General features: G+C 40.8%; 2 protein-coding genes across 2 annotated transcripts; one reads left to right on the top strand and one right to left on the bottom strand.

The window, feature by feature from the left end:
• Nucleotides 1–20342: 20342 nt before the first annotated feature.
• LORICRIN (loricrin cornified envelope precursor protein) lies at nt 20343–21695 on the top strand (the record flags this gene model as incomplete). Its single annotated transcript, XM_080915296.1, has 1 exon — nt 20343–21695. One exon carries the CDS (start codon nt 20343–20345, stop codon nt 21693–21695), a length of 1353 nt encoding a protein of 450 aa, XP_080771422.1.
• A 38288-nt stretch (nt 21696–59983) lies between these two features.
• On the bottom strand, nt 59984–69238 carry PGLYRP3 (peptidoglycan recognition protein 3; the record flags this gene model as incomplete). The annotated part of the gene is made up of 7 exons (XM_080916246.1): nt 59984–60162; nt 60822–60940; nt 63113–63311; nt 64528–64680; nt 65317–65435; nt 67224–67425; nt 69163–69238. The coding sequence occupies 7 exons, from the start codon at nt 69236–69238 to the stop codon at nt 59984–59986; spliced, it is 1047 nt and encodes a 348-aa protein (XP_080772372.1).
• Nucleotides 69239–72089: the final 2851 nt, after the last annotated feature.

Raw genomic sequence — 72089 nt, 5'->3', positions numbered from 1 at the left:
TGGATCTACAGGAAAGCCAAATATTATTCTTCTTCTAAAGGAACAAAGCAATAAAAGGACTCCTCACCACATTCTATTACAGCCATAGATCAGTGCCTTTCTCAGACATCACCAGAGAAGCTTTTTCCTGCAGCAGCCAGAACTAACAGAGAAACCCACAAGTGGGCAATGTGTAGAGAGAAAAAGACTTTGGAATCCTCAGTTCTAAATGGGATGTCTTAATCAAAACTTTCCACCCATGGTTCAGAGATCCATAGGCAAGAGAATGTGGAAAGATTATGCAGTTTTTTCCTTACTGATCTTTTGCTTTGTAGTTTCTTGTTTGGTTTATTGGCTTTTGGTTGCATGGTTGTGTGTGTGTGTGTGTGTGTGTGTGTGTGTGTGTGTGTGTGTGTGTGCGCGCGTGCGCGCAAGTAAGCACACACACTTCTTTTTAGTCTTATTTTCATTTTTAATATTCTGGTTTGTCTGTTTGCCTGTATGTTTTCTAAAGAGAGAGACAAAGAAAGGGTGTAAAATTGGGTCCTGGGCTAAGAGGGAAGGAGCTAAGAGGAGCTGTTGGGAAACCCATGATTAGAATATACCGTATATAAAAATTCAGCAAAAAAAAGTCTTAACTTTGAGATTCCTCTGTGATGTGACCCACTTCATGAGACATCCTTCCACACGCCTGCATTGGTTTGTAAAAGCGCCTCACTGCTAACACATCCTCCATAGAATTTTTCCTCTGCCTGCCTTTACCTGTTTCATTCTCTAACACGTTTCTGAGCAAAGCTGACCTGAGCATTTTTTCTTTATAATACAAACAGGCCAGTGAGACCAGTCAAATTCAATCATCATTACCAAGATCAGAATGTATGCTCATCTTCATTTCTTAACTTGGTAACAACCCTTGGATGTGTGCATATATATTATACAGTCCCATGATCTTTGGTCACTTAGTATATGTTCCATACTAAAAAGATGAGGCACTTGAAGACAGAAATTATGCTATTCTCAGCTTTGTTGCTGCATCTTCTTGTCCATAAAGCAACGAATGAATAGGATGATTTCTTTCTTACTCTAGCATAAGTTTCTGGACCATACCTTTCATTATATTTACCTACCATATACCACCACCCCACAGCAACTGATTTTTACTCCAGTCCCTATTTACAAGGATTCCACATTAGCTTCTTGGACATTCAGCACAATGGCCTCATTCATCACTTTCAACCCAATCATAAATGGGTTCTTATGAATCTCCATTGACAATTATATTTATATTTATGACATATGTGAGCAAACACCAAGAATGCCAGATATGTCAATTTGTCAGCAGATAGTCCCAATATTTAAGAATATGTCCTGGAAACAAATCTCGGTCTTATAAAGATATTGCACAGTAGCATATAGATCTTCACCTATTTCTTTAATTATTTCTCATATGTACAAATGTTTCTACTTCAGCTAGTATCATCCCTGTTAGGAAATGGGAGCCTCTTGTTTTCCTGGTGTCTAGGACCCTCTGGTGGCAACCCCCTAGTTCCCTATCCCTCATTGTTACACAACTCTGATCAATTTTCTGACTCACATCTCCTCCCACAACTTATCTGGCATCAGTGAGAGCAGAGGCTCTTGGCCCTGTGAAGGCTCGATGCCCCAGCATAGGGAATGCTAAGGCAGTGAGACAGAAGTAGGGGTGTGGAGGGAGCACCATCATAGAAGTAGGGGCATGGGCTCATGGGATAGAGGGGTTGTGGAGGGAAAACCCAAAAGGTGGATAACATTTGAAATGTAAATAAATAAAATCACCAATAAAAACAAAACAAAACAACAAAAAAAAAAAAAAAACTCAAGCATTTCTACTTTGCCTAACATATCATTTTAAACAACCATAACAAAAAGTAAAAGATGGTGTTTTGGGGGAAAAAATAGTAAGAAGCAAAATTGGGGAAGGGTATTTACTAGAAACAAAGAAAGAATATGTTCTTTAACCATAAAATAATAAAATAGATCATTGAACCAACTGAAATGAGTCTCACTCTCACTTTTAATGAGACGAACCCAATGAATTCTCCAGAGTGTAAACACCTCATAAAACAAAGAAAATGAGAATAGTAACCATTATAGCCCTATGGCCATAAGTCAGCCCCAGAATAACACTGACTTGTTGTGAGCATTCTAGACTTCGGGTTGATACTAAGAGTGATGTGAGCACTGATGACATCTACAGCAGCATATGGGATCTACTGTTTAGATCCTACTATCCTTTCTTGTCTCCATTTTTCTGTGAGTAAATCTGGATAGTCAATTATATGGATGCACTTAGAAAAAAGTCCAGCATGTGCTAAGTCTCTCCAGATATGGCCTTCCAATGCACTCCCAAGCTGGTGACTGGTCCTAAGGTTCATTTGCCTATAAGATTGTTCCGTGGCTCAGACTACTGAAGTATCAAAATTAAAAGCAACAGGAAGCAGATACTTATAAAACATCATTTTATTTTCAATTTAATTAATCTGTGTAGTGGCTTATGAGAGACTGTGCATATATATGAGTGTTTGCTTGTCTCTGTATACTCTGAAGCCAGTCTTCCTATTCCTTTGAGGCAGGATCTCTTAATGAATTGGTGGGATGCCTTCAGTTTTTTTCTTACCAAGACTGGAATCCAGCAAGCCCCAGTGATCTTCCTGTGCTATTCCCCTCAGAGGTGGAATTGCTGACGTACATGGGACACCCGTCTTGTTTTCTGAACCTAGGATCTAAACTTTAATCCTAATTATGCAGTGAGTGCTCTTAACCACTGAAGCATCTTCTCTCCAGCCACACCCAACTATTTTATTTTTTTAAATAAGACCTTCATAGTAACATAACAGTAACAGCATATATTGTTTGCTTCTTCTTCTTTTTTTTAAAGACATAGTCTTACAGTATAGCCCTGGATGCCTAGAACTCATTATGTAGATCAAGCTGTCCTCAGACTCAAGAGAGCCAACTACCTCTGATTCTTGGGCACTGACATTCAACGTACGTCCAGCACACCTGACTAGCTATATTTCTTGTCCACTTTTGTGAAACTACATCATTCACATAAATAAGGATTTAAAAATAGGCTTGAGCCTTCTCTGCAGTCATTGAAATCAGAGTAAACTATATGCGTATCAACTGAGAAATGGCTGTGTAACTCGGTCAGATGCAACTTACATTATGAAGGAACAGTGGTCAGTAGTAATATGGTATTATACCTGCCAGCACTGTGCACCCCAGCATGGTTCCAGATACACAAGTTAGCTGCCAAACCCAAGGATATACATACTCTGCAATCCTGATTTCCAAAGGGGGAAACTGGGTCTAAGCATATCCAGTACTTTGGATCACATGTCTAAGGTGTAACAAGTTTATCATCTGCATCCGGTCATTCCAGCCCCGGGATCATCTTCTTAACTGCTATGCTAGTTTATTACTGAATGGCAAAATAAAAACAAACAAGGAAAATAAAGACAAAATAAACTATTCAGGTAACATAAGATATAAAACCATGTCATTTATAAATGCATACATAGAGGTAATGAAATCAGAAACAAAAAACATCAAATTATAACTTTGGTGGCCTGTGTGCAGGTGCTATAGGATCAGAACTTGAGAATGATGGTCTGGAAGAATCTCATGCTTACCTGAAATAGATTAATGATTAAAAAGACTATCATAAAGTAGTGTAAATTTCATAAAATAAAAATAATTCAAAAATAAAAATGTACTTTTGCAGTAATTATGTTGTGTAATTTTTTTAATGTCTTATTTTACTTTTCTTAAGGCATTCCTGTTCTTAAGGTACCCTGTAGGGGATTCACTCAATAGGGGAAAAGTAGCCATAAGTTCCACAATAAATTTGTCATAATTTCCTCATAGACTTTCCTCTTACTGTCTTTCCCTAATGCCATGGAAGACTTTTATTCGATGTTAATGATAATTTCTTGCAACTTCTGTCTATTTTCCTACCTTTCAGTTCTTTACCGGTACCAAGTAATTTCAACTTCTCTTACAAAGACTTTGAATCATGTGGAAATGGCTGTATATCATTCAAGTTCATCCTCCAGCTGTTTGTGACTGCAGTGGTGGAAATAGTGGTAGCACTACCAATGTGATCAGATCAGAGTAACAATGGTGAAGGTGACTGTGATAGTTCTGGTGTTTGAGATGGTGATTATATAGGTAGAAGGGCTGGTGGTAGAGATGGTGGCATTTGAGATGCTGATGGTTGATGGCAACTGTGCTAAGGAGTGATGGTGCTGACATTCGTGGTGATGACAATGGAGGGAAGCAACACAACAGTGACAATGGCACTGGGGATGGTGACAATGGAGGTGATAATGGGACAACAGAGGATACTGCAGTGGGGGTGACAGTAATAATTATGAGAATGAGTGGCACTGATATTCCTAGGGGTCACAGCCGTAAGGATGAGTGTTGAAAGGGATGCTGAGCAGAGGAAGTAGCAGGAATCAGGTAATGATGATAATGATAGAGTGGACAGATGATAACCATTCTGTGCCTAACACTTGTCATAAAACTGCAAGAAATGGCAGTATAGACAGAGTGCTGGTGATTGTGAAAATAAAAGCATTCCATTCGAAAGGCGTACAAAGCAAAAAGTAATAGTAACAACTCTGTTCTCAGGTCTACCAAAGTTCGTACAAAATATATGAGGATATTGGTGACCTCAAATATAATGCTCAACAAGTTGGGTCCATTACTGGGCTTCACTTCTGTGTCCACTACTTGGGGTTTATCTAGGAGATTAACTTCATACACACACACACACACACACACACACACACACACACACACACACACACACATAATTTAAAGAAAGGAAAATTGAAGACAGTAAAAAGGCTATATCAATATATCCTGTCCATAGCCAACTTGTAATAATAATGATGATAATGATAGCGATGGTGTTTCTCTTAGCTCACCCTGCATAATCTGTGGCCATACCTGCTAGAGCATGGCCACATTAATTGCCACTTCCTATGTGGGAAGGTTACCATGTAGGAGGTGAGGCTACATTCCAAGAGTGGTAGCAATACTCTACTGGGCACACCTGTCTCAACAATCCCACAGACACTGAGTCCAGCTAAGGACAGTTGTTCTATAACAAACATCAAAGTAAGTAAATACACTCAGGAATTAGAAAGAAATTTATTTAAGAGAAAAAAATGGAAGAAGGGTAAAGAAGAAAGAGAAAAGGGACAGAAGGATGTAAGAAGGAAGGGGAAAAGGATGGAAGAAGAAAGGGAGAGAGAGGCAAATCACCATGCCTACAACAGCCTGTTCAGGCATAGAGTAATCGCACCAGCCATGGCATCTCTGGAACTCAGAAGACTTTCTGAAACTCGTTTTAGCAAAAGCAAGAAGTAATTTGGACTAAAACCAGGCTAGTTCCATCTTTGTCAGCCAAAGGTTCAGTTGAATCACATCCATTGTCTTGCACTTGAATCACTGGGATTAGGTAGCATAGAAACAACAGCTAATGTCACTATGTTCCTACACGCCCTTGGTTCCTTCCTCTGGAATTTATCTAACATTGTGCTCAGCAAAAATGTGGATTAAGTGTGACACCAACATGCTCTGTCCATAGCCAACTAGTAATGGCAATGATAATAATAGTAGGGATGGTAATATGTCACCATGGGCTGGCTCTCAAGTACACCTGGGTAATCTGGTCACCAGGGCAAGTTCATTCTCCAATCAAATCACATCCATGTGGGGCCAAAAATACAAAGCTCCTCCTAAAGTCATCACTCATTCTTTAATGTCCTCCTGTTTTCAAAAATCTGGTCAGCAAGCTCCCGTTGAGTTCTTTGTAGTTTATGCAAAGGACAACATTGTATGGCCCACAATTCTTTTCTTTATTTTCTTATGAAAGATTAAGAAGTCAGGTAGAATTTCAGTCTCTATGGGTCCTCAAATCCCTCAGAGAATTCAGCCTGGAATAGCCTCAAGACCAAAAGACCGACAAAATGACCCTCTAACTCAGAGACTTTGAGGTCTAATCTGTAGACATACCCAGCAGATAAACTTGAGCATCTCCAACCCACTGTGATTATCCATCAAACAAGAAGATGAGCTGGCAATAAATTTCTGAGGAATTTTAAGACTTGAATTTTCTAGGCTTTCTGACAGGAAAGTTTTGATCAAAGCTATAGGAAACTTTAGATGAACTATCTCTATTTACTCCTTGATTCAAATAAGAAAAGTAAGACACTGATGCACAGCATAAAGCCCAGTCTTCCTAAGATGAAAGCAAAGGTGTTTGTATCTACCTAGAACAATGTATAGCAACTACATAGTTCTCAGAACCCATCTATTGACATTGATTTCCAAAGAATGCCATCATAAAATTTACATTAAAGTTGCATTATTAAAACAAAGCAAAACAACAACAAAACAAACAAACTTGAGAGACCTGGATCCAGGAAGATCTGGCTGCCAACGTTATTAGCCAAGACTCAGTTAATTCTAAATTTGTGGCCTTAACAAGTATTTTACATCCCATGTTTCACTCCTATCCAAAATCCGTAAACAGCAGTGACATAGATGGTGATGAGGGTGGAATAAAACATGGGATATATGAGATCACTGCACATAGGATGAAGCACAGAGTTTGAACACTCGGTGAATGGCCATTATTATCACTGGCAATAATAGTACCAAATAACTGAAAGGGGGGAAAGAGAGCTAAGAACAGAAAGGAAACAGTTAAGAACTTTGGTCCAAGATGAACCACACAGAACACAGACCACCAGAGACAGCCTCTGACCACACTCCATACCCCATAATTGACACCTGACAATTTTACAGATCCATGTGCTTCTTTTTTTCTTTTGTACTATGGCCCTGATCCTTATTCACAGTAGGCTGAGTAGGTAGAAAGATACTCTGAGCCATCAGATAGCCACCCCCTAATTTAAATGGATTATCAATCTTCATTTGGAGCTTTAGTCATCCCCAAGTCTTTTCGAGTAGCTTTACCAAACTTTATACCTCACAGCTTCAAGTCATCAGCAAAACAAATTCATTTTTCATGTAAAGGGAAGGTTCAGAAAAGTTAAGGAGTACAATGTAGTCCTGCAGCAGGAAAGGCACTAAATCAGGTTTACACCCCGGTTTCCATGATTCAGGGATCATTTTTAGGAATGAACTGTAAGCAGAATGGACATGTCTGGGGCACTCTAGGCTACACCAGAAGCTGCTCAGATACCCTGCCTAAGCATGCCTCTGTAATTGTCCAAAGAGGTCTTGTCAATGTCAGCTCTTGGGGCCACTCTGGGTTTAACAATCTGCTCCTGATGGAGGTGGGTCTGTGAACTCCAAGAGAAGGGAGCCTGCTCTACAGCTATGCTTGAACACGGCAGGAATCCTGTATTACACCAGACTTCCCAGGGGAACTTTGAATCCTCGATGGAAATCAGTAGAGGAAAGTAAAGGAAACATGCACTTGTCTCCACTGTGGTTTCTCCAAGATCTATGTACCACCACAGTTGCTGTTTATTTATTATGCTTCTCTAGGTCAGGTCACTATATCACTTGCTAAAATTAGTTTAAAAGACATTTTCCTGCAGTGTTACCTTTCTTTATCTCACCCCTAAGCAATCATAGCCATAAAATTGTAGACCTGCAGTACTTATTCTAGTGCATATCAAAAGAGATGTACAACTATTAGAAGAAGGAGAGCTCATGATTCACAAGTAGCAAGCATGGTCTGGTTCATGCAACTCCTCAGCAATATATGAGGAGAAAAAATGTGCTAATTAGTGTGAGGTGCAATCAAGTGCCAAGAATAATTTAATCCAGAAGTTACTCACATCACATTTGTGTTGAAAATGAAAGAACAATAATCCAGAAGTCAACGATGACAAATACTCTAAAACTTGCAAAGCAATATGATCTCACTTTACCTCTTAGGGGGTCAACTGGTCTTATGGCTAGACTGAAACTAGAGAACCCTAATCTTCTAGAGAACAGGAGCTTATTATTTTCTCTAGACTGAAACCAACTTTGTAACAAACCTGGGTAAGACTTTTCTGACCTCTTCATTCCTCTTCTCTTTCTTTCCATATGTTTCTTTATTTCTTAGCTTTTTATACGCTCTGTATCCACAGACTCTGGACTAATTAAAAGGTGCGATTACATCCCTGAATACCAGAAACAGTCTTATTGGAAAGGTAAAAATGAAAAATAGGAAAAAAAAAAAACCTTAATAATATCTCATCAAGGCTGAACACCTGATATCCAACCCAGGACACTAACAATCTAAAAGTTTCACTCATCAATGTTTTTCCCACTCGAATTCATTTAGACCATCCCAGAAATTGTTCCAGATACTTGAGATGTAAGATATTGAACAAGCCCTACCTTGGCTTCCTAGGGAAACCTTAGTCTAATGGGAAACAGGAATAACGGGCTGCAAAAGAAGGTATTTTCTCAATTGGGTTGTTACACCATGTAGTGGGAGCCGTCTTGGATGAGGTGCTTGATAAGAGTATTGAAAGGTAAATAGAAATTACAATAATTAAAGTATAGCAATTGATATGAAGGCATAAAAACCCTGACTCAGCTGGAAGGGCAGAGTTGTACTTAGACAGTGAGTGGTAGACATAAATCTTTACTTGATTATGAAATGAGGACACAGAAGAATTTTAGTAAAAGAATGATCATAATTTTGGCAAGTCTGCTGCCTTGCTAGAGCAGAGTTAATGAAGGACCATGTGGGATGTGAGTCAGTTCTACCCCAGCGCTGTTAACAGTAACAATGCCTTTACTAAACACACCAAGAGCTAATAAATGAGAATCAGAGAGAAGCCCCTGGGCCAGGGAGGAGACCAGCAGCCTATCTGCTGTTCAGGGAAAGGGAATTCATTTTTAAGACAGAGTGGGATAAGAGGAGGAAAGCCAACACCTAAAGAGGACAAACGGTATGTACATACAACACACACGTATCATCCAGATATATATATATATACATATATATATATATATATATATATATATATATATATATTCACATCTCACACATACAAACATGTCTATTCATACCTCAAACACATATGGAAATGCATAGATACATTTATACACATCACATATGCAAATACTTGTACCCATGTATGAACATATATATGCTTATATATCATTCATATACACAAACATCTGTATACATCTGCACACAAAGACAGTGTTAGTGCCAGACTCAAGACATAAGAGGTTGGCTTTTCATTCTGCAATCTTAACAAAAATATAACCTATTTCATGGAGATCTCTTCCCTTCTCTGTACTGCCCAAGCCTCAGCATTTAGGTATGAAGCATTTCTTTCCCAAATGTAGCTCTAGACTGTCTTTTCCCTCTTCTGACCTTCATTGTGTCCTATTACCTACACACCAAAAGAAGTGTCTTCTAACCTCACATTCTAAAGGAAATTTTGGCCTAAGAGCTTGTGAAGAAAATATGACATTTAAGGAAATAAGATTATGTCTAAAAATGTCAGTGCCACAAAGAGGAAGTTTTGAGAGGAAAGAAGGCGTGCTATACACAATCAGTCTTCCTCACTGGCCTTATAACTTTACTGTGCATACAAGGGAAGGTGTGCTCATAGTCTATAGTAGGGCAGGGACACAACCCAGGCCCAAAAAAATCCAAGAGAGTTCCCAAGGCCCAGGCACTGCAGGGAAGCTGAAAGTCTTAAGTGTTAAGATGGGGAATGAGTAATAGAACTCAGCAATAAAGTTTTATTGAGACCACAGAGTGTTACACAGACCAAAGAATTGGGCTGGGTGATCTGCCTAACAGTGTCACATGAAAGTCAGCTTCCAAAGTTAAAGGCTATACAAAAAGGAAGTATAACTTAAAAGAAAGAGAGAGAGAGAGAGAGAGAGAGAGAGAGAGAGAGAGAGAGAGAGAGAGAGAGAGAGAAACAAACAAAGGAAGGAAGGAAAGAAGGAAGGACAGAAGGAAGAAAGAAATGAAGAAATGAAGAAAGGAAGGAAGGAAGGAAAAGAAAGGAAGAAAGAAAGAAAAAGAGAGAGAGAGAGAAGAAACAAAATAAAAATACCGAATTTTGATGCAGATTGTATTTGGATAACAGAATCTTAGGTCACTGTTTTGCTTTGCTATGGATTGTTGCTGTTGTTAATGGAAGTTTGTTTGCTTGTTCATCTAATTTCCATCAAAGTAAGTTACTAGTAACTGAGATGCCATAACCAGAGGATTCACTCCCCAGAGCACATACACAAGCAAGTTATTCTTGGTCCAAAGCACCATAAGCCAGTTTAAGAACCTGGGAGCAATGCAGACTACCTACGTGCCTTTCTTAATCCCATCCGATGGTCCCCACCCTTGCTAATAACACTATTTAAAGGTTATTCATAGCATAGGTCACCTTCACTCACCCATCCTTCCTGCTGCACCTCCCAGTCCCCTCACTCTCAACCTAATTGAAAAAAATGCTTTCAGGGAGAAAATATTGCCAGGATTTTTAAAATTCCTGATTTCAGGTCAGGGCTGGCTAGCACCGAGGGCTGAGGCCCTATGTGTTCTTCTCAGAAGTTTGTAGTTCTCTCCATCACGACCAGTTTCTTCTTTACCTCTGCCACTTCCCATGTCTCCCTTCTTTCTGTCCAGAGAGGGTGCCATAAGAAGGGCTTAAAGGGACTGGATCATAATCGCGGTAGATTAACTTTATGGATGACCAAACTGGAGGCTAGTATCTTACTGAGTTTACAAACTGTTGGTGGTGAGGCCAGGTTTACAGCACACACACACATACACACACACACACACACACACACACACGTGTTACCAAGACCCAAGCAGAGGACAGATGATGATGATGATGACCTTCAGACTAGGCCAAGAGTAACTAGGCTCCTGTCTCTACTTCAGCCTTGATCCAAAAAGCTGACAGTGCACTGAATATAAGTAGCCAGAGTCTGATGCAAGCAATATTCTGAAAATATACAGGAAATAAAAGGCAAGAAGAAATTAGGTATTTTGCATGGAAGGTGGTAGATAATAGGAGAAATAGATGTGGCCAATTTATTTAAGATGGTTTAGTAAAATCTTGAATCAGATTTTTATTTTACAGGGCCATGTCTTTAGTTGATGAAAAGATGTTTATCGAGAATTTACTCAGATCCCGCTCTGAGTTGGATGAGACTATGTGAAAGTTTAAGCAATCACGTCTCATCTGAGTGACATGACACCCGCAAATTTCTGACTCCACGGACCAAGGCATTGGAACTCTCTTTACTAGAGACCTGCCAACTACACTGTAATGGCTCTTATGTTTAAGAACAGGGGCCACATTTGATCTGAGGTCGTTCTGAATTCAGCAGGTTCAGCTATTCAAATAAGGTCTACAACTTGAAGAATGCTCAAACATTAACACTAATCAACAAGTTTGAAGAGCAGCATGAAGACAGAGACTGGATCCACACCCCAGTTGTGAACTTTTTATAAGTTGTGGGAATAAACAAAAGTGACAACCAAAGCCCAATGCAATAACAGGGAAGACTTAAGAACCCCATGTCACCCAACTTGACTTCAAACTCCTGAGGGTGACACACACGGAACAGGAGTCTGCGACTAGCCTGGGCATCAGCAGAGACCATGTCTCAAAGGGAAATAATCAAATCAAGATGAAAAGAGCCCTCACCTGCTTTATTTCTCAGTGATCTTGAGTAAAGAAGAAGCAGGGGTATATAGGTTACCTCCTGAAACTAAAAGGCATGGATTAAGGCTTTCAGGACAAATAGAATAGAGGCCATGGGATTGAAATGCTTCTGTTCTTTTTTTCTCTTCTGTTTATACCCAGATTCTCTTTGACTTTAGGCTCCATCAAAATAACATAAGTTATTCAAAGAAATAAAAGGATAGGTTAGTTAAGGATACAACATTCTCCAACCATTAACAGCCATCACACAACCGAGAAGCCTCCACCTTTGCTCCTTATCTCAGAACCAAGCTGGACCACAATGCAGATGCCACTCAAAGTTCCTCCCTTCTTGTAAACTTTATATATGAGCTCAAGATGTGGGCCCTGCATCCTCAGGCTACTAACAGCTGCTTTCTTGTAAAAGCAGGGCCTTGCTCTTATGGGATGTTCTTCCAGGATAGAAGCTAACATGCCCAAGCTTGCAGCTCCCTTCAGATTGTCAGAATAAGCTATGAATAGTTTTCTATCTTTTTAACTACACAAACTCTATAACGGGAGAAGTGCTAAGTGCTACAACCAAGAAGCCAGAGTCTATCTTTGGCCTTTCTTTATGGCCTGGAAGAGTGGTTTAGCTTGTTTCTGCTGTGGGATCTTCATCTACTTCTGTAAAGAAAAGATGAGTGGAATGTAACTACATGAACTTTCAGCACTATGAGCGGATAAAACTGTCCCAGAAGCGATGGAGAAGAGATGGAAGCACTTATGAGTACATCTTGGCCTCCCAGAGATACTTATTCAAAAGCCTGAAACTGGCTTAGTTTTTACATTTATCTATTCACTTCACACATACACACACACAGAGACACACACACACACACACACACACACACACACACGCATGCATGCACAAGTGCTCTAAACCTGTCCTCATCACCAACAGTTTGTGACCTCAGCAAGATTATTCAGTTTTGTCTCCAGGCTTCAGTTTTAACATCCACAAAGTCGATTGAACTCACTTCTGACTCGGTCTCTTTGATCCCTTCTTCCTATGGCACACCTCTCTGGACAGAACAAAGAGAGCTATGGAAAGGGGCCAGAGTAGTAAAGAAACTAGATGGGATGGTGAGAACAGCACAAACACACAGGCAGAAAAGTCAGAGGAAGGAACTTAGACCTGATGCTATCCTTGACACTTTAAAGGCTATGTGAATTTGAACAAATCCAACACCTTCAGAGATACTTCATCATCGAAAAAGCATAGCGCATGACTGATAGTGTTGAGAATAATCAAACAGTAGCATCAGCAGTGCAGACAAGCCTGTGATTATATTCACATAAAAAGTGTACATGCCCAGGTGGGCAGTGTGCCTAGATACACTGCTCACCATCTATATATCCTTAAGCTGTCCGGGATCTTTACAGGATTAGACATAGTACTCAACACTGTTGAAATAATAACCACCACAAATGATCTCCACTCAAAAGAAAGGCAACCTGAGCCCACATCCTGATAAAGACTCAGAACATAGGGAGGGGTTTTAAGATACAGAATAAAAGAAATAACTGGAGGCTTCCCCAAGGAAAGCTATAGCTCAAGACAGACCAATCCAACGGATGTGCATGGGCAGGCTGTGTAACTCAGAGCAACTGCAACCAGTGCGGTACTAATCACTGAATTATGCAGTACACGGGAACTGCAGCTCCTCAAGGCTTCAGAAAGTGAAAGTGCTGAGGTGGATAGAATCGATTTAATGGAGTTTCTCATTGAAATTCTCTCCTAGAGTCTACCACGGAGACAACCTCTCAGACCTCAGAGCCATTCTCTCCACTTAATACACAGAGATAACCACCTCCTCCTACTACCAACCAGGAAGTCTGAAGAGAGAAAATAGTAGCCCCAAGGGGCTGCCTATACTCTGAGGTACTTCCTCTGAAGGGCCAGACTTGAAAACTATTCCTTATCTGACAAAGGATAAGAAAGCCTCCAAACCTCTGTTCCTGTGATGCTGAACCACCACCCTGTGTACAGTTTACTCTCCACCAACCACTTCTCTAACTTCATTTAGAGAAGCAGCTGGAGCTCAGTCAGGAGGAGTGGGTGTGAAACTCCAGATCCTTAAAGTTGTGATCAGCAAGCTTATTAGTAGACTGAAGTTCCCCAAAATCAGGTAATATAATCTTGCTTCAGTTTTTAACCCTAAAAATCAGGGGCCTTGTCACAGACACCGCCTTCTTAAACAGATTCCAGGCCCTTCCTTCCCTAAATCTCTTACAAGAGAGCATATAAATACAGCCTGATTTTGCATGACTTTACCATCCTTGTACTGTCTTCTTTCCCTCCTCATTCCCTGCTAGAAAGACAATCCCCTGCAGAAGTTGGGAGCTCCTACAGTTAAACTTAGAAGCAAGGAGTTTTTAACACTTGTGTATTTATGAGTCAAAGGCTGAGATTTCTTCAAATATCTTATCAAGAATTGTATCTGAGGGCTTTAACACAGGAGTCCTTATTCCCAGTGACTCTCACTGAATGGTTCATACTCAGATCCATTTATTGAAGTCTCTATCCCTTCTGCAAATACAAGTAGAGGTAGGGTCAGAGACCATAGCCTAATCTGTTATCTTGGCTAAGTGAGATGTGCTACTGAGCATGCATTTGAAGGTGAAGTTGTCCAAAGGCTATAAAATATAAACCTTTGGTGGGGCCAAGTCTTACAAAATCCTTAATATGTATGTGTTATAAGTTTGCAAATGCCTATTCTTTCCCAACTAATGTGATACAACATGGTAATCAGCTTTTTATACAGATATTCCAGTAAGAAGACTTTTGATCTAGGGGATTACATAATACACTTCTAGTATACTTGCTCATGCAAGGTTAGTTAAGAGCCACGATCCACAGATTTTGTACTACTGAAAGGCTCTGTCATCCATAATATTGCCTGGTAACAAAAAAAGTGGATATACTACTTAAAGGGTTGTTTCCCCCCAATTAATGATATATAGGCTGACAAAAGCAATCACAGAGCTCTCTCCTGCCTCCTCCCGAACTCCACTAATGACATTCACGCTGTGGGTCTCTCTAAAGTCTAACACAATGCCCTGTCCACCTGTGATAGCTATATCAATGAACATAAAATTAACTTTTCAAAATTTACCTTATAGATTAGAGTAGAATAGAATGCTAGTTATTATATAGTAGAAAGGGAAGTAAAGGGGAGCACCTGGAAAATGAATAGTGGGTACTAAATATAGTTAGCAAGAAGAATGTGTTGCCATGTTCTTTGCCATAGTAGGGTAAGTACCATTTACAGTAATTTATTTTATACCTCAGAATAATTAGAATCTTAGACTTCCCAGAATAATAATTATCTTGATCTCATCATTTCATATGTATCAAATTATTGTCCTCACAGCTGTAGGGCTAAGCACAAGAGCATGGGAGACCTAATAGGAATTAGTATGTTATTGACAGGGATACAGAATTGGGAAGGAGTGGGGTGAGGTCTAAAAGAAATTATGGTGGAGGTATAGTTTCAGTATGATCCATTATATTCTCAAAAACTATATTTTAACATAACTAAATAATAATAGTATTGAGACAATCTCATTGGCCTGGAAGTCATTATGTAAATAAATTGGCTTCAAGCTCAGACATACATCTATCTTTGCTTCACATGTGCTGGGATTAAAGGCATGCTCCACCACATCCACTTTAATAAATAATATTTTAAAAGAGACTTTTAGGACATGAGTAGGCTTTTTAAAATTATTCTTTTTATTCAGTTATCATTAGAAACTGTCTTATCTGGAGAAATCACTGATTATGATATCAAATACGGAACCTAGTATGACCCATTCCAATCTGTTTCCATTAAGGACTATGACACTGACAACCAGAGGTATTATTACGGCTGCCTAAGAGTGACACCACTTGACATAAGGCTGGTCCTAATTAAGATGTGCCACCAGCATAATATACATCAGTTTCAAAGACTAAATAAGAGAAAAAGAATGCAAAATATCTCAGCAATATTTTTATATTTATTACATATTTTGGTGTCAGTATTTGAATGCAGTGAAGTAAATAAAGCACATCAAAATAAGTAAACAAAAAGAATACATCCCAGTTTTCCACACACAAAAAGAAGATGGGAAAATAGGAGCCAGCTCTTAGGAAAAAGAAAACTGGGGAGAGAAGTGGGGAATGAATGTGAAAATGACTAAAATTCAGTGTGAACTACATAAAACTGGCAATTAAAAATGGAAGAATTATTATACTATAATTCATAAAAATACAGCAATCAGGTGTCAAAACTAAATGTAGTTCTCTGACATTTTAAGTTGCTAGCTGCTTGGAGTCGACTACACTTGAGTTTTTTAAAGTTTAAAATTCCATAAAGAAATAATATGGACTTCAAAACTTCTGTCATTATATAAAAGTCCTAAAGTAAATTCTTAGCTTTCACCCCGTATTAAAAAAAAAAAAAAAAAAAAAAAAAAAAAAAAAAAAAAAAAAAAAAAAAACCTCAAAATGGAACTAAACCTATAGCTTAAGACCTAAAACTTTGAAACTACTAAAGGAAAGGCTTTAAGATAGAACATAGGCAATGACTTTGGGACAAAGAGTCCAATAGCTCAAGAAATTACAGAAAAAAATTAACAAATGTGATTATAAGTAACATAAAAGGTTTTTCAGTACAGAGAAAATAGTAAAAGAGACAGCTTGCAGAATGGAGAGAGGGGAAGGCTTCATGAGCTAATCACCCAAAGTGTAACTAAGATACCAAATATATAAACATCCAATAAATAAATGAGCAAATAAAACAGGCACTTAAAGAAAGACTTACTTATTTTATGTATCTGAGTAACTGTCACTGTCTTCAGATAGAGCAGAAGAGGAAATCAGATCCCCAGATAGTTGTAAGGCACCTTGTGGTTGCTGGGAACTTAACCCATGACCTTTGGAAGAGCAGTCAGTGCTCTCAACCACTGAGACAACTCTCTACCCCTAAAACAGACACTTTTAAAACAGTCAAAAGTTCAACATTTTAGTCATTGTGGATATGCAAACTAAAGCTACACGGAGATACCCATTTCATTCTAGTCAGAGTGATTTTCAACAAGAAGAAAGGAAGTAAACAGGGAAAATGGTAAGGATTTGAAGGGGCCTAGAACACTAATAATGCTAATTAAAATGCAAATAAGACCAGCCACTACAGAAGTTAATGTGGAGGTCTTTCTGAATATGGAAAAATACAACTGCACAAGACAGAGCTAAACCACTTCGGGTTACACACCCAACAGAATCAAGTCAGTTCAGGCCAGAGTTCCCTGTATGCCTGAGCTAACGGCATCTAAACAGCTAAACTATGGAGCCCGCATAGGTTTTAGTTAGATAAAATAATAAGGCATATGACTGCAATGAAATTTTATTCATCCTCAAAGGAGAACAAGATATATCTGCTGCAGGAAAATGAAAACTAGAGATCATTATGTTAATCAAAATAAGCTAGTCTCACAAAGTCTTACGTCTCTGACATCTGGAATCAGTGGAAGAAAAAAAATGGATATTAAAGTCAAAGAGGGCCTATTAGGGATTCGGAACGAGAAAGATGAAAAGGAGGCAAGAAAGGATGATAGTGGGAATGAATATGATGAAATTGCATTATACATATGTGTAGAGATGTAATAAACTTTTTACTTTGTATAATACATAATCCATTTTTAATAAAAAAATAAATTATCTTATTTAACACGTAAGAACATGAAAACACCTTCCAGCTCACATAGTCATCCTTTTTTAAATAATAAATGATACATAAACAAAAAAGGAAGGAAGGCTATAATTTATGAATTACAGACTTCTCTTCCCCAAAATAACCTACTGACCTCATGCTAACTTGGACTTTTCCTATAGCCTAATGAGCGCATTGTAATGGGCTGATGTGGTCCACGGATCAGTGCTAAGAGCCATGGTTTAAACTTGTTCCCATGTTGCCTGACTAAACAAAATAACTCCAACCCATGGCAACCACCACTAAAGGAAGGTAGGTGTTGTTTCCCTCCAAAGCCACCATGGTGTCTCAGCTTCAAGCTGAGAATACTGCCCTCTACCACAGATCCTGGTTTCTCTCCCTAGTGCATCCTCCAAAGACAGGAACACCCAAGATCCTCCTTGCTTCACCTGAGTTCATACTGTCCAAACTAAAACAAGTGCCACAAGTTTCTGAAAGGTGAAGTCTAATCAGGATCGTTTAGATCATTTATGCTCCCCCATAATTAAGACAATTTCTGATTAGAATTGTTCTTTCAACACAGCTGGGTGGAACAAGGTTCAACAGCCATGTCTTAATAGCAGCTGAGTTCCAGTGATGAAAGAAGGGGAAAACACTATGTTCTTCATACACACAGGGGCTGCTCTGGGGCCTAAAGTCATCAGAGAACTGATTTAATCTAATAGAACAGTTGAGATGGGTTCACACTCCTTCTTCCCAATGGGGTTTAAGGACAGGCATGGTCGAAAGTAAGAGTGTGTTGTCATGTGAGAAAATGGCAAAAATATCAACATCACACACTATATAGTATGTTCGTACTTTGTAACTTCCTTTTTTATGTTCTCGTGAAATAAATATTAGGATTCCTGTTTGGTAGACAAAAACGAGCATCAGACACCTCAGCAATCAACGAATACCCAGCAACTCCCCTGTTGTGGCGTTGCATGAACTCCTGTGACTTTGCTCACAGTGACATAGCTGGCAAATAATAAAGACCTTAACCCAACGACCTGAAGTCCATTCCATTCTATAGCTGCATCTGAGAGGTCATAGTCACAGGGATCACCACAGGGCATCAGAACCAAAGGGCCATGGAGGAAAGACCCCTGGGGTCTGTCTTGTTAGTTTTCACCTTTGCAAGTAAAGTCAGTATTCAGTACCAACGATCAAAACACCTGCTCTCACTAGGAATAACTTAAACTAGAGCCACCTTAGCTATGGTGCTGTCCATGGTATACCATCCCAAACTCAGAGCTGGGGACTCATGAACCCTCACAACCGATAAGCTAAGCAGGACAGAATCACCCCAATGAAACATTTATGAAACTAGACTAGAGAAACTGTGACAAAAGAGGGATGAATTTTAAAGTTTTGAGAACTTCCAAAGAGATCGAAATCAAACATCAAAATTTGAAAGCCACAACTGCACGGGCTTCCATGTCGTAGACAATGTCTCAGACCTCTAGATTCCCTTAGACTGCTTCACAAGTCTGGAACCTAATCCTCAAGTACAGTCCTCTGGTTATGGCACGCAACCTATACAGAAGTTTTGCAAACAATCTCTGCTATCCACCTTGCTGGCCATCTCTAATGACCAACCTGCTCACAGTTACATCAGAGAAGCAGCCAGTCATACATTAAACTGCCTATCCCTATCCCAAGAATTTGAAACTTCATGAATGGGTCAATCCTTTGCCTGCAATCACAGGGAGGAGGTGCCTGATCAATAGATGAGTCAGAGCGGGGCCAAGAGTATAAAACGTCAGGAGCCCCAGTGTCCCTCACATCACCATCATCTCCTTCCCTCACTCATCTCCCTTGGTGCTTCTGGTAAGTGTGGGCTCTCCTAGCTCTCTGGTCTCTCCAGCTGGCCTTGCTCAGCTTGCAGAGAGGTTAGGCTACAGGGCTCCTCTCCCCTTTGGAAGGTACTATATTCAAATTGAGAAGGGCAGATGATGTGTCTGGTAGTCTGTGCAGAATGTTAAACTCCAGGAAGACAGGACTAGCTCCTACTTCTCTGGCACCACAGGTGCTGAGGGCTAGAACTCTGGAAGACTGTAGTGGCAGGCCACCACGGGCTGGATGAACCCTTTAAACCTGCCAGGCATGGCTGAATCCACTAGTGGAGAGAAAGGAGGATGAGTCATACAATGGTGGGATATTTAAGAAGCCACAAAAATCCAAGCTCTGCTTTATGGGGACAGACGTTCTGGCAGATTTGTGAGATGCTGAGCTACAATTCTTACAAGTTGCAGTTCTCTACTAGATTTAGACTCCTGAGTATCCTCAAAGGGATGTTTGCTCTCTTCTAGTTAGATGTTCTGGTCCAAACAGTTCAGAGTTCTTCCATCTGCTTGCTGACAGGACCACAGTAGAACTGTCTTGTCTAATAACTGGCCCGTGGGGCATATCCTCACTCAGTAGGACAGATCAAGAGTTTTAAACTGAGGACTTTTGGCTGGAAATGAGTCCCTCACTTGGCTAATGTCCAAATAAATCTTTTCTTATTGTGCTGGAAATGGGTAAAATTCAGGTGGTAATTTTCTACTAAACTTAATGAATCAGGATTGGGACTTGGGAGCACCTAGAGATGGAGTGTTCTTTAATGGAAGATCAAAAACAGGCGGGAATATGGGTGCTCTGCCCTCCAAATCACACAGCAGAAGAAAGACAGAGTTGAGGGGAAAGGGAGGCACTATTAACAGGGCTTTTGAAGAGCTATCCAGTCCATGAATGGAGTTCAGAAACCTGGTCAGCATAGATCTGGGAGTCAGAAGGGTGTTGACACGATTGCATCTGCCTCCGCAGCATCCTCTTGCTGCTGGTCCAATGTTGCTCTTCTGCTCTTCTTTCAGGGTTCCCCTTCTCCTTAAACAAGATGTCTCACCAGAAAAAGCAGCCCACTCCCTGTCCCCCCGTGGGATGTGGAAAGACCTCTGGTGGAGGAGGCGGCGGCGGTGGCTATTATAGCGGTGGTGGCGGTGGCGGCTCCAGCTGCGGAGGTGGCTCATCTGGAGGAGGCTCTAGCTGCGGAGGCGGCGGTGGTTCCTATGGAGGTGGCTCCAGCTGCGGCGGCGGAGGCGGCTCCGGCGGCGGCGTCAAGTACTCTGGCGGCGGCGGCGGTGGCTCCAGCTGCGGCGGCGGCTACTCCGGGGGCGGCGGTGGCTCCAGCTGTGGAGGCGGCTACTCTGGTGGCAGCAGCGGTGGCTCTAGCTGCGGCGGTGGCTACTCCGGAGGCGGCGGTGGTTCCAGCTGTGGCGGCGGCTACTCCGGCGGTGGCTCCAGCTGTGGAGGCGGTGGCAGCTCCGGTGGGGGCGTCAAGTACTCCGGCGGGGGTGGCGGCGGTTCCAGCTGCGGCGGCGGCAGCTACTCCGGCGGGGGCGGCGGCTCCAGCTGCGGAGGCGGATCAGGAGGCGGCGGCTCCTACTGCGGAGGCTCCTCCGGAGGCGGCAGCTCCGGTGGCTGCGGCGGCGGTTCCGGAGGGGGCAAGTACTCCGGCGGCAGCGGCGGTGGCTCCAGCTGCGGCGGCGGCAGCGGCGGCTCCAGCTGTGGCGGCGGCTACTCTGGCGGCGGTGGATCCAGCTGCGGAGGCGGCTACTCCGGTGGCGGCGGTAGCAGCTGCGGAGGTGGCTCCGGTGGCGGCGGCGGCGGCTCCTCCCAACAGTATCAGTGCCAGAGCTACGGAGGCGGTTCTAGCGGTGGCTCCAGCTGCGGCGGCGGCTACTCCGGGGGCGGCGGTGGCTCCAGCTGCGGAGGCGGGTCCTCCGGTGGTGGCTCCAGTTGCGGCGGCAGCGGCGGCGGCTATTCCGGCGGTGGCGGCGGCAGCTGCGGCGGCGGCTCCTCTGGTGGCGGCGGGGGCTATTACTCCTCGCAGCAGACCAGTCAGAGCTCCTGCGCCCCCCAGCAGAGCTACGGAGGGGGCTCTTCCGGAGGAGGTGGTAGCTGCGGAGGTGGTTCCTCCGGCGGCGGCAGCGGCGGTGGCTGCTACTCCAGCGGTGGTGGCGGCGGCAGCGGTGGCTGCGGTGGAGGCTACTCCGGAGGCGGAGGTGGCTGTGGCGGCGGCTCTTCCGGGGGCAGCGGTGGTGGCTGCGGAGGCGGCTTCTCCGGAGGCAGTGGCGGTGGCTCCAGCTGCGGAGGTGGCTCCTCTGGGGGCGGCTCTGGAGGTGGCAAGGGTGTGCCAGTCTGCCACCAGACCCAGCAGAAACAGGCTCCTACCTGGCCGTGCAAGTAAAGTCCCCGGGCTGCAACGGAGACAACGGAGCTGGAAGAGTTCTCCGTGGGCGCCCATGGGCTTAATTTTCTCATGATATTGCCTGAGGTTTCCAAACCCCCACCCCACCCCCAGAAGAAGCCACTGAATCACTAAAGGTGTATTTTGTTCTGCAGATTTTTCACCTTGGTTTCTGAATAACTACCTCCCAATTCCAGTGCCCTCCCCAGTCAATAAATTTGCAATTCATGAGAATCGCTGAGTCTCCCTGTCGTTCTTACTCACTTAATTCTGTTCTTGCTTTTCCATTTATTTGTTCACATTGAAATTCATCGAACAAGTGTTCTCTCCAGGTGGGGAAATAGATAGATGAAGTGGGGATGACCAAGGATATAAACAGTATGGTGTGTGGCTCAAGATAACGAGATGGTCCCCAAACAAAGAAAAAGTCTTCACTAGACATCCTCCACTTCCCTGAAGTTGGGCCTGCCCAGGCACTTTCGAGCGGCTCAGAGCTTCCTCTCCAAGTCTGGAAGCAGGGTGGCTGTGTCCTGGAACGCTACCATGCAATGGAGGACTATAGAAAAACAAAATAACAACTCCTCTAAAACTGTCCTCTCCCTTCACTCACGTAGCTCTTCGGCCCTCTCCCAATCCGTTTTGCAGAAGAGAACCTTTTTCTCAGATTAGTTTAGCTGATATGTTCTGACCAAGAAAAAAGGACATGCACCCCTGAACAAAAAGACCCCTGCCCGTGGGATCTCCCAGAACACTGTAACTACTTTCTTTCTCTATGAATCCTTTCTTATGATCCATGATAGAGCTGTGAGGCAAAACATGAAAGCGACAGAGATGTCTTCTCAAGATTGCCAGGTTTTTTGTTTTTTGTTTTTTGTTTTTTGTTTTTGTTTGTTGTTGTTGTTGTTTGTTGAAGAAACCCGATTCCTTCCTATCAGTGCATCTCCTGACATGATAGTCCTACCCCCATATTTTAATGGATTGAATGTATTCTTTAACATGCTTGTATGTGAATATAATACACCCCAGTTACTCACATCCCTATCCTTTCTTATGCCCTTCCAACCTCTATCAACCCTCACTTTCCCCCACAAATTCCTTAACCATGTTTTTTATCATTTTTGTTTGTATTGTTACCCCGTGAGTTAACCAGGGCCATCTATGAGCAGGGGTTTGGATTCTGATGGATCCCACTGGATATACAACTGAAACTAGTGTCTCCCTTTTACAGGAACTATCAACAGACAATATTACTACAGGGAGTGGTGGGGCTGTCTCCGTTCATTGATTAATGTGAACAGGACCAGTCTTGTGCAGACCTAGTGCAGGTGACCATAGCTGCTGTGGCTGTCATGAATAGGGGACAGTATTTTGGAGCCTTTCTCTCTGTCTGGCTCTTAGATTCCTCTTTTACGATGTTCCTTGAATCTTTTAGGAATGTTTTGATTAGGACCGAGTGCCCAGTTGTCATTTATTTTCAGAGTAGCAAAGGGTTTCTACATTTACTACCTTTCTGTGCCAAGAGGCTTCATTGGGTAAATTTGAGAGAAGCATTTGTCTCTATTTATAAACACAGATTTATGGAGGACAATTTAATACTACATAATGAATTTAGCTCAGAAATGGTAGCAGGATTTCCCCTAGGGCAGTGGTTCTCAACCTTTCAGAGAGACCACTCAAGACCATGGGAAACACAGATGTTTACATTGTGATTCAAAATAGTAGCACAATCACAGTTGTGAAGAGCCACGAGAATTATTTCATTGTCGGTGGTCACCACAGCGTGAGTCACAGCATTAGGAAGGTTAGGAACCGTTGTCTTAGAGACTATGACTCCCTGTCTACCAAGTTCATGGTACCAAGCATGGTCACTCCTGTGCATCAGGACTCCACTCCAGAGGGCAGCTCTAGTCATGCCATAACTGTTGGGCTACGAGTAGGCTCATCTTGTCTCACTAATTAGTATAATCTGAGGGGTGCACTGAGTAAGACCCACTGATACATTTTTTCCCTCTAGCAGCCTGCTTAGTATCTCCCAGCACTGAGAAAGCTAATAAGCAGACAGGATTTTTCTAGCTCCTCGATGTCTTCATAGCTTCCAACTAAGGCGGGTTGTAGCCTCAGCAATAAGGTCTGATCATCTAGTACTAGTGGGCAACCAAAGAAATACACACGCACGTGTGTGTGTGTGTGTGTGTGTGTGTGTGTGTGTGTGTGTGTGTGTTTAGGGCATGTCTGTTATTGGGGTCTATCAACCAGCTTTTGTTTTATTGCCTGTGATTATGATAGGACCTTGATATTCTGAAAAAAGCTTACAAATTTTGGAAGAAGTGAGTCAGGCTTTCAGCAGAGTCAAGGGGATAGCGGGCTTGACTATTGCTGGTATAGCAGCTTTGATTACATCGATAGCTAGCAACATTGCTCCTGCAATTGCTTTGATACAAGAAGTTAAGACAGCCATTTTTGTCAATCATTTAACAAAAAATGTTACTAGTGCTCTGAATACTCAAGACTTAGGTAGGTGGTTGGAGCAGTGGGTTGATGCTCTTTATGGTGTTACTCAATTTATTGGAGAGGAGGTTCAGAATTTAAGAATAGGAAACCATCTTGAGTGTCATGCTAAATACCAATGGATCTGTGTCACCTAAAACTTTACAGTGACAGCACTATAATTGGGAGAAAATCCAAAGACACTTGCAGGGAATTTGGCATAATTCTAACATTTCTCCTGATGTTTTAACTTTGCATTCTGAGACTATGAATTTAACGAGTTCTGCTCCACTGAGTTTTGATGCTGCAGATACTGCTGATAAAATTATTTGTGGCTTACAGCCAGCATTTCCATCTTGATCAAGACTCAAGAATAGAATATATAGTTTGATCATGTTGGCCCTTTTTGTCCTGGGAAGACTTTTATTCCTGCCCATTTTGTAGATACAAATGGTTAACTAGACAGTTCCTCACTCCTCAAAATGTCAGAGCATCAGTATTCAGCCTTCTCACACAGAACCATCTAACAGACCTTGAAATGAAACAGAAATTATGAAGGACATGTTTAGCAGGTGAAAGATTATGATGTTCCGTGCTTTTCCCTCTGGAAGTCTGTGAATATTAAGTTTTATGTTGAAGTCCTTGATCCTTTGAAAGTCATTTATTTTTTTTCAGGGTGGAAGATAATGATCTATTTCCATTATTCAGTATGATGAGATACAGATTCCCCAGAGTAGTTTGCTGAAGGTGCTGTCTTTCCTCACTGTTTATTCTCGGCTTTTATTGTTAAAAGTCTGTAGCTTGGCTTGTTCCATTTGCTGTAAAGACTGGCTTATTTGATGAGGGATGATAGTGGCAGTTATCTGTGGGTATATGGATAAAATTTAGAATGTAGTAAGGAATTGTGGGGTTGGTCAATGTGGTAATAGATTCTCTTCTAAAACCCACAACATCAACTAGCCCCAAGAAGTGGGCTAGGTTTTTAGTACCACACATGAGTTCCCTGAGCCTTGAGCCCCATTAGACAACTGTTGGTTATCACAAGCGTGTGACTGTCACTTACTGTACCTATATAGATATCATGCTTTGCTGCTCATTGTTACGGTTTATAAATGTTGAAGCTAGATAGGAGTACTAATTGCTTTCCTTTCTTAGCAGCTCGAATAGTAATTTTTGGTACCATGAAAGTGAGACCACAAGACGGTGTTGAAATTAGACCCAGCTCATATGATCTGAGCCTATGTTCTAGCAATAGGGAATTATTTTCAGACTCTGAGAGGCAACCAAGGAGAGAAGCTTGACTTTTTCATTTTGACAAGGCCTTAACATACATTATTAAGTTATTTATTTGTATTCTTTTATATTTACTAGTTAATTTATGCACTTAGTTATAATAAAACAGTTCCAATCAGGACTGTTTCCATTGTGTCAAACAGATTTCAGTATGTTATGCTTTGTTTTGATTTAACTCTAGAAATTTTATATTTAGTGATATGTTGTATAGTCTCCAGAATTTCATATACATTCTGAAGTTGTGTTTTTGTTAGTAACTAATTTTATGCCGGTGTTAAAATATATAATGTAGATTACTGTTTCAGTTTTCCTTTATTTCTTAACATTTGTTTGTGTCATATTATGTGATCATTTAAGAGAAAGTTCAATGCACTACTGAAGAGATATACAGATTTTAGTATTTTCACAAGATGATCTATAGAACTCCATTAAGTCCATTTAACTTACAATGCCATTTAACTTCAAAGTTTTCCTGTTTTTGTCTGGATGATCTGCCTACTAGTGAGAGTAGGAGATCAAAGTCACCCACTACCACTAAGTTGTGATTAACCTGTGGCTTCACATGTAGTAGTGTTTGTTTTATAAGATTAAACGCACCTGTATTTGATACATATTTGTTTAGAATTATAATTGTCTCTTGGTAAATTTCTCCTTAAAGGAATATGGAGTGGTCTTCTTGATCTCTTCTAAGTAATTTTGACTTAAAGCCTATTTTGTGATGATTATAACCACACCTGGTTGACTCTCAGTTACAGCAATTTTTCTGTTCATTCACATCATTTTGGTGTCTGCCTTTGATAACAGAGGTGTATTTCTTTTGGCAGCAAAAAGATGAGTCTTATTTTGTAAGCAAATCTGCCACTCTATCAATTTATTGGGGAACTAAGAGTCTTAATATTTAGGGTTATTATTGAAAGATAAATATTATTTCCCAATTTTAAATGATTTTTGTAACAGTTTTGTTAGACATCAATTACTAGTCCTAACATTTTTTGTTTTTCACCCTGGTGACCTTGGAGGTATATTTATAATTCTCTTCATTCTGAAATATTCTCTGTAGAGCTTTCTTAGTAGTCATAAATTCCTTTAGTATGTTTTTATATCATTTATGTTTCCTCCACTTATAAGAAATATTTTTCCTAAGTATACTATTTTGAGTTGGCAGTTTTGGTATTTTAGAACTTGAAATAGATCCTTCCAGGCCCTACTGGCTTTAAAGTTTCTATCAAATAATCAATTGCCATTCTGATAGGTATGCCTTTATATGTGACTTGGCTCTTCTCTTGAACATTTTACTTATTCTTTCATTATAAAATACATAATTTATTCTGTATCTCAAGTATTTTAATTATAGTAATGTAAAAATTATCTTTTCTAGTCTTGTCTATTTGGTGTTCTATATGCTCCTTTCAGATGCATAGGCATCTCTCAAGAATTGGCAAGTTTTCTTCTATGATTTTACTGAAAACATTTTCTATGCCATTGACTAGAATTACTCTCTTCTGTCTGTGATCACAATGCACGGATTTGATCTTTTTATGGATTATTTAGGTCTTTCACTTGAAGTTTGTTTTTATATGCGATATGAAATGAGGTCCTACTTTCATTCTAATACACGTGGATGCCCATTTATACTAATATTATTTAATGTAAAGATTTGTCCTTTCACCATGTTGTGTTCTTAGATGTATTTTAAAATCACTTCACCATCAATGAATGTTTATTTTGTCCCATCACTCCATGTGGATTTTTAATTGTTTTTAGTTTTTGTTCCCTTACCTAACTTTTCTGAAGAGGATTTGGAGTACATTGTCAAGCAGAAATGGCAAAGGCTATCCTTGCTTCGCTCTTGCTTTTAAGAGAAGCTCCCAACTTTTCCACACTGAATGTAACATGAATTGTGCTACATGTGGCTTTTGTTATGTTGAAGTGCTTTTCTTCTATACCTTATCCAATGATAGTTTAAAATTTTCATTATGCTTATTTACATAGGGAGAGTGCATGACCCCATGACATGACATATTTTAGTTAGGGGTTCTATTGCTGTGAATAAACATTATTACCACAAAGCAAGTTGGGGAGGAAAGGGTTTGTTTTCCTTACACTTCTATATTGCTGTTCATCACCAAAGGGAATCAGGACAGAAACTCAAACTATCAGAAGCCTTGGATGTGTGCTACTTACTGGCTTGCTTCTCATGGCTTTCTCAGTCTGTTATCTTATGTAACCCAAGGCCACCAGCCCAGGGATGGTACCGCTCACAGTGAGCTGGACCCTCTCTCATTAATCAGTATTTGAGAAAATGCCTTACACCTCGATCTGTGAAGGCATTTCCCCAACTGAAGCTCCTTTCTCTCATGACTCCAGCCAGTGTCAAGTTGAGACAAATCAAGAAAATACATTGTTTATGTGGAGGCCAAGGGACAAGCTGTGGGAATTTCTCTCCCCTTTCCACCTGTTGGTCCCAGGGATTGCACTCAGGTTGCTGGCTTTGTCTTCAAGTGCCTTTGCCTGTTGATCCATCTTGTAATTCCTAATGGGGGGGGGGGTGCAGTAATTAAGAAAACTTGTCACATTTTGTTAAATAAATGTTTTATATCAATTGATAGGATCATGAGATTTTTGTATATTGAATCATTCTGTGTAGACCTAACTAAGTCATGATGAATGCTGTTCTTACTGAGCTTCAAGCTCGTGATTAAAAACATTTGTTGGGCAGATTGGTAGTTTTCTTTATTGGGTGTGTTGGAGTATATTTTTCTTTTCTCTTTTTTCTTCCCCTTTTTGTAAAATTTTTATCTGGCCTTCATATTAGGGAAATGCTTGCATCATAAAGTGAAACTGGCAGTATTCTCAGGCCTAAAATTTTTAGAAGAGCTTGAGAAGAATTTACTGTTGGTCTTTCACTGAGTATTGAGCAGTACGTCTGTCATCTCAAGACTTGGATTTAGTTCCCTCACATTCTCTAATTCCTTGAGATGTGACATCAGGTTGTATTTTGAGGTGGTGGTTGGAGAGTCTTCTTTTGAATGTAGGAATTTCTTACTACAAACTTCCCTCTTATAACTTTTTGGTACATCCTGTAAGGTCTAGTATATTTTATTCCTATTTTTGTTTCTTCAATGACTTGTTAATTACTTAAGGACATGGCTAATTTAACTTATTTATAAATTAAAAAAAAACTCCTTCTTTTCTGGATGCTAGTTTTAGATAACTGGATATAAGTTTCATCTTCTTAGGTTTTTCAAGACATGTTTGTTGCCCAGTATTTGACCTTCCGTAGAGAACATGCTGCTTGCCTTCGAAATTAATTTATACTTGCTGTGGATTTTATAATCTCTGTATGTCTCTTGTGTATATTTGCTCTGACATGTAGTTATATCCTGTGAGATTTTATTATTTGTTTTAATCTAGATATTTTGATTCTTAAAAAATGGAATTCTGATATCATTTACTGTTGGCTTTGTATTTGTGTTACTAATTGGCATAATTTTCTTTCTACCTGAAGCATTTTCTTTAGTATTCTTTATATAACAGACAGGCCTCATGCTGATGAACTTTTTTCACTTATGGTATTTATTACCATTTGCTTTAGTTTCATTTGATTTGGTATCTGGTGTTATGTTGTTTGTTGTTGTTGTTGTTGTTGGTTTGTGTGTGCCTGAAGAGTTTTCATCTCTTTTTCATCTTTGAAAGACTGTACTGCTAAGTAAAGTTTATCAACTTTTCTCCTTTAATATTTTGAATATATTATGCTGATTTTTCTTAGCCTGTAATGCTCCTGGTTAAAAAATCTGAGATTAGCTTTGTTCTAGTTACTTTTCTATTGCCTTGATAAGACAACATGTCCAAGGCAACTTAGACATTATTTATCTTGGGTTTATGAATTCAGAGGGTTGGAGTTTAAGATGGTGCTGCAGGGGAATGGCATCAAGAAGAGCTGATGGTTTTCACCTTGGTCCATGAGTAGGAAGCAGAATAGGTCACATACTGGAAATGGCGTGCATCTTTTGAAACCTCAAAGCCCATTCTAGAGACACTTTCTTAACTAGGCCAGACTTTTAATCCTTCCCAACATTGTATTTGTGTAGTTATTTTCTTTGAATTTAAATCTCCAGAGAGATCAAATCAAACTTTATAAGACTCAGACACCTAAGGAAACTTACAAATTTCAGGATGCATCTTACTTGGCTGAAGTAGTTCAGAAAGTTACAAAATGAAGCTGGGCCTGGTACCACACACCTTTAATCCTAGCACTTGGGAGGCAGGTAGATCCTGTGAGTTTCAGACAAGATTTATCACTATAGTGAGTTCCAGAACAGCTAGGGTTATGTAGAGAGACCCTGTCTCTAAAAGAAATGCAGGAAGGAAAGGCAAAAGGCCATGTCCTGGGTTAAAGTATATATAAAATAAGCAATTGCTGGGAGAAGGGAGACTCTTTTCAATGGAGTTTACTGTAAGTTGTTCATAGAGTTCCAAAAATGCAACTTTAGTAAATTGTCACCCATCCAGGAGCAGAAGTTTTAGAGATAAAGTTTTTTTTTTTTTTTTTTTTGATTCACTCTATAACTATCCTCTTACCAACACGCTGGTAAGAAACTCAAGTACAAATCACGTACATTGGCTCACTTAGCCAGATTTGGTGGAATCATTGCTTTGTCAACAGTGCTATATCTGGCATGTGTAGACATCTGATAAGTTGGGAAGGATTGGTTGCATGGCTCCTACAGTGTATAGATAGATAGCCAGAGATATCCACTGCAAAGTATCCATAATGTGGATGCTGTCCTACACATGAGTCTTGAATTTGACAATGGAGGCAGGGAAAAAGAAACACGCAGTGGAGGTATTGGCTTGCCATCTCTTAGAGTTTGAGGTTAAATCTGTGCTAAAGAGTTCTTCAGATCCCCAAACTTGAAATCCCTGAGAAGAAATGGGCATAGGGCACAGGGAAGGGAGATCCAATAGATGGTAGTCTTCAAGTCATATGAGTAAGAGAGAGAAGTCCATGATTCAGCATGGATACAATATATATGTAATAAAAGTTATATATATATATATATATATATATATATATATATATATATATATATATGTTACAGAAAATTATAATTATGGAATATCTTGCATCTGATCTGTCTGAATTGAGATGGATTTTTTAAAACAATAAATGAGAGAGTTTCTCACAACCTGCTTGATGAGACAAGGGGGTGGATTGGTTCTGTTGTGGAAGCAGAGAAACAGCAACATAGCTACTCATCCTTCTTTGATATAAAGGCTACATAATGTTGTTACAGCCCCAGATCTGTGTCCCAGGGAAACATGAAGCTTCTAGAATCATGTGTATGAGGGCAAAGAACTGGACAAGAGGTATGTGGTAAGAAATTAGTAAAGTCTATTAAGAAGGAGAAAGAAGCAAAGGATGTGATCTGTTAATCCTAGCATTTGGGAGGAAGGGCCAGGTGGCTCTCCCTGATTTCAAGGACAGTTTGGTCTATAGAGCAAGTTCCAGGTAATCAAGAGCTACAAAGATAAATCCTCTTTTGAAACACAAGCAGACACACATGAGCACATGGGCACACGCAGAGAAAGAATTGAGAACAGAAGTGGCAAGTGAGAGTGAAAAATCACACACTCAAGAGGGCAGAATCCTGAGATTCATGACCCTTTATAGTTATCTACATAGTACCCTCTTCTGAGCATGTATACCATGGGCTTTTCTTGGGCATGCTCTGGTGTTCCACTGGTGTGGAACACAATCTTCGGATCCAGCAAAGGTTTGGCAAGTCTGAGTTAATAGACCAGTATGTACATTTATTTGTTAAGGTACTAAGGTATTCTGGAGGAAATGGAAAAATAAACAGACAACTCCTATCTGGCTAACTCAAAGGAAATGTACCAAAATCCCCAGTTTCATAGTAGGAAAACAGAAAGTCAAATTCTTGGCTTCTGAGTGTTAGGAAATCTTCCCACTCAACGGTCAGCAGGAATGAAAGATGAGGCTGTAAGAAGTCATTCCTGTGTGGAGGGAAAGCCATGAAAAAGAAGTGAGAAAATGAACGGGCTTCCATTAGGGAATCTTTGGAAGTCTGTTCCAGAAATCCCAATTGGTAAAATCTTCTGGCCAACCCAAGGGCCAAGCAGTTATGTAGACTATAGAGATTCAGCCATAGAGCTTGAGCCCAGGCCCTGTAACCAGAGCCTATGACCACACTGAGCTTCAGTGAACCAGATACTCTCTATTTACAAATCTTTATTGGTATGACAAAGGCTGAACAGCTTGGAGTAAATGTACACTAGCTATTTTCCGTTTATACCAGCCAGTCTGGCTATTCATTCACATGGCAAGAAATTCATGTAGGGAAACCATGTACCAGAACAAGTACTTCTCAAAAGTGGAGACCCATTCCCCTACAGCCCAGTGGCTAATATTCCAGCCATCAGCGATCTTGAACAACCCCCTTTAATACCCTTTTGCAGTGTATTCAATGAAGTGGTTTTCCTATTTTGTTATAAAGGGTGAATTGATTCTTTACAATTCTTTTGAACTGGGCTTTGTTTGAACAATCTCTTAACAATGTGCAGAATGTGGTATATGGTAGGTATATGTACTCTAACACACTTTTCTTCTAAAGTACCAAAAGTAGTGATCAGAAGAAGGCAGAGCCATACAGGTACAAGGGACCAAGTCTGTCTTAGGGATCTCCTACTATACTCCACCACAAGAACATACTGTCTGGGTTTCTCTTTGGCAAGAGAACATTCTTGAATGAGATGATACGGCACACCCTACATACCAGTTAATTTCATCCGAGAGTGTGGACTTTAAAGAGTCAGTCATTTCATTATTGAGCAAGGTGGGAACTTGTACAGTTGCTTAACCAAAAGTAAGGCTATGAATATCGAACACTATAGACTGCCCTGGAAGTAGGTGGGTTATGATGATATTAAAGAAATCAGCAGAGTTAGAAATTGTCAAAGAGTTAGAAAGTGTATGAATTATTTACCAACCCAAAGCCTTTTCAGCATCACACTGTGTCCTGTGAACAAGCCAGGCAGCTCCAGTAGGACTGGACTTTAGAGAACTAAATGAGTTAGACCCCCGTATTTATGTTGTTTCATTCAACACTGCTTCCTTATTCATGTAATGAGTTGTTTTCAGGCTGTATTGACTGTGTTAATCTCTCATTTTTAGTATTCCTCCAGCTTTGTATCCTACCTACATGTACTCACAACTGTTGGCATTGGCCCTTCTGAGTTTTCCACCAATGTCACATTTCCAGTTCCACTCCCTGTCATGGTATGGTGATATATGACCTTGCCTTGATATTCTTCTCATTCTCAGAGGAAGGATTTCATTATAGATGATATGATGCTAATATGTATGTGTTTTACAGATTTAGAAAAGCATTTGAAAGGCATACAGTGGTACATAAAGGAACAAGGATTGGAGATCAATGTATATTAGATGCAGAGACTGGACACAGGCATGAAATTTGTGTAAGTACTGTCATAGGGTAAGACACATAGGATAACTGACAAAATTACTAAAGAAAAATTCTACAGTACTATATTTGTACATATGTGAGAAAGCTGTAAGTATTCTTGGAGAAATTTTAGGCTTTTAAGCTGCTGTTTAATGAGTTATTATTATTTTTCTTTCTTTCAATTAACTCATCATCTGTGGGATTTTATAGTAGGTGGTAGTACCAGTAGACCTCAGCTTATCCTCAGCTTAAGTGAGCATAGAAGTGTTTCATAAATGAGTATCCTCTCACTCTCTGTTCTCTATGAACACATGTTCTGGTTTAAGTCCTGATGGTGTGATAAGGTACCCCAATACAAAAGAACTTGGGGGAGAAAGTGGGTTGTTTCCTCTCACAACTTCAGATTATGCTCCTTCTGAAACAGACGGTCACAGCACATCCTCAGTTAGAAGCAGAGAGAATGAATGCATGTTTGCTCTCTGGCTTGCTTGCTTGTGCTCAACTAGATTCCTCTACTCATATAGGTTTTATTTAGTTTTCTATGCTTTAAAGAGCATGGTCAAGGCAACTTAAGAGAGGTAGGTGTTTCGTTTCAGTTTCAGGTTAGTATGTAATCATCATAGTGAAGAACTGAAATACAATTTGGAAAAAAATTTTAGAAAAAAATTACAAATGTAAAGAAAGATATAGATTTTTTTAAATATTCTGTACTTTCTTGATTTACTGTGTATCTACCACAGTGCATGTGTGAAGATCATGGGACAAGTTTTAGCAGTCATTTTTCTCCTTCCACAGATTAAATTCAGGTCAACAGGCTCAGAGGCACATGCATTTTACTTTGAGCAATCTTGCTGGCTGAAGATTTAAGTGCTGGAGTACAGGAATGTAAAAAGTTTCCAATCAGATTAAATTAAAATATGAGTGCTCTTGTGTGAATTTTCTGGGGATATGTGAATGATTACTTATTTATTCAAGACAGGGGGCCAATAACAGAGCCAAGCAATGTTCCCAACCAAGGTGAACGAATGAATTTACTGGAGTTATTTACTGAATTGTAGATAGGGAGTGACCTAAAAAAGTGTGACTCAAGTGTAGCAGCAACATCACCGAGCAACATCACCAGCTCATGGAAGCTGCTTCGCTGGATTCCTCTGGACAACATATGTTTAGCTCTGCTAAGAAAATCTCTTCTCCAAGTAATTGTCTTAACGGCTTGTGAATCTTGTAACTTTCTTAGCTTTCTGAGCCTGGCAAGTTTCTTGATCCCTATAAGTCTCCATAGCTTATTTAACCTTGTAAGTTTTGTTACATTCCCTAGTCTTGGGGCACTCCTTTCTCCCTCCATGAGGGAGTGCTTCAATTTGGAAGAAATGGCTATGCACAATTTCTCTACTTCATCTGGTTCTCCCATCCTTTCCATCTCTTTTTCTGTAGTGGTTTTCTGAGTTTTGAAGAGGATTAATCATTGGACTATTGTGCCTCAGTGATTTATACTGATTTATACTTAAGGAATCAGCAAGTAATGAGTCTCTGCTATCCATAGAAGGAAAATGAGTAAATACTATCTATAGAAGGAAAAGGATGAGGAGGAGGAGGAGGAGAACCAACAATGACAGCAGCAGTAACCTATGGTCATAAACACAGATGTTTAAAAGAAAATTTACAGGCAGAACATATCCATTTAACAAAACAATATCATTTACTTGCCCACGGGTTTCTCACTTTCAGGATTTTTCTGTTACACTACCAGTTGGCTTGGCGTCCAGGTAGGCTTACAGTCTGTAGGTACCCAGCCTAGAGCTATAGGAGCTTATGTGGTAATAGATCTTAAAGCAAATATCTAAGTTTCGAAGTCAGAGGCAAAGTCTGATATTTATTTCCTTCTCATATTCACAAAAAGTGCTACCTTTTCCCACAATACTGTCTGGGATTTGGAAAAAGCAAAATAGATAATGTAAAACTGTCATTCCCACCATATGCCTTTTAGTTACATGCTGCACCTAGGTACTATAACCCCTTGTCTGGTTTGTTTAGCTTTTATAAACACATGGAGAGTTTTATTTTTTATTTAATTAGTGTTTCTGTGAGGGGTCAAGCAATAGGGAGTACATATTTTCTATGTTGCTAATATCCAACTTGACTAGCTGGTGTGTGGCTTCTTTTATACTTTGTTACCTTTATAATATTAGTTCATATGAGCAGTACCTTTGTTCTCTACCCATATAGTTCAAAGCAAAACACACTTTTGTTGCTGCTGTTTGACATTTAGGTAGCTGTCACAATATTTTCTTTTGTAGTTGCAAGATCTAAACATGTCACTTACACAATCAATGTTGTCAATTTCCCACAATGACATATCAGAGTTCCCAGTAGTGATGGTTTCAACATCACCAACATTTGATTTCATTATATTTCCTTTCATTACTATAGCTTTCTACAAGTCAAATACAAAATCTTGCTCTCATTATCATTCATTTGAAGATATTGTAGTGCATTATATTTTGTAATGTTTGTTTTTGTCTATGAGTTACTAGAAACAGGACAGTTAATTTCTAAATAATTATGTAAGTAGTAGATAATGTGTCCTTATTTTTTAGCTGTATTTCATTGTGGTCAGTCATAGTCTGTCTTTTGGTTAGTATAATAGAATACCTAAGACTGAGAAACTTATATTAAAAACAAAATCAGAGATTTATTTAGGTCATCACCCTGAGATTTAAAGCTCAAGTAACTGGCATCAACTTGGGTTCTGGTGAAGGTCTCATGCTGTTCAACTCATGGCAGGAAAGGCAAGAAGAGCAAGAAAAGGTGTCACAATGATTTATAATGACCTGCCCTCATGGAAGTCAATCCAGTTCTTCAAAAGTAAGTATTGACACACTTTTGTGAGATATCCTCTGTGCACCATGGGGTCTCAGAAGACCCTTTTTCACTACTTCAGGACGTTGCAGAATTAAGCCACAACATGGCTAGGACAACTGTGCCCTCCTGCATTCCAGCACTGTGGAGTCTGACAAAGCAAGAGTGTGAGCGGCCAGGCTGTGAGACATATCAAGATTGCAAGCTCAGGAACTGAACCTTCTCCTTTCAGCTCCTTCAGTCCTTTCTCTAGCACCTTCTCTGGGGTCCTTGTGTTCAGTCCAGCTGAGCTGCAAGCATGCTCAGCTGCATCTGTACGATTCTGGCTAAGCCCCCTGAGGAGGCATCTTTATCTGGTTCCTACCAGTAAGTACTTCTTGGCATCAGAAATAGTGCTTGGGTGGAGGGGCGGGGGAGGGGGGGAATGAAAGTAGAGTGGGGGAAGGGGATAACATTTCAAATGCAAATACAGTGAGTATCTAATTAAAAAAAAAAGACAGAACCTTCAGGGCTGGGAGTTAAAAGCACTTTGCAGAAAGGACTAGGGTTGGCTTCCTAGAACCCACATGGCCGGTCACCATTACCTAATCTGATGCCCTCCTCTGGCCTTCCTGGGAACCAGTCACACATATTATAATATATATATATATATATATATATATATATATGTGTGTGTGTGTGTGTGTGTGTGTGTGTGTGTGTGTGTGTGTGTGTATGCATATATCTCCACATAAGATAAAGTAAATAAAAAAGGTAAAAGCCCCAACTTGAAGTTTTCTAAGAAAAAATTTATATCAAAAGTATAGCAGACAGGGGTCAAATTCTGTATAGTTTCAGTTCTTTCAGAGTTATGTAGATTTTATGGCCTAGCATGATCTGTATTAAAGAATATTTTTTGAGCTGGTGTAGAAGTGAAGGCCTTTAATCTCAGCATAGGGAGGTAGAGCGAGCCAGTCAAGTCCTCATAAGTTTCAGGCCAGCTTGGTCTTCACAGTGAGACCGTGTATAGTGAAAAAAAAAGTGCTTCATGTAAAATAAAAGGAATGCATGCCTAAAAATTCCCTTATGTGTGATAGCTGCTTATTTATTAATAATGCAATGCCTCTGAGTTTGGGGACATTTTTACTTTTACCTTTGAGTTCCATAAATTACATAAGGATGTTTAAAACCAGCTATCGTTGTTACTGAAAGTATACCAGGATATTTCCTCTCTCAAAGTTCACTAGGCATCATTGTAGGAAAGGTAATCTAATTTTAATTTTATTCTTTGAATAATGTACTCTCAGATTACAACTTTCAGTCTCTCTCAAACTAAATACTGGTCATAATTCTCTAAATGTGATACTGAAGTGTCATGTTTTAATAACCTCTTTATACATGCATTTTCTTAAATGTAACATGTGACTTTTTTCAACTGACTGTTAAGTTTTTTTTTAAACTCATATTGGTTTTTCTGTAGTTTTTCTTAGATCTATATCAGAAGAAGAGTGATGGGTGGAAAGACTAAATCTGGAGACCTATTTTACAGTATGATATAGCAATCAATATTTCCACTTTTAAATTAATTTAAATTTTTTATTAATTATTTTATTTATTTACATTTCAAATGTTGTCCCTCTTCGAATTCCCCATCCCGTCCATCCTCTCCTTTGCTCCCCTACCCAACCAGCCACTTCTACCTCACCCCTCTAGCATCCCCCTTCTCTGGGGCATCAAGCCTCCTCAAGACTAAACACATCTCCTCTCACTGAGGGAAGACCAGGCAGTCCTCTGTTACACATGTAGTGGGGTCCAGAGACCTGTTCATGTGTGTTCTCTGGTTAGTTGATACTCTTGTTCTTTCTATGAGGTTGCAAACTCATTTTGCTCCTTAAGTCCTTTCCCTAACTCTTCTGCTGGGGTCCCCTGTCTCAGTCTAGTGGTTTGTAAATATCTGCAAGATTTTTGAAGGACTTTTAACATCTCTGTATGTTCTTCTTGACCGTTCGAGATTCCTCTGTTGTGAATTCTCTGTTTAGCTCTATATACCATTTTATTAATTAAGTTATTTGGATTTTTGGAGACTAGCTCCTTGAGTCCTTCACATATTTTGGATATTAGCCCTCTACTGGATATGAGGTTAATGAAGAATTTTTTTCCCGCAATCTTCTATGATTTTGATGAAGATGTTTTCTGGCCCTTTGAACAGGGAATCTTTATTCTCTTTTATTTCTATTATTCTTAGGTCTGGTCTTTTCATTGTGTCCCAGATTCCTGGATGTTTTGCATTAGGAACTTTTTTCCTTTGTGTATTCTTTGACTGACATGTTTATATCTTTTATCATACCTTTTATACCTGAGATTCTCTCTTCCGTCTCTTCTATTCTGTTGGTGATGCTCGCATCTGTAACTCTGGGTCTCTCTCCTAGGTTGTCCCTCTCCAGGGTTGGCTCCAGTTGTGATGTCTTTATTGTTTCTACTTCCATTTTTAAGTTTTGGATGGTTTTGTTCAATTTCTTTACCCATTTGATTGTGTTTTTCTATATTTCTTTAAGAGATTTATGTGTTTCCTATTTAAGGGCTTCTACCTGTTTACCTGTGTTTGCCTGTATTTTTTAAAGGAGTTATTTATCTCCACTTTAAGTTCCTCTATTATCTTTAAAAGATGAAACTTTAGGTCAGAATTTTGCTTTTCAGTGTGTTAGGGTATTCAGAGTTTATTGTGGTGTGAAAACTGGGTATTGATTGTGTCAAGTTGCATTGGTTTCTGCTGTTTATGTTCTTCTACCTACCTCTCTGTTAACTGTTCTGTTTGTCTTTGACTGGAGCCTGTCCTTTCTTCTAGGCAGGTAGAGATCTCTGTGACTTGGGTTAGAGCAGGCCTCCTGGGAGGCAGACAGTGCTGTCTCTGTTGGGGGAGGGGACTTCTGTATCCCAAATTATGGCAGGCCTCTGCATCCCTGGTTACAGCAGACTTCCTGGGAGACAGGCTGTCTCTAGGTTGTGGGAGAGGGGCAGGAGAACCTGATTTGCCCTGGGTGGAGTGGCAGACCATAAGGAAGATATGCCTCTGGCAAGGCAGATAGTTCCCCTGTCTGCTGGGCTTGATGGCGGTCCCAGCTGGGACAGGTATTGCAGTGGGGGAGCATTATTTGTGACCCCAGTTATGACAGATTTCCTGGGAGACAGGTTGTTTCTGGATGTGGGGGGGGGCAGAAGAGACCGATATTCTGGGGGCACAGAAAGCACAATATTCTTTTGTATATTTAAAATTTGACAAGAGAATTCCTTCCATAATAAATGTTCTAACAACAAAAACAAGCTAATAAAAGCAATTATAAGTAAATACAAAAAAAACTAGAGAAGATAATAGATTCATGGTTATGTTTATGGTCTCAATGTTGGTGATATGTTTATGATCTCGAGGTTTTATAAATATATATTTATCCTCAAATTAAAGATAAATATATCTTTATGTTCATTTTATTTAGCCATTTATTAGCTATGTGTGTGTGTGTGCATATGCATGAAACACATGCTTGAGTATGTGTACAGACAGATACACACCGTGACACATATGCAGAAAGCTGTTTTCTGAAGTTGGTTCTCTCCTTCTACCTTTATATCTTTTAGTTCTTGGAATAAAAAGTGTCACGCTTTTACAACAAACACCTTTTATGTAATAAGCTATCTCACTGATCCCCAACATTGGCAGTTTTATGCTATTTAATCCCAGTAATGCAGTCCCCCCCCTTAGAAATCAGGCGACAAGACCTGCAGTCTGTCCTTTGGGAAGAACTGATGGTTCCTCTTGTAAGAACTCAGGCTCCAAACCTTATAAGTCTTCTGTCTACTTCAACGACAGACAAAAAAAAAAAAAAAAAAAAAAAAAATTTCTAATCAAACTATTAGTTAGCTTCTGTTACAGGATTACCAGCCATTGTCCATAGAGGAGCCTGATGTGAACATTTGCCAGGTGGATTCCGATGGTGAAAGACGCCCCAAGACAGCAGGAAGTAGCCAATGAGACTCGATACCCCTATAACCCTTTCACCATCGGCCTCCCCCTCCCTTTTTTCTTCTTTTTATGATAAGAAAAGGGGAGGAATGGCAGCATTAGGACTGATCCTGAAAAATCTTTTTCTTCCAAACCAAATGTACTTAATCTCTACCTATAACGTATACATATTTGTGTTCCAGCATCTTGTCAAGTTCAGGTGCTTATTACATCTAGAACAGCTCCAGAGAAGCAACCTACAGATGCTTCAGCCTTCTCTTGCAGACACAGATGCTTCTACTGGACCTGTTACTTCTGACCTATCCTCAGATGGTTCCACAGACCCTGGACAACAAGGAAACAGCCAACACTTAAGACTGGACAAACATCCCTACCCCCACTTTTCTGGACTCTCTAAAAACATCGCCCCAAACAAGCATGAAGCAGTCAAGAGATCACAACAACCCTATTCCTGGTCCACCATCGCCTCTAATTTTTCTTTTTTAATTAAACAAAAATGGGGGAATGTTGGGATTCTGTAAACCTCACCCCATCAGTTGCCTAGCAACAGCCAGGTATACCCCACCCCTCAATTACCCAGCAGTGGCCAAGTATGCTCTGCCCCAGTGACCTGACACTATAAAAGGAGCTGCTTGACCCCTCCTCTCTCTCTTGCTCTTGTGCTCTTGCAGCCTTGCTCTCCCACCCTTACCCCTCCTCTTCCCTTCCCTTCCCCCCTCTCCTTCCACGTGCTCATGGCCGGCCTTTACTCCTCTACTTCTCTCTCTCTCTCTCTCTCTCTCTCTCTCTCTCTCTCTCTCTCTCTCTCTCTCTTTCTCTCTGCCTCTACCACCTTAACTCTCCCATGTCCTGAATAAACTCTATTCTGTACTATACCATTGTGTGGCTGGTCCCTCAGGAGGAAAGGGATTCCCAACATGGGCCCCTCAGAGGCATCTCCCTTGCCCTCAGGCCTCGCCACACCTCCATGGGCCATATACCCCCCACTTTCTTCATCCTTCTTCTAATAGTCATTATTTGATGTCACTGTCTTGCTTCACTCTGTTGTTCACTTCATTCTGTATTCCGTAAAATACACATAACAATGCTCTATAATCGAAAATGACATGTCATCCTTAACTTCATCCCAGAAGGCAGTGCCAGGTAACTCCTCAGAAGAAGCTATCAAAATGAATATGTAATATGGTTAAAGTTTGTACAAAAAACCCAAATGAGTATAGTTTTTTTATTCCAATGTCCACTGCGAAGTTCCCTGAATTTCTTTTGTTGCTGAAATAATTTCTAAAGAAAATGGTCGTGGCTTCCCTGTCTTTAAGAGTCTCATATGGGGATGGATAATTCATTGGTTATATAGAAGGCATAAATAAGTATGAGTGAATATTTTTACTGAAAATATGTTTTCATTTTGCTATCACGTCTAATAAAGAATCTGTGTAGTCTAATAGTGAAAATGTAAAATGCTAAGTAAACAGCTTGTGGACCAGAGTTTCCAGGAACTGACCTCAGGCAAATCACCAACATTCTGCACTCTGAAAATTAAGAGTACAAAATACCACCCTACACAGCTATAATGTTTGTGTATAAGAAATTCATCCGGGACTGGTGTTGTGTCCTGTGCAGACTAGAATGAGGACTCAAGATCCTGCTCGGCTACATCCCTTGGTTTGTGTTGTCTCTGCCTTTCTGTGCAGCTACTGCCCGAGAAAGGTATCAATAGCCTCATTTCATATAAACATGACTAACTTCCAGGTACTCGTGTGGAGGACTGACAGAACATTTGGTATTAAAGTAATCTGAACCAGTTCTGAGCAAGTGACTATGTTTCATATTAGCGTGAAGTTATGGCAATGTTGTACATCATTACAACTTAATAGTAACTTTTCCACACTCTTGCTACAAATTCCTTTTTAGTAGGAATCCAGAAGTGTTAGATTGAATGGGAAAGTACCTAATGCATCTGTGCTTGGGGTCACAGTGAGGAATGTCTTCTGTGTCACGTATTCTGGAGGTTACATCTGTCTGTGACAACAGGGAGTGTCTTTATGCATTCTCAAGTCACTGTTATTTAAGTTCATAATTTTCTTCCCAATATAAATTCACTTACACCTCCTGCCTTTGTAGCTCTGGTGTTCACTTCACCTTGTGATAGAAGTAGCATGTTGCTGCCAGAATACAAGCATTGCTGTGGGAAAATTAAAATGCATGTCCTTTCTTAATACACTAGAAAGAAGAAATAAAGTACACAAGTCCAAGTCTAAACTTTAGTACTTTTCTATGCAGATTTGTGCACATCGGAGAGAGTATCCGGTTTGTCCAGTGGTTGTTCTTTGTAGAGTTGGACCACTGTAGTGTGTTTGCTAATCGTTGACTGTAATTCCACACAAAAAAAGCCTTGTGAAAAGGTTATGTCCTATGTAACAGCAGAGTAACACAAAATAAAACTACATTTTATAAAACATTTTATTTATGGCTTTGTAACAAATGCATACCAGTGTTTTAAGGAACAGATGAATTTACTATTTTTTGAAATTTATTGCTATTTTTCTGTCTGTAACATGTAACGGTGGCACCCATATTTCTACACTGTGGAACACTTGCCTGGGGTGCCTGGCACTGTGAACTTGGATGATATTTCTCCGGAGTGTCTCATGGATCGTCGTCCTCAAATGTAAAAGATAATCTGGTTAGGTGTTATGTGGAATAAAGTGGACATTTGAAAACAAAACAATCAAAAAGTAGCGCATCTTCATTTACACATTTTACTTCATTTTACTCAATCTGGCCCTTTGGAATTCTTGGGCAACACGTGCGCGCACGCGCACGCACACACACACACACACACACACAAGCAAATCTAAATCCAGGCAGACCTTACTCGCCCTCTGCTGGTTGATTAAAGAATTGCACCTATATTTCACATGATAGTCCTTTAACCCGTTTCCTTTCTCTCTCTTGCTGTATTGCAGTGAAGAAAGCCTTGTGATTGACAAGTATTTTATAACCAGAGTTTCAATTGTTGAGTACTTAGTCCAAAAAGACAGGATAGCACGTGCTGTGATATATATATATATCATATGATATATATATATATATATATCACACTGAGAGCTCACACTGAGGCATCCCTTCTCTTTGAGGTACCAGCCATATGACAGATATAGCATAGAATAGAATTTATTTAGGGAATGGGTGAAGAGAGGGGGGGGGGAAGGAGAGTGGGAGAGAAGAGGCCTCCAGAAACATGTAGAGAGAGTAGGGAGGGAAAAGGGTAGAAAGGAAGGGAAGGATTAGAGAACAAGAGAGTAAGAGAGCAAGGAGCAGGTGAACAGCCCCTTTTATAAGTAAGAGAAGTATACTCAGATGTTGTCAGGTAACTGTGGGGTAGCGCCTAGAAGGAATGCTAATATTCCTTTGTTTTGAATTAATTTAAAAGAAGGCAGCCTAGAAAGAGGTGATGGTGAGGCAGGAATGGGGTTGTCATGATCTCTAGCTACTTCAACTTGGGGCAATGTGTCTCTGGGAAACCTAAGAAAATGGGATGGGACGTTGGTCCAGTCGTAGAAGAGTTGGCTGTTTCCTTGCTGTGCAGGGAATGTGGAATCATCTGTGGGAAGGAAGGAGCAGATCCAGTAGAAACGTACGTCCTCGAGAACCTGCAGTGTTCTGTGCCTCTGCACGAGGCATGGAGCAAGGGAGTGAGGGGTGGGCCCAAAGTATGCTAGAGTCAGGGGGCAGAGAACTGGGAGCAGAGCACAAGCAGCGGGAAATTGGAGGTGGGGAGAGCAAAAGTCCAAAGGTAACTGGCGAGTTGTCATAGTACCTTTCAGTACCTTTAAGTAGAGTTATTGGTTTGTGGATAATGGGGCCAAATTTAGCCTGTGAATTAGACCGGGAGCGGTGGCAGTGAAGACATTCCCTTCTGGGTAAGAGTAGGCGCTAGCAACTTGCTTGTCCCTCTCCAGTTTCCAGAGAGCAAATATGGTAGCTAGAAACAACAGCCAAGCTGCTCAAGCGGGAAACTTGGGGGCTCAACTCAGGGCCAGTGCCCTGATTAACAGCAAAGAAAAAAAATTCTCCGAGGCAGTTCTAGTGGGAGGCAAACAGATAAAGGAATGACACCATTGGACCAATGTTATTTATCACCTAGAGTCTAAGAGGACATTTTAGAATAAGACTGAATTCCACAAAACTCTCAAACTGATGACTGACTGAGAGACATGAGCCAACATCTCAGTCCATCAGGAAAAGCAAGAGTTCTCAGGGTCCTTAATTAGGGAACTCTATCTTGAGGATGAAGGGCGGGTGTTGTCCTTGGCTTTCAAGAATGATTAAGCTATCAGTCAAAGCTCATTCAGAGGCAGTGACCTATGAGATCTTCTATATCCGAAAAACATGTGGGACTGGCTGAGTCAGAAGAGAACAAAGACACAGAAGGGAGTGTGTGCTGAAAATGATAATAAAATGGGAGCACAACTCTGGCCACAGCAAAGGAAATAAGGCAGAGGCTAAAGTCAGAAGCTGTTTCTAAGCTGAAAATCCTAAGACTTGCTACTAGCAGCTGTGAACCTTAGTCATTGTGTATTGATGACTGCTATGTTTCCAGTTGCTCTTTAGCACTTGTTCTATATCATCTCATTCACTCTTCACAGTGGACTTCTAGGTGAAGAACCTGTACACCTCATCTTGTAGATACGGAAACAAAAGCTTAGATTTGGTCCCAGTTTCATTTGAATCCAAAGTACGGCTGCTGAGCCAGTAAGAGTGCACCTTCCTACTTTCAATGCAGATGAAGAAGAGGCAAAGACTTGAAGTTTTGTTTCTTGAATAAGCTTTTGGAGGATAAAGAGAGGATGCTTACTGTTAGGATGTGAGAGCTGAAATTTCCATTACAAAGCTCATTGTATAAAGAGACCTGGCACTGAAAGAAGGAACTGGGTTGAATTCTCAGAATAAGGCATTGCCATTGCAGGTAAAACTGTGTGGGTGGGTAAGATAATCTGTAGAACTGTAGAGGGGAAATGGAAAAGGATAGAGAATTTTTGATAATCTATGTAGGCAGAAGAAAGGCACTGTAGAAGAGCTTAATAAAAGGTAGACAAGGAAGTACGAAGAACAGCATTCTCTTCTCCAGGGTTCACTGGCTCAACTTGTCTCTACTAAGGAAACCTTAGTATTATTGTCTGTGACCTTGTATTTATAGATACTGGTCCAGAGATTAGTAAAATGAACAAAATTTTGAAGAAAGGGTTCAGCAGATTAGATAGTTTTCTCAACAAGCATGAAGACCTGTGTACAAAGCTCCAATATTCATGTCAAAGGCTAGGCAATGGTATGCATTCACCTGTAACACCAGTCTTGTGGACGGCAGAGACAGGTGCATCAGTAGAACTCCAGGTTCATGAGAGACCGCCATTTCAGAGGAGTAAGGTACAGAGCAATAAAATGGGGCACTCGATATCCTCTTTTGGCCACCACACGCACACATGTGCTCACTCACACAAATACCACACACATAAACACATTTACACATAGAAAACTACATCAGAGCTGTCAGACCTGTGGTGCTTCTCTACTACTTTCTGGGTAAAAAAAAAAAAAAAAAAAAAAAAAAAAAAAAAATCTCAACCTTGAACTCCAGAGCTGTTTCTGAAGCACTGCTCTTCATATTTTCCCTTATGCAAGAGCATTCATCTCCGTGTTTAGGTGTCATTTAATATCAAAATGGGAAATCATTCTGTACTTATAGATTCAGAATGTCCTGATACAGGAGACAAAAATGGTCTGTCCCTGAAAACCAATCCTGGAAGCTATGACAATCTCTAATCACACATCTAAGCTGAGGGGCTGTGTGGACCAAACCTACTAAGAAATATAGTTTGTCCATAATGAGAGCCACAGATACACTACACAGAATGGAGAGGAGAAGCTGACACGCTTGAGTGTTTCACCAGCTGCAGGCAGCTGTGTAGAAATTCCCAACGAGTCAGCGCAAACCCTGGAACTAGGAAGTGGCGTCATGATGTGAGGTTAATAAAAGCCAACTGCTTTGCTGTATACCAGGCATGAAAAAATCCAAATTCGAAAGTAAAAACAGCATAATTTATAACGATAAAAATCAATAAGATCCTTGAGAACAAATTAAACATGTATAGAACTTATATCAGACTATGACAGAACTAATGAATTAGAAAAATAATCTCATAGAGTGATCATCTAGATTCATGAATAGAAAGGCTTAATATAGTTAAGGTATCAGTCCTCCTAATTTGATCTCTAGGTTTGAGGCAAACCCAGTCAAGATCTTAGAAAGCTGTTTTGTTTATAATAAAAATAGATTTTAAAGTCTATATGGAAAAACAAAATACCAAAAGAGGCAGTGAAATACTTCAGGAGACAAAAAAGAAAACCAGGCTGAACGATTAATCATTTAATTTTGAGACACATTAGAAAGCTACAGTAATCAAGACCGTGTGGTATTGGGGAAAGAACAGACGTGGAGCACAGTATGCCACAGGCAAAGCCAGACTGTCCTGAGAAACAAGCAATTCAAATAAGAAAAGACAGTATTCTTTTAAGAAGTTTGTGTTGTAATCATGAGATGCTTTACACACAAAATACAAGCCTACACATATACACCTTTTCTAGAAATTAATTAAAAATGAACCAAAGCTTTGAAAACAAAAATTAAAGACTTTCTGTGAAAAAACAAGAGAGAATCTAGATGCCCCTGATGATGGTAACAAACTCTGAGATACAGGACCAAAAGCGTAACACATAAGAAAATATCAGAAAGTTCAACTTGATTGAAATTTATAATTTTATTCCATAAATTATGTCTTAAAAATGAAAAGATAACAGACTGGGACAAAATATCTGGAGTATAACATCTGCCTTATAAAGGTCTTATGTACAAACTATGCAAATAACTCTGAAAAATTAATGGTAAGGGCTAGTCCCCTAGCTCTTCATGCCAGCAGGTTTGTTCAGCTCTCAACATCGGTTAAGAAGGTTCTTTTTGCAGAGGGTCTGATTGATTTAGGGATCATCACTGTTCAAAATACTGAGCACAGTTGACTATGGTTGCCCAGTCACATAGAGAACATTTACAATAGCAGCACAAGGCTCAGGGGAGATTAAGCAAGAAGGGACAGAAAGAATATAGGAGCCAGAAAATACGCAGTGGTGAAGTAAGAAGCTGGCCTCTGACACAGCAAGATGTGACTTGACTTGTTGAGGTCATGGCAACTGTGCTCACCTGCACAAGACCTCAAAACCCAAGCCAGTTAAAATGTTCAGTATAGGTAAGGGAGGGGGTCTTAGTACTTCCTTAGCTGAGGAGCTATTGACAGTTGATGGAAGTTGAGGGAAGAACCGTTTTTCTTTAGGGTAGGTAGCCATTAGAAGGTTGCCCATGTCCCTGTGGATGGTCCCACATCCATTCACACGTAAGCCACAAAAGTAGCACTCAGTGAATTACGAAAAAGAGTAGAAAGTGTGAAACTAAGAGGGGAGTATGTTGAGGGGACCCACGGCAAATAGAAGGAAGAAAATGTGTGTGAGTATGAGCAAACTATACTGTATAATGTACGACTTTTATAAAGAATAAAATAAAAAGTCAACAAGAAGTAAACAAATAATCTAAGTAGGAAATTGACAAAGGATCTCAAAACATATTTCATATGAATATGTAGAACAGTTTTGTTCATAACTGTAAAAACCTAGATGTAACGCTATAGAATGACTCAACAGCACTTGCTGCTCTTGCCAGTAAAAGAAGTCAATCTTAAAGGGCTACTAACTTTTAAATTCCAGGTATATGACATTTACTGAAAAGAAAAAATATGATAGCAAAATAATTAATAATAATGGTAACAATAAAAAAAGTTTTCCTGGTTTCAATGTGTGGCAGATTTGGATAGGCAAAGCAGGGGAGGTTCTAATAAAAAAAAACATTTTATATGATCCTACAGTTGTGACTGAATGACACAGAATTTACCAGAATCCACTGACCTGCATAAAACTTAAAGTGGTCTTTAGTGCATGCACATTTCAATATCATTTGGAATGAAGGAAGAATTTGAAGATAGAATGTAGGGCATCATTTTTTAATGCATATGGGTATTTTGTTTGCATATATGTCTATGTATGTATGTGTGTGGTTGGTGCTCACAGAGAATATCAGAACTCTGGGACTGAACATATAATTTAAACTGTCATGTGTGTTCTGGAGATTGAACTGGATCCTCTGGAAAAGCAGCTAGTGCTCTTAGTCATGGAGGCATCTTCCCAACCCTGAATGTGATTTTCAAATACTAGTTATATTGCACATGTGTAAAGCAAATCAATTGACAGCATTTGAGGGGAAGGTGTATTGATTTGCCTCACTAGTCTTTGCTGACAACATGCATGTATTGGTTCACCTTTCATTATATTGCTGAGCTTCGTTTGTGGTGACTTCATAGAGAAAAACTCACCAAAGAACTTCTTGTGAGATTCCTGTGGCTTCTTGCTGGTTCAGCAAACTTGGTCAATTGGTGACACTCACCATTTCTTCTGGATTGAAGAAGGATTGAAGCTGATTTATGTGTAGTCTCTACCCAACTGTCTGGACTGCAGCTGCTGGTTCATGTATGGCGTTTATTATGTATGGTATTCATGTATGGTCTGAGAATGATGAAGATTGGGATTGCCCCCAAAGAAACCACCTCAAATAACTATTTCTAAACAGGTCCACTTTCCCCATATCTTAACAACCTTTCTGATCCACTACCTTTGGTGAGTCCTGGGCTACAAGGGAGATCGAACACTTATTAAAGTAGGTTCTGAAAAATTTATGCTTATACAAACAAGAAGTATTCAAAGCTCAAGGATCTGTCTAGAAGAGGAGGAAAAAAATGCAGTGAGAGCCAAATGTGGTGGAGGACTCCGAGGAAGCATCTTCTGGACATAATAGGGGTGGTGCGCATATGAACTCACAGAGATTCTGGCAGCACACGCAGGACCTGTACAAGGTCAAACCAGACAAACTGCCAGTCCTGAGAAGGGGAACTAGACACAGAGTCCCAGCACATACCAAAAGGCTATTTGTAATATAGGAAATGTAAAATCATTTTTTCTTCAGTGGAGAGAAACTGAGTTTATCCACTACCCTCCAAGGCAGGCCCCATTCCCAGGTGTAGTTGGCCAACACAAAATAAACTCCATGTTTCCGTGTGCTTTTTGTCTTTTTAGTTTAGTTTGTTTGTTTTGTTTTGTTTTTTGTTTCTATTGTTTGCTTTGATTTTTGCTTTGGAGAGTTTTGGAGTTCTTAGATCAAGAAAGAAAACAGATAAAGTTAGTTGGGTAGAGATATAGGGAAGATCTGGAAGAAGTTAAAGAGGGAAGAGTAGATAAAAATAAACTGAATAATTTTTAAAACTAAGAAAATATGAACAAACTGTATTTCACTAAGAATAACCTAGTTTTTCTATAAATCTAAAGCTATACTAGAATATAAGGTTATTTCCAAGCACTATGAGATGAATAAAGTATAATAGATCCAACTAATTTTGATATTATATTTAACCCAATATGCTCTCAAGTCTTTTATTTTAACATGTAACCAATACAAAATGTTACTAAATCTTTTACATTCATTCCTTATACTAAGTCCTCAAAATCTAATATCTAACTTTAGCTATCAGCAAATCTCTATTCCAAGCAGATGCTTTCAACAGCTTAATATGTGACCTATGATGTTAAATGAGGTAGCCAGACACAGTAAGACAGATACCACGTTAGTTTGTGTATATGTGAAATCAAAACTAGTCAAGAGCTGAAAATAGAAAGGTGGTTTCAGAAGGATGGAAGAAAGGAAATGAAAAGATGATAGATAACCTGTACTTCAGCTATAGCACATAATTTAAACCCTAAAAATCGACTACATAACTAGCAGTACTCTATTAAATTATTACACTTAAATTATTTAAAGTGGTAAATCCTCTGTTAAGTGTTTCTACCACTCTTAAAAGAGCAATATTAATACAGAAAATGATTTTGGAAAACAATGGACATACATAAGGTCTTGTCAGTATGATGATTTTGTGTGAGCCTAATTGTCTTAAAACTAATAAAGTGATCCACATTAAACACATTCATGGTTTTTATACGTTAATAATATTTCAATAAAATATTTTAAAAGCACAACAAAATAGCTCCATAGCCACACATGGCCCGTGGCTGCTGCACTGCTGCATACAGGTTTAGATTAATGTTGCATGGCCAGGCTTTCACTGTGTGTGCTCTAACCACACCCCAGACATCTGTGCATCAGTGTGTTACACAGCACTGAAAGACAGCCATCAATAAGAAAGTTCAGGATGAGTAGAAAGTGAGCCCAAGAGAGGCAGAAGAGTAGACATGTCAAGGTCTTGGAGACCTGGGTTCTTATCAACCCTGACAAGAGGAGGTTATACAGGAGTCTTGGGAATAAAACAAACTTGACTCATGGAGAGAGCTACGTAAGGCCAGCAACTGCAAGAGTGACCCAGAGAAAGCAATTTGTTCAAAAGCATCACTGAAGCTCGCAGGAAACCTGGCTTGGGATCTCTGGCTTATGAAATCTCAGAAATCCCTTCCTTGGAACCAGCATCACAATGTGCTAATGGATCAGCACAAGCCATAAACCCCAGGATGCCAGCACCACTTCCATACCTGTAGCAACTGACCTTCAGGTCTGCACCTGCTTTGGGTCCTCTTGCCCCATTTGGACTAAGCTTTTCATCCATCAAAGGCAGGAAGTTACCTGCTGGTAGTTAGAGGTCCACATCTGCCATGGTTCTCCTTCTCCCCCTCCATCCTCCAAATCCCACTGAGTCAGCTAAGCTCTCTAGCACCACGGCCAGTGTGTCAGGACAAGAACTCTAAACTCCAAGGCATCTCAGACAGGAAAAATCATCTCTCTTACAGAAGATTCTAAAAAAAACTTACTTACTCCACAAATCTCTACTGAGTTTCCTGAAAAGTTTAGGAAAGTTCTCAATTTTTAAAGTTTCTAGTAATGATGACAGATATAAACCCCACAGAATTAAAGATACAATTTTAGAAGATCCTCTATTGAAAAGGAACAAGTTCTTGAATGAACATATGGGCGAAGGGATGACACAAGAGTAAAGTAAATCTTTCTAAAAAGAACAAACTTAAGGGATATCCTTGCCTCTGGCCAAAAATAAACACACATTTTACCATAGTGAGAATGCTGGTGGTGACTAGGGCTTCTCAGGAACAGAACTGGACTGATATACAGCAATAGGCAGCAGTGCTGGTTTAGCACACAGCACATGCACATGCACTTGGATTTCAACCCCAACTCCTTTCCACCCAACAGTCAAACTTACAAGGCTTGGAAGATGGGCAGTATTGTTTAGTTCCTTTAAGAAAGAAGAAATAGAATCAAGACAGGCATGGTGGCATACTAAGAGGGTAGAGGCAAAGGAATTCAGAGTTCAAGGCCATCTTTGGTTATACTGTGAATTTGAAGCCTGCCTGAGATATATGAGATGCTTTTGGGGATTATAGACAGGTGGAGGTAGATCTCTGCAAAACCCACAAAAGATAATAGCAAAGAAATAGACACTGGACATAAGCTGAGTCTGTGTTTGACTATAAATGGAGACAATATTACCCTTCTGTTCATAGTAGTGTTCTTCCATAGGTCAAATTGGGCGAGCTGCATAAAAGTGCCCTGGGGAGATTGCCCAATCCACACAAATGTTTGATGGGTAGATGATGATCTAAGGATAAAGAAGTGAGCAATGACAAAAGAATCACAAAAGCAAGATTCAAAGGGATTTCGACAGATTTGAATAAACTTTAAATGGAGACAAACCAGAGTCCTTTAGTGAGGCTGACAAACAGGCCTGTGAAGGCTTGATGGGGTAAGAGGTGGGATAACAGAAGCTTTGATGAGTGGGGGCTGATGGTGTGATATAGTGGTTATACAAATAAGGCAGTCCTGGGAGGCATTGCAAAGGCTGAGGAAGAGTCAGAATGAGAGGAGAAGAAGGAGGGTGAGGAGGAGGAGCAGGAGAAGGAGGAGGGAAAGGAGGAGAAGAAGGAGATGAACACAAAACTACACCACTAAGTTAGGATTTTACATGTAACATCAACTGAAACATAGTGTTGGTTCAAGAGAAAATTTAAATTTAGTTAACTCTGGCAGGGACCACTGATGTTTGTCACGTGCTATAAATGTTTAGAAGCACCTAGAAGACAGTTGGTATAAGAAAGGAATAATGACCCAATTCAGCTTTGACTTGTATTCGTTGTGTGATCTTAACAAGTGACTTGATCCTACCAAATCTATCCTATTTCCTCAAGTCTGATAGGAAGCAAGCTATGGCTCTGCAGAGCTGGGGACTCTACAAAATCAACTGTGGTATGCACCCATGATAAAGCATGTTCATAGAGGGACCAAAAAAATGACAGAAGACGTTCAATCACTCAGCAGGTAAATTCACTTTGTAGATAACTACACTTCACTTTAACCCTGGTTCAACTTCCTTCTAATCTCTTCATCTCTTCACAGGAGGGCCCTTTTCTACATCTGCCCAAAGAGGCTTAACAAATACAGACTCAGAGGAAACAATTTCGATTGCCACATGCTTTCAAGGCAGACCAAGGAAGAAGAGCACCTCATGTTCACTGGATCTGATGGAGCAAGTCTGAAGTGCTATCTGAGCCTTACTGTGAGGCAGATTAGGGGAGAGAACATGACAGCATGGTCTACTTAAGAGTTTATAATCTAGTGGGAAAGTCAAGTGATGGGTGCTGGAAAAGAGGAAAGGAATAAAAAAAAACAGGGTGCCAACGAAGGACAGCCTGAGTCAATCTTAATTTGGTGAACTTGGATTTAGATTTCTAGAACTGAATGAAAGCTGAGAATGTGGAGTCAGCAGGGAAATCCGAAGCCTTTTTCCAAAATAGCTATATCAATTAGGTCAGTGGACCCCCAGCTTTCCTGTGAGGAGCCCCCAGCTTTCGGCCCAGTAGAAGACACTTCTTCCTTCAGTCTTCTGTGAAAAGACCTCCAAAAAGTTTGTGGCACACCTCCCAGGAAGTGCTTTCTCCCTCCCACCACTCCTTTTATGTAATTAATGCCTTCTCTCCTTTCAAAGATCAGCTGGAAGTCCCTGCCCTTTTCAGTCCTGCCTTGCAGAACCTGCTCTGCTAGAAACACACCTACCTGGACCAGCTATGCCTGCCTCTAAGCTCCCGAAAAACATACACCTTCCATAGACTCACCACACCCCTGGCCTTGTGGTCTTCTCCTCCTACTCTCCTGGATCGGTGGCAGCTTCGGGGCACAGCACAGGTGGTTTTCAGGCCCAGGAGTGGAAATGATCCCTGAGTATCTCCAGCTAAAATTTGATGCCACCAAGCATTCCCACCACCCCATCCCTTTCTCATTCTAGAATAATTCTAGAGAAAAGGCAAAGGCAGTGACCAGAAGGGCACACAGAGATAGAAAATGAGCTGCAAAGGAAAGGCAGAGGTGTGGAGAAGATGTGGGAGGGAAAAGAGAGAAACAGTGGGTGAAAAGATACAGAAGTGTAGATAGGACAGGCCAAGGGACAAAGAGAAGCATAGAAGCAAGAAGGGAGGCCCAGCAGGAGGTAGGAGTATCACACAGGACAGCAGCAGCAGCAGGTAATGGACTCTCCAGAACTGATACACTCTCCATAGCAAGGTCACAGACTTCAGGGAGGGACACACATAGATCCTAGAGAATGACTTCCCAGATCTCACAGTTGGCGTGACTGCTACCACAGGTTGAAATGATGAGTGGCTTAGAATTAGAGTTAAGGTGATGAATCTGGCAAATCACAGCCAGTAGGCTGGGCTGATTCATAAACATGCTGGGATTTTCCACTCTGCAGCAAGTATCCAAGCCTAGGTGAGTGGGAATCCAGCGTCCTCCTGATAGGGCTCACCATCCTTCATTCCACAGACACTTGGTTGGTGACAATGATGCACCTGGCCCTGGGTGGAGCCCCGGAGATGTTCCTGCCAAGAGTAGGTACAGTCCCAGGGAGGCCAGGGTTGTGAGGGGGAAAAGGAAGAGGGATAAGCCACCAAGAGGCCTGTGAAAGTCTGTGGGCACCAGGAAGGGGATGTTCTGGAAAAGCTAACCTTCAGAAAGTACCTTTAAAAGCAAGAGGAATGGGAGGCCTCAGGGTGGTGGACGAGAACAGAGGCAGCCAGAAGGGGTGGCAAGATAATGCTGCGTAGTTTTACTCAGTCAGAATGAGGCCACAGGATGCTAGTGGAAACTAGGGGGTGAGGAGAATCATGCCTAAACCCAGAATATTTTATCTCTTTAACTTACTGGATGAAGAAAAACAAGGCGTATGTATGCCTGCTTGTTATATCTTATGTAAAATAGGGGCTTTCCTCTTTGTATTGTTCACTTTTCTGGAACTAAAAGAAACCCAGAATTTCTTCTACTACTAGCTTAAGTTGTAGAAAATAACCAAGTGAATGAGCTCAGGAATGAGGTCCTCCCAGAGAAGGCCACAGTCTTGAGACACGTCAACAGTTTGTCATCATAGGCTCCCTCAGACCTGGCTCCTCCTTGCTCACCCCAAACCTTGAAGCCAGCCACAATAGTACTCCCCCATGTGGCTAAGATTGGTACCTAAGAAAATACATCCTTCCGGAGAGTCAATTAGGAGTAATAGAGGCAAGCACTTTACAGACAGTGATGACAAGACTGTACATCCCCCAGCTGAACAGAGCTCAGATGGCAAGAGTAAGTTCTCAAATCTCCTTCACATTCACTCATTCAGTCCTCATATCAGTCATTGGAGGTGAAAGACCCCCGAAAAGCCCCTCGCTCTACTACCGGGAGAATGCGAACCCAAGAACTCACAGAGATCCAATCTTGCTGCAAACAAGCATGAGGTTTATTGGGGAGGGGACCAGAGCTCTGGTGAAGACACATATCTCACACAGGAGATAGAGGAGTGGACCTCGAACTCAATTAGGGGGACATATTTATAGGGAAAATGACATAAGCAGTTAGCAACAGGCACATAGCAATTTCATTGGTTTATTCAAATTGGCACACTCTGTCTGCTTTGGGATAAGATTCAATGCCAGATCACCCTGTTTCGGGGTACACTGACCTTCATACTAGTTTTTCAGGACTGCAGAGTCAGACCTCATTAAGACCAGATGGTCTGCGGGTTTTTGTTTTCAGCCTTGAGACATACTTGTCCTCAAGGCAGGGTTAATGGGGGCTAGCTTGAAACTTTAACTTTTTCATCCACCACTTCTTTTAGTGGTTAGTTCTCATCTTAGAACTCACTGTCTTTAGTTTACTTGGAATCCCTTAATGCATGAATATGCAGGCAAAACATTAAAATCTGCACTGCACTAACTCTCTAACAAAAGCTACTAACTTGTTAAGGATGCATGGTCTAAATGTAAGAAGCAAAAGCAAAATTAAAAGAGGCCCCACTAATGAGGAGATCAAAGTGGTCAGCCATGGGGATCTGTTAAACCATCTTTCAAACCATCTTTGTTGTTTTTCTCTTAGCTTACTCAGAGTCTTTAATCACCCCAAGGACCTTTAGGCAGGCAAACAAAGGTTTAGAAAGACAGCATCAGAATTATACACTCCACTGGACTCGGTGGAGGTCCCCCACACAGGATCTCATAAGGTGTTAGGCCAAAGGGGCCAGGGGTGTTCCGTACATGGAACAGGGAGAAGGGGAGGAGGACAGTCCAGTCTCTGTCACTGGTCTCCGAGGCCAATTTTGTTTTTATTTTTTTAGAGTTCTATTTATCCTCTCTATCTGTCCTGAACTCTAGGATCTATATACACAATATAATTTCCAATTGGTCTCCAAGAAATGAGCTAATATCTGGCTTACGTGGGCAACAAATGAGGGTCTATATCTTCCTGGCTTAGTCTCTGTAAAATCTACTTCCGAGTAAACCTCAGTTCTATCTTTTCTCTTTCCCGGCCTTCTATATACATTTACTTTCTGGCATGGCACACAGTTATCTACTCAAATCTGGCACAAAAGAATTTGACCTCAAGACAGTCTTTACAAGTTTGTCTACCTCTAGATGAGTCCATTGATGCAATTTTTTTTTCAAGTCCAGTACTGTTTACCAGGTTCTGGATTGGGCTCAACAGGTTATAGGGGATGGGTACCCTGAGGTGGAAATCAGCCACCCATTTGTTTACCTCTCAGAGATCTTGAACTGTCCAGCAGTCGTTGGTTCCAGGTTTCCGCACCAGTCAGGCTGATCGACACTTACGCAGAACCCCAAGTTGGAGTAGCCAGATGATGTGTGTCTTGATCCCGTCTCGTGCCTCCTTTGACATGGGGTACTGACACACAGCTATCAGGCTATCAGCGCCTGTGGATGTGCCTACAGCCACCAGTCTATCTGATCTGAGGCAGGCTGTTTCTCCTTTTGGCCCTCTAACCTGTGGTTCATCAGAGTGAAAGTGAATCTGTGCCCCATCTTAGTCAGAAGGTCTCTCCCCACCAAGGGCAGGGACAGTCTGGCTTTACTATGAAAAAGTGGGATACCCGGCCCACTCTGAGATCTACAGATCTTCAGGTAGTCCATGAATATTTTTGTTTGTCTCTGACAGAGGACTGAACCCCTGCAACTATAAGGAACTGGATGGTCAGAACTTTGGGGCCATGGGTCCAGGCGTCCTGTTGCTGGGGTCCCCTTTTCTTCTTGTTGGGGCAATCTCTGGCCCAGTGGCCTTTTTCTTTACAGGAAGCACATTCATCCTTGTTGGGAGGCTCCTTCTTAGTGACAGACTTGATTTTTAACTCCCTGTCTCTTTCTCTTTCTTGTCTATGATCCCTCCTGTTCTCTCTTTCTCTGCTTCCCACTTCTCTCTCTCTCCTTTGCCTATGTCACTTCTCTAAGTCCCTCTCTCTACTTGACTGCTGCTGTCTAATCACTTTCTCTGCCCCTCCTATTTGTCTATTTTTCTTTTTACACTCAGTGTCTTTTTCTATCTCCCTGACCAGACACATCTGTTTTGTTTTGTTTTGTTTTGTTTGTTTGTTTTTTTTAACTCTCTCTTTTTTCCTCTCCCAGTTTTTCTTACCTAAGCCAAATTGTTGGAGCGCCTCGCGGCTCCTTTAAGACCTGCTACCGGAGTAGACTGTCAGTCGCTCCCTTCTTTCCCGCCTCCAAGCGGGCACAATTGGACCAGCCCAGGAGCCTGCCTGCCATCAAAACCCTCCCCACTGCCGTTGCTGCCGCCACCGCTCCTGCAGCCGCTGCTTATCCTGAGCTGGGGCGGCCAGCCAGCTCATCAAGCTGCCGCTTCAGACCCACCGCCCGGGAACGGGAGTAGGGGGGAAGTGGGGAGAGCTGCTGGCGGAGACTGGCGTGCTCGTGCCTGCTTGTCTTCCTGAGATGCAACCCCGGGTCGATCTCTTGAGCGGCCCGCGCGGCTCCGGTGGCTCAAAGTCTTCTGGTGCAACTGGCAGTTTGCTCCTCCGCCCTGAGGGCACCTAGCACCAGGTCCACACTGAACTGAGCCTAGATGTGCCTGCGGCACCGCTCCAGCAGCAGAGCCGCCTTCTCGGCGGATGCCTTGAATTCATCCAACACTACTCGTGCTGCCATGGCCGGTGCAGCTTCCTCGGGCACCCGGTGCCAGCGGCGGCAGCTCAGGAGGCGTGGGCCATGCAGGCCTCCTCTTTCCCACCTGCAGGCCCCGCCAAGCCATCACAACAGGGCTGCTGCAGCTTAGCAACTGCAGGCAGAGACTCCCCACAGTCCCACTGACTTGAGGTCGCCACCGTCAAACTTCCTGGCCTCTCTCCCATTCCTATAAGACTCCCCGCACTCATTCCCTCTCCGCACAGCCTCTACTCTGCGCATGAGCCTCCTCCTCCTTCCCACGAACTCCTCCGGGTGCGATCCAGTCCTTCCTGGAAGACAGTAGCTTTAACATCAGAAATTATAGTCAGGTTGAAAGTGCCCTCGGGAGGCCTGCTGATGCTGAAAAGTCTGCCACCTTCTTTTCCTAACTTTAACCGACATAGTATGTGTTCTGTCCCTAACTTCAGTCCAACTAAGTCAAACTCAGAGGAGTTGTCACAGTCTGTGACACAAACATAACACAAAACAGACACCTAAGTCACACAAAGACTAACAGATGCCTGTCTCCACCTAGACAGACAAAACCACTCCAGCAATATAGATGGCCAGGAGAACTACCACATCCTCACCGGCACCCAGACAGGAATCTTCCAGGCGTCCCTGGGGTTCCTCCAGACTTCCCAGGATGTCTTCCAGGGATACAGCTTGTATCCGGACACATCTGTTGATCACTGCTAAAGAAGCCTCACGGCTTCAGAAGCAGCTGCTAAACCAAAAACTCTTCTCAGACACAGATCAGAACAGAGACAGACAGCAGCCGTACACTCAGACACACTCAGACACACTCAGAAAACACTCAGACACAAATTGGGGAATCCCGTTTACCTCCAAGAGGGTCTCGGAGTCTTGGGTGGTTGCGAAATTGCGGACTAGCCCCCAAGTGAAAGACACCCAGGAAGCCCTTCGCTCTACTACCGGGAGAATGTAAACCCAAGAACTCGCAGAGATCCAATCTTGCTGCAAAAAAAAACATGAGGTTTATTGTGGGGGGGGGGGGTGACCATAGCTCTGGGGTCGACACATATCTCACACAGGAGATAGAGAAGTGGATAGTTTGGAGTATACAGCAATCTAGACCATTCAGGCCTCACAAAGCAGCCTCTGTAAGAGCTGTCAGAGATGGGGACTCAGCAATTCACTTCCAAAGCTAATGAATCCCTGAGGCCTGAAAGTGGTGAATAACTAAAAGAGAAGGGGTTTCTACTTTGAGGAATAGTAAGAAAAAAAACCAACAAATCAACATTGATGACTTGTTGTGTGCTTCTTTAATTGAGTACTTAGGGCCGGGTTACTGACAATGGACAAAGACGTATTTTGTGTAGTCTGAGCTCTGTGAAGTTCAAGGTCATCATCATCAGGCGGAGGCCTCTTGCAGTAGCATCCCGTGGCGGGGAGGGAAAGCACAAGAGAGTATGTGTGTGGCAGGACAAAGTCATTGTATTAGCAAACTCACTCTTACAGCAACAAACTTAACAATGAGTCACCTCTAAAACAGTCCATCTCTCAACATTACCGATTAGCAGAGACTGGGTTTCTAATATGTAACTATCAGGAGGTTCATTCAAAACCTGCCAGGCGTTTTGGATTAGACTGTTTCTTAGCATCTCATGACTACTACTGTGACTACTTCCTGTATGAGAGGTGTTAAATTCACCTTTCCTGGGGAGTCTGTACTCTCAGTAAAACTGAGAGTCTACAATGAAAATCTTTGAGGTTTGTATTCTATCCGAGCTATGTAAGTCAGGAATGGCTGGTTTGTCTCTCCTAAGCCTTAAGCACTAGACATTTTTTTTTCCTCCTGATTACATTCCTGGGATGCATTAGGGAAAATGACAAATAAACAAAGTCAGTCTAATGGCATCCAAGAGAAAGGGTCTGTACAAAGAAAAAAAAAAAAAACTGAGTAAATGTGAAGTTGTAAAAGATGTAAAAACACTCTAAAGGTAAAAAGCCCAATCCCAGAAGCACCAAAGCAGGTGTTGAAAAGTCCTGTCTCCCCTATAATAAGAAAAAGATCTTCTCTCTGTTAAGTAGGAACTATGGAGACTGGGGATTAACAGAACACAAAGGCTTTAGGTTCCACCCCCCTCTCTTTGTCTCTCTCAGCTTAGCAGGGTCCAGCCAAGCACAGGTGGACCACAGTTCCTGGACAGCACCTGTGAACACAGGTCTCCCTGGTTGGTTCTCAATGCCCTCCTAGGACAAGGCCCAGATGACTGGAGACAGAGAATCTATTATAGACAAGTCACCACAGCCAGATTCAGTTTCTGGGAGAGACCAGGGTAGATTACTGGAACTGTCTCCCAGGAGACCTTCAAGGATATTGATAAGAGAAGACTGTAATTGCAACACAAAAAAGCTTAACTAAGTGAAACTTTGAATAAAGATGGAACGGAGGTGCTGAGCCAAGGTGAGAGACAAGGACTGATTCCCACCAGGAGGAAAAGCATCCTTAGATAAGACTGGGGCCCTTTTCAGTGCTTGAAGTGAGGCCATGTCTTGATGATGTTGTATAATGCCTGTCCAGGGGACAGGATGTTGGACACATCACTGTGGGCCAGTAGCAGGTAGTTGGAGGTCAAGTACCCCTTGGCCACAGCACACTGGATCAGGCTCTGGGCTGCCTCCAGAGAAGCTTCATTTGGAGGCTTTTCTGTAAAACACATTTCCACATGATTGTTAAGATCACAAAGCTGCTTGGCTATAGCAGTGAAAAGTCCCTAGATTCCACTCTCCCCACCTCTTGTCCTATCCTTCCCCACAACCACCATAGCCAACAACTAATTAGGCACAAAACAAAGCTCAGACAACTGTGTTTTCTGATTCCATATAGCCACTTTTTTTTCTAGAAAATTAAAAATTGCCCTAGAATAGAACCTATAACATGACACGCATTGTCCATGTGTGTAGGAGAAATACAGTTTACTGGGTTGTTCTTTGTTTTGTCCTCACAAGGGATGATAAATTCACACATCACTGCTATTGTTAGTAAGGAAGGGCATAGCTTTCCCAAATGAAACAAATTTTCAAAAGCCACCCCTCTGTTCCATTGTTCCATGTTTTCCTTGAATATAGGAATAAGGTGAAATAGAAGTCTGGATGGATATGTATTAATTGGGGGCACATATTGGATTTGGGCTATGATACTAGCAGCAGTCATTCTTTACTGAGAATTTCCTTTAATTCCAAAAATATTCTGCTGGCCTTCTATGTGCTTCCAGTATCACAACACTGTCTCCATTTCCCCAATTTTCCTGACTATTCCACATGATACTTCATTAGTCAGAACTCTCTGTCCCACTTATGCCTTACCTACAAAGTTCCCCATGAAAGCAATGCCTAGAGCAATATCATTGTATCCATAGGTGTGAGAGCCTTCGATATTCCAGCCAACTCCTTCATATACTCCACCATCTTGGCCCACTAGAAAGCTTGGGTTGGTTAAAAGAAAAAAAGAAGTCAGTGTGAGGAACATTATTTGCTTCAGCCACTCTAATCCTAAATCCATTCTTTCATCCATTTGTCACTCACTGTCCAGATATTCCTTGTGTAACAACGTGTGCAGAAATTAAAAGACAAAACACAGCTCCGTACTTTGCCTTCATCTGCAGTATTGAATCTAACTCAACCAAAATGGCTGTGGAGTTCCTCAGACTTCTGAGCAATGGACATTTTGACCATTGACACTCCTATCTTGAAGCATTCTCCTCCACAGGCTTCCACAGACAATGCCCTCCTCAGTCTCTCTCCTCTGCAGTTCTCTTTTTCAGGTGACTGCCATCTCACCTGCCTTCCCTGAACTACTTGGTTCTTAAAACCCTATGCTTCATCCTTATGGCCCTGGTCTAGCTGTTCTCTCTCTACTAAGTACATTCACCCAGGCTAAACAATCATCCACTCCCACAACTTCACCTATTTTCTGTAAAGTCCACTGGGTCTAGAAAACAAAACAAAAGAAACAGCCCTTTTTACATTTTCTGTATCCAGAAAATAAGGCATCCTCTTAAATTCCTTATTGTCCCCCTCAGAGCTCCAATCTAGGACTACCCACCACCCATTAATTGTGTCTCTTACACTGCTTTTAAATTCTTCTGCTAATTACTTCCAACAGGCACTGTTCAACTCCAATTTGATTGCTTCCTTTCAATCCCCCCTTAAAAAACCATACCCAAGAGGCCCGAGATATGGCTCCACAGTTGAGAACACTCTTGCATTGGACACGGGTTTGGTTACTACCAACTCCATATCAGCTTACAATCATTTTTTAACTCCAGTTACAGAGGACACAACATCCTCTTCTTACTTCTGCAGGCACTGGATATGCTTGTGGCATACATACACACATGCAGGCAAAATACCCACACACATGAAACAAAATAAACAAATCATTTAAAAAAGAACTTTAAAAGGTGTGGCTTTCCATAGTTCCTAGTTCCCCTTCACATGAAGTTAACTTTCATTAGCTTTACTTAGAAACTCTGTGTAACAGGTAGGCTTTGGCAGCCTGCACCCTCACCACCCTTCTCTTGTAAATTCATTTTTAGGTTTGAGTGGGCTGTGTTTCATTTCCTCAAGGATTCATGCTCTGTTCTTATCCCACGCTTTTGAATGTGTTGTTCTTTAATGACATCACTTCCTTTTGCCAGGCACCCACACGTGTCATTACGGATGACCCGCTTCATTAGCCCTTCCCTGACACCTATCATTCCCCCAAAGATTTCTGGGTTCATCTTATCTGTTCTCAGATCTTCTTTCACCACTGTGCTCACCATTTTACATCGTTATTGTTTCTTGTTTCTCTAACTCTACAGCCCAACGGCAGTGAAAGTTGAGGAGTAAGGATCAACTCAGCTGGGGCTTGCCAGCTGGTAATATCCAAATTTGTAGTCGGTTCCCTAGTGTCTGCTGTGACTATAGACAAGTCTGTGAGAAGTCCTGAAAAATGCAGCATGTTCTCTCCTACATGCTAAGAGGTCTGGGAAGTCACGTGCAAGTAGAGCATCAGTGGTGCACTGCAGAAGCATACAAAACTCGTCACAAAAGTCATTGTTAAAACCCCAATAAATCACTGAAGTTTATTGTTTTCTAACCTCAAGTCCTACCTATGGAAAGCACAAGCAATCCTCCACATTTCTTCTGCTACTTAATTAAAGTAAAATGTTTCTGGAAGATAATTCTGGCATGGAATAAGCCTGAAGAGAACATTGTTATCTCACTCCCTGTCTTCAAACAGAAAATGTGGTTCCTACTATAGACAGGATACAAAAGAGCCCTGAGAGGTTAAAATCCATCGTTGGTTAGTAGCAGAAGTCTAACAAGATTGTAACATCAGAGAGAACAAGCAAGACTGTCTTCCCTTATGGTTTAGAACAGGGCATCTCAGAAGGCATACCTCTTCATTGGAGTCCATAGTTTTGCTTTGTCATTGCTTCTTATTCATTAATTCATTGTTGTAATGTTTCCCATCACAATGGAGAATGTGCCTGAGCAGTTAAGAAGCCCAAACTATGGCCTGAATTGTATCAGCCTATATTCTTGCAAGAATAAATGTATGGCACCTGTGTAAAACACTTGAGCTCTGAACCAGGTCATTTTCCACTTACTGATATGCAATGTCACAGAAATCTTGTTTGTCCATGTGAAAGGACTGTATGTCTCTCACACGAACCAAGCAGTCTGCAGACTCATTGCAGCTTTTCTCAGCAGTGTGGATGATGATGACAAATTTGGCTGGAAGGTCCATCTGAGGGCAGTGTGTTTCTCTGGCTTCCCAAGCAGACCGTGGTGTGATATTGGGGCATGCTGCAGCAAAGTGAAAAACCAAGAGGATGAGAATTTGCTTTGGACCACCATGAAAGCATCATACAGAGGCTGGTTCACACAAAACTTTTGTGTCCTGCAAATATCAACACCTTCTAATGTGAACTCCCAGCAGGAGTCTGGAAAGGGCAGCTGCCTGGATCAGTGGGGTTGATGGCATAGAAACCAATATGAAAGCTGAAAGGAACTTGTCACACAGAGGTACAACTATATTCTTCAAAACACAGGATAGCTATATGTTCTAAGTGTGCCACATAATAAAGTGGATATGTACAAGTCAGCTTACTCTTTAAACCGATCAAGTTTATGTGGAAAAAAAATATGAATTCTACGAAGAAATAACAATGTTGTAGAATTGTCATCATTAAAGAGAATACCAGTTCAAATGCAAAAACATTTTTGTAAAGATTTATAATTTAAAAAAAAAAAGGAATTAAAATATCACTGGATCTGAGAACAAGGCTGTGTTAGCAGAAAGCTAACATATTGGAAGTGATTACTAATCCTTTGGTTTTAATTTAGCGGTCATTTTTTTCCTAACTCGCCCACCATTTTCATTATTCATTAGATTAACCGTTGTAATGTCAGTATTAGCTGGAAATTCCAATTTTCTCAGCACCATAGCCATGGAAATGGTTGGCTGCCTTTGGAAAGGTAGGTGTGTGTGTGTGTGTGTGTGTGTGTGTGTGTGTGTGTGTGTGTGTGTGTGTGTGTGTGTGTGTGTTTCCAAAGTATATAAATATGTCTACTCATTTCCTGTTTTACTTTTCTTTCTCTCATCCATGGTGTCATTCATTTGTATCTTGCTCATGTTTTCACTTTCCTCACTGAAGCGCCCATTCCTTGATGGTAGGAGTTTTGTCTTTTTATTGTTGTTGTTAACTGATATACACCAAAACTGAAAATTTAGTCCTTCTTGTAGACTCAGTAAAAATATGAGTATACTTTTATTTGTGGCAAGAATATTTTCATGACAATAACATTTTGGTGAGTTGGAAAGGACAGGGAAATCCTGTCTCCTTAACTTGTCCAGTTAAAAGGTATGTTGTCCAGAAGTAGAATACTTGTCTACCTTCCCCAATTTTATAGTTATGACACATGTTCTAGGTCAAAGAAACCCTTGAAAGCCTAACAGGAGAACATTCCTAAATATAGTTGGGGCCATTGCAATGCTGAGTGTGATAGTTGATGATCTGACCTTTTCTGGGCATCTCTGAGTGTTGAGGAACCAAGCAGGTTTCTTCTTTTAAGAGAAATGGCTGAATGTACTTGGGTGACAAGTAGCTGTTCTGGATGGCATGGAAGATTAGCTCCTCTGTAGCTGATAGAGCAGCAGGACTGGGGCTGCTTCCTTCATGGGAGTAATATTAAATAAAAACTGTTAATAAGAAACTCCATCCTGTACAGCACTCACAGGAAGGGCAAGTCTCCCCCTGACCAGAGTAACTGGTAGAAAGGAAGAGAAAAGAGAGGCAGAAAGATTACTTGCTCAGAAATCTAAGTAACCACAATTAGGAACCTCTTCTAAGGGCCAAATACAGACTATTTTTTTCCACTTACTGACCTATTACCCTTCAACATTACTTCTGTCTCTGTTATGCTCTGATTGAAGGTGGAGAGTCATATAAGCAACTTCAATGTCCTTGCTTTACCTCTAGCCTCTGTCTCTACCAACTGAAGATACTAAAAGAAGAAACAATCCATGCTAACTGCCCCTGGCAACTAAAATACTAGTAGCAGATGACTTCAGATTCCATTGACCATAACTATGAAGGCCATGTAAGGGGCAGCTTCAACAACATATCAACATGTATAGGTCACAGATGAGGAAAACTTGCATGTCACAGAGTGCACAGCAAAAAGGATTTCCAGAATCGGTGATTATCAGGGATGGCAAATATAATATAGGCTACAAAGATATGAGTGTTGAGGAAAGAAGGTAGAGGAAGTAGGGAGGCCCCTCTCTGAGTCTGGAGATGGCCATTACCTATCTTACTGCCAAAGAAAGCAATGCCCAGGGAAACATTATTGTAGCCTTCAGTGTGCAAGCCTTGGACATGCCAACCGACACCTTCATACACCTTGCCATCATCACCAACTAGGAAGCTGCCAAGGAAAAATAAAGATTTAGTGGTAAACCTCTGTGCTAAGAAAATTCACTTCCCCAAAGTGGTCCTAGAGGCTCATAAAAGAATGAAGTTTTAATAACATAACAATGGGGAACAAACTATTTTAGACCTTCTAAGAAATAAGAATATATTTTAATTTTGGTTTTGACTTCGATTACATATGCTTTCCACATACAATCTCCCTTAGATGACATGTGTATCTCAGTTAAAAAGTATGCATCTTATATAAAGTAGAATTTGAATGTGTGACTTTCCAGGGCTGAGGACAATTACTTCCATCTTTTCAAGTGCCTGCCTTGAAATGCCTGTTATTATCATATTCAAATAATAATAAAAACATTCATTATGCTGTTATTATTATTTGGGATAGGCAGGCTTTGAGAGATGCTTGCCTGGAACTTACTGCAGAGCCCAAGCTGGCCTTAAAGTCATGGCAACCCTCCTGCTTTAGAATCACAAGAGCTGTGATTATAGTCATTAACTCCTATATCTAGCTGAATACATCATATTTTTTTGCTTCTGTTTTTTACTATAATATCAAGCACTTGAGTATTCTCTAAAACAACTAACTTCAACCCAAGAGTTTGTTTATACTGACTCCTCACAGATTCACACAGGTTCTTAAACATGAAAGTTTTTTTCATCTTTGTTTGCTAGAAATTCATGTCTATACTATTTTATTCTACTATGTTTTAAAATTTTCTGTCCATTCTGCTGTTCTCTAGTTTGCAATCCATCTTGAAAATGGTGTTTCATTACTCTTGCCATATTCAACCTTTTACTAGTCCATGAATTTCAGAGCAAACTGAACAAAGAAAGAAAAATTTTCAAGGTTAAGTAATGCCACTGCTCCAAGGGAGGCTTCCATCTGACTCTGAGAACCTTCGGAAGCAGGCCTACCACTGTTTGCTTTTTGACGTTTCCAACAGAAGTACTTCTGTTACTTCTTCAGAAACCGTGATTGGATACTTCAGAAGTTATTTTATTTGTATTTTCAATTTACTACCCCAACTCTTCCTTCTTCATATAATTGTGAGCTCCCTTATTCTTGAGGCTAATGAGAAAAACTTGGGGAGGCCTTCAGTAGAACCCATAAAGTAAATACTCATTGTACAATGCACAATTCATTTATGCCTCACACTCATTTTAACACAGGGTTTCTTCCCCATCACTGCCCATGCTCACTCATCACCTTGTCACACCCAATGGCCATTCAGGTTCGTAAATAGGAAAATGCTTCATGGATATGAGCCCTGACTGGAAACAGACACGAGTGGGCTGTATCAACGCACAGTTCTGACACAATTCTGAATCCATGCCCCTTGCCACTTTTAACATTTGTTTTTATTTCCATAGACTATAGCATTCTCATTTAGTTAATGAAAATAGTAACCCTTCTCTCCCACAGTGGGCCTAGTTGGGTAATAGCAATAAAAACCTTTATGATCTGTAATTCTGGGGGCTTCCAGGGCTGGCAGAAATTGTTACATAACTTTCTGTGTGTCCTTTCATGATAATTCAGAGTAAAAGCATCCTTAAATACATAGCTTAGAGTTGTTTTTCCTAATGACTTCTGGATTTTCTTTTTCTTTTCTTTCTTTTTTTTTTTTTTTTTTTTTTAGTTCTTTCTTATTCTAACACTCTTCAGTCATAAACACAGCACAAGTGAAGGTCTGAAAATAGAAGATGCAGAATAAGGAAAACAAAGAGAATGCTTCAAAAAGTAACATTAAGCATGTGCTTGGAGACCTGACCAGGCTCTTACTTGAAGGCTACATCACACCAGCCTTTGTTGTGGACATGATGGGACTGTAGGACCCGCACCATCTGGCTGCAGGTGATCTGATCTTGGCATTGCATCCTGGTAACCTTCTCTATGATGAGGTAGGGCACAGGCAGGCTCAGTGGGACTCTGCAGGTGAGTGAACTTGCTCCCCACTCTTTTCGGGAAACTATGGTCAGACTGTCTGTAAGAGATACCACAGATCAGCATGAACCAGATCCTACTCAAATCACTAGTTCCCCAACTATGGCATATGGAAGGCCTGGTAGGTGCTTTGCCCCCACAACATCCCATTCTTATCTCTATAGCCCAGTCTGGACCCAGAAATAATCCAAATCTCTTTTATTCTCTGTTAAATTGCCTGGTTTGTGAGAGAAACTGCTGAAATTGTGAACCTCGTTGCATCTTTGTAATGGGACATAAGAAATATGGGATACAAGGACGCAGGAATGAGCCTAGAGAAAATGATCTTGATTAAATTGTCTAAACTGTGGAGTTCTGTGGAAAGCATGGCAATTCATACACTTCTGTCTCAAAAACCAGTATGTGTTTCATAAATCTGTGAAGATTGGTTAAGATAATGGTAATTATCTTAGTTTGTGCTATTATAATGTGTACCTATGGTTCTGTTGGTAGTTATGCAGGTAACCCAGGGAAAGCAATTGTTCTAATTATAGGTGAGGGAAGGCTTCAGAAAATGGTAGAACAGAAGTGGATATAATGTAGGCCTTACTGGGGAGAATACTGGGATAATGAATCCCACAGAATCCTGGGAAATGAAGAATAGCCATAATCTAGTAAGTAGTCAAATGCAAAGAATAACTAAACAACTGACTCATTGCCACACATGGGCAAGGTACTTCCCCCATCTGCTTTTGTATCCTTATCCACAAAATGAGAAGATTAACTATGTAGTGTTTGTTTTGTGAGTTTCTTCAGTACTAATTTCATGTAACCCAGTAGCATGTCTACTTAACAGTAGACAGCCAAGAAATAACTACACTATGGCAGAAATATGAAAATATGTTCAGCATGAGAATTAACAAACTCATGTCCATTTAATTAAACAGAATCCACTTATATTTACTTCATATCTAATCACTTTATTCAGCAGTAAAGCACACTGAGATGTTGTAAAGGCAGCAGTGCTTTACCGACCATTATTATTTATGAATGTAGATTCTGTGCTGGGTGTAACTACAATGATGATGGTGGTGGTGGTGATGGTGACAATGACAGAGACAAGGTGGTGAGATAAATAGAAGTATACATTACCTCACGTTCATTATTTGAACGCTGTATTAAACCTTTATAGTCAAACTGACTAGATGTAGAATTATTAAAGAGACAAAGCTCTAAGCCTGACTGTAGGGGTTTTCCAGATGGGGTTACTTAGACTGGCAAGATCTGCCCTCATTTTAGACAGCACATTCCATTAGCTGGGGGACCAGATGGAATAAAAGGAAGTTGAGCACCAGTATTCACTACTCTTTGCATTACAGATATGGGAACAAAGTGACCAAATATCTTATGTTCTTGTCACCATGTTTTCTGACCATTCTGGTATATATATGTACAAATGTACATTATGGAACCAAACCAAAATAAACCCCTTTCTCAAACATTTTGTCACAGAAAAGTAATCAATACAATATGTAATTGACTCATCAATAACAATTCTAGGAAGTTATTGATATATTCTTTATTTTATGAAATCAAATCAGAATCACATATTAATTTATGAAAGATGGAAAATCTCAAGAGCTGGCAGGACAGAAAATAGGTCCATTCCAGAGCAGTGCAACAAATGATAAAGCTGTACCTACTCTATCAAAGGCAATGCTGGGAATACTTCTGTCATGCAAAAACAGTTGTGTGTAACTCAATAAAAGCACTTCTGATAAGAAGAAAGAAAACTTACCACAGGCCAGGAGACTCAGAGCAGAGAAGGCAAGAAACCTGGGCAGCATCTTCAAATAGTCGCAGGATCCCAACATGGAGTCTGATCAGCAGTCCTGAAAGGAACCGACCCTAGAAAACAATGACAGTTATAATGACTATGCTAACTACATGGCACCCTGTTTGTTTCCTTACTCCTTAGGTTCCTTCTGAGGGCCAGCACCTGTCTCAGCCTCCTTAGAGCTACCTGGAGATGACTGCTGTTCCATAGATGTGAGAATCCTATTGTCTGTCTCTAGCAGGCCCTCTTCACAGCCACATTCTGCGGGTACAGTAGACATCTGTTCCTTGCAGTAGGTGTAGCTGATACATAGTGGACAAAGCCTTTCATAGTGGACAAAGGAAACTATGTCCAAAGTCCTTAGGTAGTAGTAATAATGGTCCTGTATAAATTTCATTTCTCATGCTACAGTATATATTTGGACCTTACAAAAATTCCTCAAAGACAAAATTTCTGTAAAACTTCTCTCTTTTTTTTTTTTTTTTTTTTTTTTTTTGTTCCCCATAGAATACCAAGAAGCACTAAATGATAAATAAGGACAGGTATGGTTTCTATCACTGGAACCACTGGGCAGTCAGAAGTATGGAAAACCATAGAGTTAAGTTTCTTATTCTAAATCACTGAAGAATGATCAATCAACCTCCACTGTAACATCAAGATAACAACTAATCTATTTCCATTCACTGATCACATTCTGTGGTCCAAATAATGCACGAGTCTTTAGACGCTTCACTAAGCCTCAGGATCACCTGTGAGAGCATTAATTCACATATTCAAAATTCCCAATGAATATGGACAGAGACTGTTCCTATTAGCCAGACTCTAAGGCTTCTCCTGAAAACCCCAATTTCTGCCTTTGTTCCTGTTTGTGGATATTCTCAGCAGGGACTTGGTGTAAAATACAGGATCATTGTAATCCTCCCCAGATATGAGATCTTGTCTACTTTTGTAGGCAGGAATGAACCACTTACTCACACTTGGTGTGAAATGTCCACTCCCTTTTTTATGAACCCAATCATCAACTTTCCCCAGTTGAGAAACAGTGCAGGAAATTCTGAAAAAAGACAGCATAGTCACCACCCTGCACTGTCTGAACACCACATTCAATACCTACAGTTGGATAATTCTAACTTTACAGTTTAAGAACTGAGCATACGAAGGCTTCTAGAACAATAATCACACACATATACATAATAAAATAATACACAAGATCACGTTGATTCAGAAAACTTTCCTCCAGCCAACCTCCCACCCCCAAATGAGCCCAACATTGTGGGTAAGGTTACTAATATGTATGTCAGGGAAATTCAACCTCTTCATTAGCCAAATCAAAGGCAAGAACCAACTTGCCCATGATAGAAACCCTGCCAACTGATCTTCCATGAAAGGTTCTGCCTCCTAAAAACTACTGGAAAATATTGTCAGTCCTGCTTAACAGGAAATTTGGATCCTGGTCATGTAACTTGTCTGCTTTCCTGAGTATTAATATATTAATGCTATGAGTATTAATGCCCCATGCCATACTTTGTTCTTGTCAAGTCAAACACATGAGCTCTGAATGATGAGGACAGGTCTGATCTTGCAGGTCACTGAACGGGTGCTACCCCACAACTGCCAACATCGAGCTGACAGGACATACTAAAGCCTGGCTTACATTGCTATTCCTTCTCTATACATAAAATAAGAGGTATGGAGTATTTTAAGGCATAAAAGGCAAAAAGTTGTGTTGAGGCAAATGCAAAACCAACAGCCCATGAAAGAAGATAAAAAAGGTAGGTCCTAATTTATCTACACAAATGGAAAACTTTTCTGTTTGGAGGACAGCTTAAACAAGACAGATAAAGAGAACTTTCTTCACCACGTTTCCGTGATCCCTGATGGTGTCTAGCTGCTTAAAGAATGGTTATTGGGAGAACACTCACATTCAGAAATACCTGAGGACTTTGTGATGTCTCAGCTCAGCAGTGTAGATTGTATTCCCTTCTCCCCTTATTGTCTACTGGTTTTCTTCCTTAGTCTTGTTCTCCAGTCTCTGCCTCTTCTTTATCAGGTGTCTCCTCCCCCAGCCTTTGCTTACTGTAACTCTAGAAGGCACCCTCTCCCTGGCATTCAGTCTCTGCTTCTCAAAGAGAAGCTGACAGGGAGAGGTCTCCCTAACAAAAGAGGCAGAGGTTTAAGGTTCAGTGATGCCTCAACACTGAGATGAACTCAGATGAAATGACTGAGGCCTACAGAACCTGGGGGAAAAACCCTGTGAGTAAATCCAGGCTCCTCCTCCTTAGGGAAGACCTGGATTGCCACATCCTTTAGAGTGTCTTCTCAATAGCATCACTCACTAAGACCTGCAAAACTGGGCCTGCCGCACAACAAGGAAACTAGTTTTGAAGGATCACAGACTGCTGTCTAGACCCAGAATAGTTCTCAATGGTATATTCTAGATGTAGAGATGGAAACAGATGGAAAGTATGCTTATTCTCCTGGGACTAGGATCAGGTCCTAATTTGATTATAAGCACGTTCTAACTTTGCTTTGCTTTCTTCTATCACCCTGCTGTTTGAACACTACATTCGATACCTACAGTTGGATAAGTCTAACATTGTAGTTTAAGTGCTGAGTACCTGAAGGCTTCTAGAACAATAAGCACAGACACATACATAATCATATAATAACAAGATCACGTTCATTCAGAAAACTTTCCTCCAGCCAACCTCTCCACCCCCAAATGAACCCATCTCCTTAAATGTTTCCTCTCCTGTGACCACAACACAGCCCACAGGTGTATCAAGACAGTTGCTTCAAAGTATGCACCAGCAGAAATGAGCCCTTACCACAAATGGTTCCTTTAAAAGAAGCCCTTCCTTTGGGTGGCCTGAATTTATAGACCTTGT

The sequence above is a fragment of the Micromys minutus genome, assembly GCF_963924665.1.
Source record: "Micromys minutus genome assembly, chromosome: 4".
NCBI lineage: Eukaryota > Metazoa > Chordata > Mammalia > Rodentia > Muridae > Micromys > Micromys minutus.
This window is presented reverse-complemented; position numbering and strand designations above follow the sequence as displayed.